We start from the raw sequence: 71,199 nt of genomic DNA on the forward strand, positions 1-71,199 counted from the left end.
CCCCCTGTCCTCCTCCTAATCCAACACTATCCAACCCCCTGTCCTCCTCCTAATCCAACACTATCCAACCCCCTGTCCTCCTAATCCAACACTATCCAACCCCCTGTCCTCCTCCTAATCCAACACTATCTAACCCCCGGTCCTCCTCCTAATCCAACACTATCTAACCCCCTGTCCTCCTCCTAATCCAACACTATCTAATCCCCTGTCCTCCTCCTAATCCAACGCTATCTAATCCCCTGTCCTCCTCCTAATCCAACGCTATCTAATCCCCTGTCCTCCTCCTAATCCAACGCTATCTAAACCCCCTGTCCTCCTCCTAATCCAACGCTCTCTAACCCCCTGTCCTCCTTTCAGTCCACAACTCTCTAACCCCCTGTCCTACTCCTAATCCAACACTCTCGAACCCCCTGTCCTCCTCCTAATCCAACACTATCTAACCCCCTGTCCTCCTCCTAATCCAACACTATCTAACCCCCTGTCCTCCTCCTAATCCAACACTATCCAACCCTCTGTCCTCCTCCTAATCCAACACTATCCAACCCCCTGTCCTCCTCCTAATCCAACACTATCCAACCCCCTGTCCTCCTCCTAATCCAACACTATCTAACCCCCTTTCCTCCTCCTAATCCAACGCTATCTAACCCCTTTCCTCCTCCTAATCCAACGCTATCTAATCCCCTGTCCTCCTCCTAATCCAACGCTATCTAATCCCCTGTCCTCCTCCTAATCCAACGCTATCTAAACCCCCTGTCCTCCTCCTAATCCAATTTCTCTAACCCCTGTCCTCCTCCTAATCCAACGCCCTCTAACCCCCTGTCCTCCTTCTAATCCAACACTATCTAACCCCCGGTCCTCCTCCTAATCCAACGCTATCTAACCCCCTTTCCTCCTCCTAATCCAACGCTATCTAATCCCCTTTCCTCCTCCTAATCCAACGCTATCTAATCCCCTGTCCTCCTCCTAATCCAACGCTATCTAATCCCCTGTCCTCCTCCTAATCCAACGCTATCTAATCCCCTGTCCTCCTCCTAATCCAACGCTATCTAAACCCCCTGTCCTCCTCCTAATCCAATTTCTCTAACCCCCTGTCCTCCTCCTAATCCAACGCCCTCTAACCCCCTGTCCTCCTCCTAATCCAACACTATCCAACCCCCTGTCCTCCTCCTAATCCAACACTATCTAACCCCCTTTCCTCCTCCTAATCCAACGCTATCTAATCCCCTTTCCTCCTCCTAATCCAACGCTATCTAATCCCCTGTCCTCCTCCTAATCCAACGCTATCTAATCCCCTGTCCTCCTCCTAATCCAACGCTATCTAAACCCCCTGTCCTCCTCCTAATCCAATTTCTCTAACCCCCTGTCCTCCTCCTAATCCAACGCCCTCTAACCCCCTGTCCTCCTTCTAATCCAACACTATCTAACCCCCGGTCCTCCTCCTAATCCAACGCTATCTAACCCCCTTTCCTCCTCCTAATCCAACGCTATCTAATCCCCTTTCCTCCTCCTAATCCAACGCTATCTAATCCCCTGTCCTCCTCCTAATCCAACGCTATCTAATCCCCTGTCCTCCTCCTAATCCAACGCTATCTAAACCCCCTGTCCTCCTCCTAATCCAATTTCTCTAACCCCCTGTCCTCCTCCTAATCCAACGCCCTCTAACCCCCTGTCCTCCTCCTAATCCAACACTATCTAACCCCTGTCCTCCTCCTAATCCAACACTCTCTAACCCCCTGTCCTCCTCCTAATCCAACACTCTCTAACCCCCTGTCCTCCTACTAATCCAACACAATCTAACCCCCTGTCCTCCTCCTAATCCAACACTATCTAACCCCCTGTCCTCCTCCTAATCCAACACTATCTAACCCCCTGTCCTCCTCCTAATCCAACACTATCTAACCCCCTGTCCTCCTCCTAATCCAACACTATCTAACCCCCTGTCCTCCTCCTAATCCAACACTATCTAACCCCCTGTCCTCCTCCTAATCCAACGCTATCTAAACCCCTGTCCTCCTCCTAATCCAACGCTATCTAACCCCCTGTCCTCCTCCTAATCCAACGCTATCTAACCCCCTGTCCTCCTCCTAATCCAACGCTATCTAACCCCCTGTCCTCCTCCTAATCCAACACTATCTAAACCCCCTGTCCTCCTCCTAATCCTACACTCTCTAACCCCCTGTCCTCCTCCTAATCCAACACTATCTAACCCCCTGTCCTCCTCCTAATCCAACACTATCCAACCCCCTGTCCTCCCTAATCCAACACTCTCTAACCCCTTGTCCTCCTCCTAGTCCAACACTCTCTAACCCCTGTCCTCCTAATCCAACACTCTCTAACCCCTGTCCTCCTAATCCAACGCTATCTAACCCCCTGTCCTCCTCCTAATCCAACGCTATCTAACCCCCTGTCCTCCTCCTAATCCAACACAATCTAACCCCCTGTCCTCCTCCTAATCCTACACTATCTAACCCCCTGTCCTCCTAATCCAACACTCTCTAAACCCCCTATCCTCCTCCTAATCCAACAATCTCTAACCCCCTGTCCTCCTCCTAATCCAACACTCTCTAACCCCTGTCCTCCTCCTAATCCTACACTATCTAACCCCCTGTCCTCCTCCTAATCCAACACTATCTAACCCCCTGTCCTCCTCCTAATCCAACACTCTCTAACCCCTGTCCTCCTCCTAATCCAACACTCTCTAACCCCCTGTCCTCCTCCTAATCCAACACAATCTAAACCCCTGTCCTCCTACTAATCCAACACAATCTAAACCCCTGTCCTCCTCCTAATCCAACACTCTCTAACCCCCTGTCCTCCTCCTAATCCAACACAATCTAAACCCCTGTCCTCCTCCTAATCCAACACTCTCTATCCCCCTGTCCTCCTCCTAATCCAACACTCTCTAACCCCTGTCCTCCTCCTAATCCAAAACACTCTAACCCCCTGTCCTCCACCTAATCCAACACTATCTAACCCCCTGTCTTCCTCCTAATCCAACACTATCTAACCCCCTGTCCTCCTCCTAATCCAACACTATCTAACCCCCTGTCATCCTCCTAATCCAACACTCTCTAACCCCCTGTCCTCCTCCTAATCCTACACTATCTAACCCCCTGTCCTCCTCCTAATCCTACACTGTCTAACTCCCTGTCCTCCTCCTAATCCAACACTCTCTATCCCCCTGTCCTCCTCCTAATCCAACACTCTCTAACCCCTGTCCTCCTCCTAATCCAACACTCTCTAACCCCCTGTCCTCCTCCTAATCCAACACTATCTTACCCCCTGTCCTCCTCCTAATCCAACACTATCTAACCCCCTGTCCTCCTCCTAATCCAACACTATCTAACCCCCTGTCCTCCTCCTAATCCTACACTGTCTAACTCCCTGTCCTCCTCCTAATCCAACACTATCTAACCCATTGTCCTCCTCCTAATCCAACACAATCTAACCCCCTGTCCTCCTCCTAATCCAACGCTATCTAACCCCTGTCCTCCTCCTAATCCAACGCTATCTAACCCCCTGTCCTCCTCCTAATCCAACGCTATCTAACCCCCTGTCCTCCTCCTAATCCAACACTCTCTAAACCCCTGTCCTCCTCCTAATCCAACACTCTCTAAACCCCCTGTCCTCCTCCTAATCCAACACAATCTAAACCCCCTGTCCTCCTCCTAATCCAACACTCTCTAACCCCCTGTCCTCCTTCCAGTCCACAACTCTCTAACCCCCTGTCCTCCTCCTAATCCAACACTCTCTAACCCCCTGTCCTCCTCCTAATCCAACACTATCTAACCCCTGTCCTCCTCCTAATCCAACACTATCCAACCCCTGTCCTCCTCCTAATCCAACACTATCCAACCCCTGTCCTCCTAATCCAACACTATCCAACCCCCTGTCCTCCTCCTAATCCAACACTATCTAACCCCCGGTCCTCCTCCTAATCCAACACTATCTAACCCCCTGTCCTCCTCCTAATCCAACACTATCTAATCCCCTGTCCTCCTCCTAATCCAACACTATCTAACCCCCTGTCCTCCTCCTAATCCAACACTCTCTAACCCCCTGTCCTCCTCCTAATCCAACACAATCTAACCCCCTGTCCTCCTCCTAATCCAACGCTCTCTAACCCCCTGTCCTCCTTCCAGTCCACAACTCTCTAACCCCCTGTCCTACTCCTAATCCAACACTCTCTAACCCCCTGTCCTCCTCCTAATCCAACACTATCTAACCCCCTGTCCTCCTCCTAATCCAACACTATCTAACCCCCTGTCCTCCTCCTAATCCAACACTATCCAACCCCCTGTCCTCCTCCTAATCCAACACTATCTAATCCCCTGTCCTCCTCCTAATCCAACGCTATCTAAACCCCCTGTCCTCCTCCTAATCCAATTTCTCTAACCCCCTGTCCTCCTCCTAATCCAACGCCCTCTAACCCCCGGTCCTCCACCTAATCCAACACTATCTAACCCCCGGTCCTCCTCCTAATCCAACGCTATCTAACCCCCTGTCCTCCTCCTAATCCAACGCTATCTAATCCCCTGTCCTCCTCCTAATCCAACGCTATCTAATCCCCTGTCCTCCTCCTAATCCAACGCTATCTAATCCCCTGTCCTCCTCCTAATCCAACGCTATCTAAACCCCCTGTCCTCCTCCTAATCCAACTCTCTCTAACCCCCTGTCCTCCTCCTAATCCAACGCCCTCTAACCCCCTGTCCTCCTCCTAATCCAACACTATCTAACCCCCTGTCCTCCTCCTAATCCAACACTATCTAACCCCCTGTCCTCCTCCTAATCCAACACTCTCTAACCCCCTGTCCTCCTCCTAATCCAACACAATCTAACCCCCTGTCCTCCTCCTAATCCAACACTATCTAACCCCCTGTCCTCCTCCTAATCCAACACTATCTAACCCCCTGTCCTCCTCCTAATCCAACACTATCTAACCCCCTGTCCTCCTCCTAATCCAACGCTATCTAACCCCCTGTCCTCCTCCTAATCCAACGCTATCTAACCCCCTGTCCTCCTCCTAATCCAACGCTATCTAATCCCCTGTCCTCCTCCTAATCCAACGCTATCTAAACCCCTTTCCTCCTCCTAATCCAACGCTATCTAACCCCCTGTCCTCCTCCTAATCCAACGCTATCTAACCCCCTGTCCTCCTCCTAATCCAACGCTATCTAACCCCCTGTCCTCCTCCTAATCCAACGCTATCTAACCCCTGTCCTCCTAATCCAACGCTATCTAACCCCCTGTCCTCCTCCTAATCCAACACAATCTAACCCCCTGTCCTCCTCCTAATCCAACACTATCTAACCCCCTGTCCTCCTCCTAATCAAACGCTATCTAACCCCTGTCCTCCTAATCCAACGCTATCTAACCCCCTGTCCTCCTCCTAATCCAACGCTATCTAACCCCTGTCCTCCTAATCCAACGCTATCTAACCCCCTGTCCTCCTAATCCAACGCTATCTAACCCCCTGTCCTCCTCCTAATCCAACACTATCTAACCCCCTGTCCTCCTCCTAATCCAACACTATCTAACCCCCTGTCCTCCTCCTAATCCAACACTTTCTAACCCCCTGTCCTCCTCCTAATCCTACACTGTCTAACTCCCTGTCCTCCTCCTAATCCAACACTCTCTAACCCCCTGTCCTCCTCCTAATCCTACACTGTCTAACTCCCTGTCCTCCTCCTAATCCAACACTCTCTATCCCCCTGTCCTCCTCCTAATCCAACACTCTCTAACCCCTGTCCTCCTCCTAATCCAACACACTCTAACCCCCTGTCCTCCACCTAATCCAACACTATCTAACCCCTGTCTTCCTCCTAATCCAACACTATCTAACCCCCTGTCCTCCTCCTAATCCAACACTATCTAACCCCCTGTCCTCCTCCTAATCCAACACTATCCAACCCCCTGTCCTCCTCCTAATCCAACACTATCCAACCCCCTGTCCTCCTCCTAATCCAACACTATCCAACCCCCTGTCCTCCTCCTAATCCAACACTATCTAACCCCCTGTCCTCCTCCTAATCCAACACTATCTAACCCCCTGTCCTCCTCCTAATCCAACACTCTCTAACCCCCTGTCCTCCTCCCAATCCAACACTATCTAACCCCCTGTCCTCCTCCCAATCCAACACTATCTAACCCCCTGTCCTCCTCCCAATCCAACACTATCTAACCCCTTGTCCTCCTCCTAATCCAACACTATCTAACCCCTTGTCCTCCTCCTAATCCAACACCATCTAATCCCCTGTCCTCCTCCTAATCCAACGCTATCTAACTCCCTGTCCTCCTCCTAATCCAACGCAATCTAACTCCCTGTCCTCCTCCAAATCCAACACTATCTAACCCCCTGTCCTCCTAATCCAACACTATCTAACCCCCTGTTCCTCCTAATCCAACACTATCTAACCCCTGTCCTCCTAATCCAACACTATCTAACCCCCTGTCCTCCTCCTAATCCAACACCCTCTAACCCCTGTCCTCCTCCTAATCCAACACTATCTAACCCCCTGTCCTCCTCCTAATCCAACACTATCTAACCCCCTGTCCTCCTCCTAATCCAACACTGTCTAACCCCCTGTCCTCCTCCTAATCCAACACTCTCTAACCCCTGTCCTCCTCCTAATCCAACACAATCTAACCCCCTGTCCTCCTCCTAATCCAACACAATCTAACCCCCTGTCCTCCTCCTAATCCAACACAATCTAACCCCCTGTCCTCCTCCTAATCCAACACAATCTAACCCCCGTCCTCCTCCTAATCCAACACAATCTAACCCCTGTCCTCCTCCTAATCCAACACTATCTAACCCCCTGTCCTCCTTCCTAATCCAACACTATCTAACCCCCTGTCCTCCTCCTAATCCTACACTCTCTAAACCCCTGTCCTCCTCCTAATCCAACACTCTCTAACCCCCTGTCCTCCTCCTAATCCAACACTCTCTAACCCCCTGTCCTCCTCCTAATCCTACACTATCTAACCCCCTGTCCTCCTCCTAATCCAACGCTATCTAACCCCCTGTCCTCCTCCTAATCCAACGCTATCTAACCCCCTGTCCTCCTCCTAATCCAACGCTCTCTAACCCCCTGTCCTCCTCCTAATCCAACGCCCTCTAACCCCCTGTCCTCCTCCTAATCCAACGCCCTCTAACCCCCTGTCCTCCTCCTAATCCAACACTATCTAACCCCCTGTCCTCTTCCTAATCCAACACTATCTAATCCCCTGTCCTCCTCCTAATCCAACACTATCTAACCCCCTGTCCTCCTCCTAATCCAACACTATCCAACCCCCTGTCCTCTTAATCCAACACTATCCAACCCCCTGTCCTCCTAATCCAACACTATCTAAACCCCTGTCCTCCTCCTAATCCAACACTATCTAACCCCCTGTCCTCCTCCTAATCCAACACTATCCAACCCCCTGTCCTCCTCCTAATCCAACACTATCTAACCCCCTGTCCTCCTCCTAATCCAACACTATCTAACCCCCTGTCCTCCTCCTAATCCAACACTATCCAACCCCCTGTCCTCTTAATCCAACACTATCCAACCCCCTGTCCTCCTAATCCAACACTATCTAACCCCTTGTCCTCCTCCTAATCCAACACTATCTAAACCCCTGTCCTCCTCCTAATCCAACACTATCTAACCCCCTGTCCTCCTCCTAATCCAACACTATCTAACCCCCTGTCCTCCTCCTAATCCAACGCTATCCAACCCCCTGTCCTCCTAATCCAACACTATCCAACCCCCTGTCCTCCTAATCCAACACTATCTAACCCCTGTCCTCCTCCTAATCCAACACTCTCTAAACCCCCTGTCCTCCTCCTAATCCAACACTATCTAACCCCCTGTCCTCCTCCTAATCCAACACTATCTAACCCCCTGTCCTCCTCCTAATCCAACACTCTCTAACCCCCTGTCCTCCTCCTAATCCAACACTCTCTAACCCCCTGTCCTCCTCCTAATCCAACACTATCTAACCCCCTGTCCTCCTCCTAATCCAACACTATCTAACCCCCTGTCCTCCTCCTAATCCAACACTATCTAACCCCTGTCCTCCTCCTAATCCAACACTATCTAACCCCCTGTCCTCCTCCTAATCCAACACTATCTAACCCCTGTCCTCCTCCTAATCCAACACCCTCTAACCCCCTGTCCTCCTCCTAATGCAACACTCTCTAACCCCCTGTCCTCCTCCTAATGCAACACTATCTAACCCCCTGTCCTCCTCCTAATCCAACACTCTCTAAACCCCCTGTCCTCCTCCTAATCCAACACTCTCTAACCCCCTGTCCTCCTCCTAATCCAACACTCTCTAACCCCCTGTCCTCCTCCTAATCCAACACTATCTAACCCCCTGTCCTCCTCCTAATCCAACGCTATCTAACCCCCTGTCCTCCTCCTAATCCAACACTATCTAACCCCTGTCCTCCTCCTAATCCAACGCTATCTAACCCCCTGTCCTCCTCCTAATCCAACGCTCTCTAACCCCCTGTCCTCCTCCTAATCCAACACTATCTAACCCCCTGTCCTCCTCCTAATCCAACACAATCTAACCCCCTGTCCTCCTCCTAATCCAACACAATCTAAACCCCCTGTCCTCCTCCTAATCCAACACTATCTAACCCCCGGTCCTCCTCCTAATCCAACGCTATCTAACCCCCTGTCCTCCTCCTAATCCAACGCTATCTAACCCCCTGTCCTCCTCCTAATCCAACACTATCTAAACCCCCTGTCCTCCTCCTAATCCAACACTCTCTAACCCCCTGTCCTCCTCCTAATCCAACACTATCTAACCCCCTGTCCTCCTCCTAATCCAACACTATCTAACCCCCTGTCCTCCTCCTAATCCAACGCTATCCAACCCCCTGTCCTCTCCTAATCCAACACTATCCAACCCCCTGTCCTCCTAATCCAACACTATCTAACCCCTTGTCCTCCTCCTAATCCAACACTCTCTAAACCCCTGTCCTCCTCCTAATCCAACACTCTCTAACCCCCTGTCCTCCTCCTAATCCAACACTATCTAACCCCCTGTCCTCCTCCTAATCCAACACTATCTAACCCCCTGTCCTCCTCCTAATCCAACACTATCTAACCCCCTGTCCTCCTCCTAATCCAACACAATCTAACCCCCTGTCCTCCTCCTAATCCAACACAATCTAAACCCCCTGTCCTCCTCCTAATCCAACACAATCTAACCCCCTGTCCTCCTCCTAATCCAACACTATCTAACCCCCTGTCCTCCTCCTAATCCAACACTCTCTAAACCCCTGTCCTCCTCCTAATCCAACACTCTCTAAACCCCCTGTCCTCCTCCTAATCCAACACTCTCTAAACCCCCTGTCCTCCTCCTAATCCAACACTCTCTAACCCCCTGTCCTCCTCCTAATCCAACACTCTCTAAACCCCCTGTCCTCCTCCTAATCCAACACTCTCTAACCCCTGTCCTCCTCCTAATCCAACACTATCTAACCCCCTGTCCTCCTCCTAATCCAACACTCTCTAACCCCCTGTCCTCCTCCTAATCCAACACTCTCTAACCCCCTGTCCTCCTCCTAATCCTACACTCTCTAACCCCCTGTCCTCCTCCTAATCCTACACTCTCTAACCCCCTGTCCTCCTCCTAATCCTACACTCTCTAACCCCTTGTCCTCCTCCTAATCCTACACTCTCTAACCCCCTGTCCTCCTCCTAATCCTACACTCTCTAACCCCCTGTCCTCCTCCTAATCCTACACTCTCTAACCCCCTGTCCTCCTCCTAATCCAACACTATCTAACCCCCTGTCCTCCTCCTAATCCAACACTATCCAACCCCCTGTCCTCCTAATCCAACACTATCTAACCCCCTGTCCTCCTAATCCAACACTAACTACCCCCCTGTCCTCCAATACTAATCCTTCACTAACTAACCCTGTCCTCCAATAATAACTAACCACTATTGTCCTCCTATACTATCTAACCACTATTGTACTCCTAACTAATCCTACACTAACTAACCACTATTGTACTCCTAACTAATCCTACACTAACTAACTCCATGTCCTCTTAATCCTACACCAACTAACCACTTGTCCCCCTGACAACCTTATTCTACTACACTTCCCCCCGGCTAAGCCCCTTCCTCATCTCCATGACCTTTAACCTCGTCCTCCCCCAGCTAAGCCCCTTCCTCATCTCCGTGACCTTTAACCTCATCCTCCCCCAGCTAAGCCCCTTCCTTATCTCCATGACCTTTAACCTCGTGCTCCCCCAGCTAAGCCCCTTCCTCATCTCTGTGACCTTTAACCTCGTCCTCCCCAGCTAAGCCCCTTCCTCATCTCCGTGACCTTTAACCTCTTCCTCCCACAGCTAAACCCCTTCCTTATCTCTGTGACCTTTAACCCCGTGCTCATCTGTCTGATGACTCAACCCAACATCCTGCCAATATGTCTGAATGCATCCCAAACAGCACCATATTCCCTATATAGTGTACTCCTTTTGACCAGAGCCTGATGAGCACTGGTCAAAAGTAGCGCACTATAAAGGGAATAGGGTGCTGTTTCTTTCATTGGAAACACTGGGCCAGACATCAACCAGCCTATCCCCAGCATGTTTACAGACCAAGGTTGTCATGTATAACCGTTGTGTACATTTTACACTAAATATCTACATGCACCATTTCTGAAAAGACTGCGCACATACATACACACACGTTTCACGTTATACATCAGACCCGTCAACAGTGAAGAGGCGACTCCGGGATGCTGGCCTTCTAGGCAGAGTTGCAAAGAAAAAGCCATATCTCAGACTGGCCAATAAAAAGAAAAGATTAAGATGGGCAAGAAGTACACAGACACTGGACAGAGGAACTCTGTCTAGAAGGCCAGCATCCCGGAGTCGACTTTTTACTGTTGACGTTGAGACTGGTGTTTTGCGGGTACTATTTAATGAAGCTGCCAGTTGAGGACTTGTTTCTCAAACTAGACACTCTAATGTACTTGTCCTCTTGCTCAGCTGTGCAACGGGGCCTTCCACTTTCTATTCTGGTTAGAGCCAGTTTGCGCTTATTCTGTGAAGGGAGTAGTTTCTTGCCAATTTCTCACATGGAATAGCCTTCATTTCTCAGAACAAGAATAGACTGACAAGTTTCAGAAGAAAGGTCTATTTTTCTAGCCATTTTGAACCTGTAATCGAACCCACAAATGCTGATGTTCCAGATACTCAACTAGTCTTCTTTAATCAGAACAACAGTTTACAGCTGTGCTAACATAATTGCAAAAGGGTTTTCTAATGATCAATTAGCCTTTTAAAATTATAAACTTGGATTAGCTAACACAACGTGCCATTGGAACACAGGAGTGATGGTTGCTGATAATGGGCCTCTGTACGCCTATGTAGATATTCCATAAAAAAATCAGCCGTTTCCAGCTGCAATAGTCATTTACAACATTAACAACGTCTACACTGTACTTCTGATCAATTTTATGTTTTTTTAACGGACAAAAAAATTGCTTTTCTTTCAAAAACAAGGACATTTCTAAGTGACCCCAAACTTTTGAACCGTAGTGTACAGTTGAAGTCGAATACGTTTTTCACAATTCCTGACATTTAATTCTAGTAAAAATTCCCTGTCTTAGGTCAGTTAGGATCACCACTTTATTTTAAGAATGTGAAATGTCACAATAATAGTTGAGAGAATGGGCACCGTCATAGATATCATCCTAACTAAACTCGCCCTCCAAATACACCTCTGCTGTTCTCAATCAGGATCTCAGCGATCACTGCCTCATTGCCTGCATCCGTAATGGGCCTGCGATCAAATGACCACCCCTCATCACTGTCAAACGCTCCCAGAAACACTTCTGCGAGCAGGCCTTTCTAATCGACCTGGCCCGGTTATCCTGGAATGACATTGACCTCATCCCGTTAGTAGATGATGCCTGGCTATTCTTTAAAAGTGCCTTCCTCACCATCTTAAATAAGCATGCCCCACTCCAAAAATGTAGAACTAGGAATAGATATAGTCCTTGGTTCACTCCAGACCTGTCTGCCCTTGACCAGCACAAAAACATCCTGTGGCGTTCTGCATTAGCATCGAATAGCCCCCGCGATATGCAACTTTTCATGGAAGTTAGGAACCAATATACACAGGCAGTTAGGAAAGCTAAGGCTAGCTTTTCCAAACAGAAATTTGCATCCTGTAGTACTAACTCAAAAAAGTTCTGGGACACTGTAAAGTCCATGGAGAATAAGAGCACCTCCTCCCAGCTGCCCACTGCACTGAGGCTAGGAAACACTGTTACCACCGATAAATCCACTATAATTGAGAATTTCAATAAGCCTTTCTCTACGGCTGGCCATGCTTTCCACCTGGCTACCCCAACCCCGGTCAACTGCCCCGGCACCCTCCACAGCAACCCGCCAAAGCCCTCACCATTTCTCCTTCACCCAAATCCAGATAGCTGATGTTCTGAAAGAGCTGCAAAATCTGGACCCATACAAATCAGCCGGGCTAGACAATCTGGACCCTCTCTTTCTAAAATGATCTGCCGAAATTGTTGCAACCCCTATTACTAGCCTGTTCAACCTCTCATTCGTATCGTCTGAGATTCCCAAAGATTGGAAAGCTGCCGCGGTCATCCCCCTCTTCAAAGGGGGTGACACTCTAGACCCAAACTGCTACAGACCTATATCTATCCTACCCTGTCTTTCTAAGGTCTTCAAAAGCCAAGTTAACAAACAGATTACCGACCATTTCGAATCCCACCGTACCTTCTCCGCTATGCAATCTGGTTTCAGAGCTGGTCATGGGTGCACCTCAGCCACGCTCAAGGTCCTAAACGACAGCATAACCGCCATCGATAAGAGACAATACTGTGCAGCCGTATTCATCGACCAGGCCAAGGCTTTCGACTCTGTCTATCACCACATTCTTATTGGCAGACTCGACAGCCTTGTTTTCTCAAATGATTGCATCGCCTGGTTTACCAACTACTTCTCTGATAGAGTTCAGTGTGTCAAATCGGAGGGCCTGTTGTCCGGAGATCTGGCAGTCTCTAAGGAGATGCCACAGGGTTCAATTCTCGGGCCGACTCTCTGTATACATCAATGATGTTACTCTTGCTGCTGGTGAATTTCTGATCCACCTCTACGAAGATGACACCATTCTGTATACATCTGTCTCCTCTTTGGACACTGTGTTAAATAACCTTCAGACGAGCTTCAATGCCATACAACTCTCCTTCTGTTGCCTGCAACTGCACTTAAACGCAAGTAAAACTAAATGCATGCTATTCAATCAATCACTGCCCGCACCTGCTCGCCCGTCCAGCATCACTACTCTGGACGGCTCTGACTTAGAATACGTGGACAACTACAAATACCTGGGTGTCTGGTTAGACTGTAAACTCTCCTTCCAGACTCACATCAAACATCTCCAATCCAAAGTTAAATCTAGAATCGGCTTCCTATATCGCAACAAAGCATCCTTCACTCATGCTGCCAAACATACCCTCGTAAAACTGACCATCCTACCGATCCTCGACTTCAGTGATGTCATCTATAAAATAGCCTCCAACACTCTACTCAACAAACTGGATGCAGTCTATCACAGTGCCATCCGTTTTGTCACCAAAGCCCCATACACTACCCACCATTGCGACCTGTGCGCTCTCGTTGGATGGCCCTCGCTTCATACTCGTCGCCAAACCCACTGGTTTCAGGTCATCTACAGGACCCTGCTAGGTAAAGTTCCACCTTATCTCAGCTCACTGGTCACCATAGCAGCACCCACTCGTAGCACGCGCTCCAGCAGGTATATGTCACTGGTCACCCCCAAAGCCAATTCTTCCTTTGGTCGTCTTTCCTTCCAGTTCTCTGCTGCCAATGACTGGAAGGAACTGCAAAAATCTCTGAAGCTGGAGACTCATATCTCCCTCACCAGCTTTAAGCACCAGCTGTCAGAGCAGCTCACAGATCACTGCACTTGTACATAGCCCATCTGTAAACAGCCCATCTATCTACCTACCTCATCCCCATACTGTATTTATTTATTTTGCTCCTTTGCACCCCAGTATCTCTACTTGCACATTCATCTTCTGCACATCTACCATTCCAGTGTTTAATTGCTATATTGTAATTACTTCACCACCATGGCCTATTTATTGCCTTAACTTACTTCATTTGCACTCACTGTATATATACTTTTTGTTTTCTTTTGTTCTACTGTATTATTGACTGTATGTTTTGCTTATTCCATGTGTAACTCTGTGTTGTTGTATGCGTCGAATTGATATGCTTTATCTTGGCCAGGTCGCAGTTGGTTAAATAAAGGTGAAATATTTTTTTTTTTAATGATTTATTTCAGCTTTTATTTCTTTCATCACATTCCCAGTGGGTGAGAAGTTTACATAGACTCAATTTGTATTCGGTAGCATTGCCTTTAAATTGTTTAACTTGGGTAAAACGTTTTGGGTAGCCTTCCACAAGCTTCCCACAATAAATTGGGTGAATTTTGTAACTGAGTCAGGTTTGTAGGCCTCTTTGCTCGCACACACTTTTTCAGTTCTGCCCACAAATGTTCTATGGGATTGAGGTCAGGGCTTTGTGATGACCACTCCAATACCTTGACTTGTTGTCCTTTAGCCATTATGCCACAACTTTGGAAGTATGCTTGGGGTCATTGTCCATTTAGAAGACCCATTCGCAACCAAGCTTTAACTTCCTGACTGATGTCTTGAGATGTTGCTTCAATATATCCACATAATAGCCCTGCCTCATGATGCCATCTATTTCGTGAAGTGCACCAGTCCCTCCTGCAGCAAAGCACCCCCACAACATGATGCTGCCACCCCCGTGCTTCACGGTTGGGATGGTGTTCTTCGGCTTGCAAGCCTCCCCCTTTTTCCTCCAAACATAACGATGGTCACGTCTCCACGCGTCTACTTCCTGAGCGGTATGACGGCTGCGTGGTCTCATGGTGTTTATACTTGCGTACTATTATTTGTACAGATGAACGTGGTACCTTCAGGTGTTTGGAAATTGCTCCCAAGGATGAACCAGACTTGTGGAGGTCTACAATTCTTTTTCTGAGGTCTTGGCTGATTTATTTTGATTTTCCCATGATGTCAAGCAGAGGCAGTGAGTTTGACAGTAGGCCTTTCAATACATCCACAGGTACACCTCCAATTGACTCAAATGATGTCAATTAGCCTATCAGAAGCCTCTAAAGCCATGACATTATTTTCTGGAATTTTCCAAGCTGTTTAAAGGCACAGTCAACTTAGTGTATGTAAACATCTGACCCACTGGAATTGTGATAGAGTGAATTAATCTGTCTGTAAAGAATTGTTGGAAAAATTACTTGTGTCATGCACAAAGTAGATGTCCTAACCGACTTGCCAAAACTATAGTTTGTTAACAAGAAATTTGTGGAGTGGTTGAAAAACGAGTTTCAATGACTCCAACCTAAGTGTATGTTAACTTCTGACTTCAACTGTATGTTTATGTTAATTTGTTGTAGGCTAAAGTTTCTTCGGGAATATGAACCCATCATGGCCAGAAAAGGTGGCGAGGCATTTATGAAAAGATGTATTATGTTTATAAAATGAAATATTGTTTACTTGATACATTTGAAATTACAGAAGGCTCAAAAAAATGTCAATGGGAGTGGTCTGTTCTGCCGTTAAAGCGCTGATTAAACTTAAGCTCTCGATCGGCTCGCACTGAGCAAAACATTTAAAATAGTTGATCTATTTACTACTGTAAAGGGGTCCAATTAAAATGAGAGATGGGATGTTGTAGGCCTATTGGCTACATCACGAGTATGAAACCATCACAGTCAGAAAAGGGGAGGAATTTATTCTGCAACGATAATGCTAATAAATAGGATATAGATAGTTTTATAGAGAAATAGCAGCTATTTTAGAACTCAAAAGATACAAAATAAAAATATTGGCTCTTATCACTAACGGAAAGTGATTGCATGTCATTATATTTACCGGTTTCTTTTGTTATGATTGAATAAGCGTGTCATTGTATTCCCCCAACATGCCTGCTTACAACGCAATACAATACTTCAGCCACAAGAATCTGTGCGTAGGTCTAGACACGGTAAGCACATTCCCACGTCAAGTTCACTTTTTATGAGTTGATGCAGTTCAGATCAAGTTTTGCCTGATAACTGGCACACGTATGTTTTGGGGTATATTTTGTACATAGCAACATTTATAAACGAGGCCCCAAAGACTACTCTCCCTTCTGCCCCAATATAGGCCAAAAATGAACTCTGAGCCAGGAAACAACCTTCCACCTGTCTATCCTCAATAAGTGTGATGACGTCAAGACTCTTCTCATCTGTTCTTCTTAATATAATAAGTATATAAAGTGTTTTTTTTTCTTCTCTCAAAGTTGCCGTAATGGCACATGTCCTACTTATATCAGTACACTAATAACCTAAAGCATTACAAAACTTAAAGTCTATCAAATAGAGTACCACAGTATGCGTCATAATACCCATGAAAACTAGCGGTCAAACAAGGAAATGGTTATAATCATTTTTCCACCATTCATTTTCCCCCCCCATAGGGGATTATAGAAACACTTAAAATAAGGTCTGTGTTTGGTGTAGGCTTACCCTGGCGTGACGTTTAGATAACCATGTAATTCTCTCGGACAAACGATGCTTGTTATAAAAATGCTAAAAAACATACATTTCTTAAACAAAAAATGTGATAAAAAAAAAATAAAAACTATTTATAAATGTAATTTTTAAGAGCTGGGACATGATACAAAACAATGTAATGATCTCCACACTGTACGCAGCCCGAACAATAATTCAGCAAGTAAAAAAAAGTCCAAACCTTTTTTTTACTGCAAAAAAAAAATGAAAAAAAAAAAAACGAGACGGTCACATATACAGAACAAAAAATATATAAAAACAACATGCAACAACTCAATTGATTTTATTGAGTTACAGTTCATAATGAGGGAAATCAGTCAATCTAAATGAATTAATTAGGCCCTAATCTATGGATTTCACACGACTGGGAATACAGATATGCATCTGGTTGGTCACGGATACCAAAATAAATTTAAAAAAATGTTTGCCCATACCATAACCCCACCATGGGTCACTCGGTTCACAACGTTGACAACAGCAAACCGCTCACCAACATGACGCTATACTCGTGGTCTGGGGTTGTGAGGCCGGTTGGACGTACTGGCAAATTCTCAAAAAAAGGACGTTGGAGGTGGCTTATGGTAGAGAAATGAACATTCAATTCTCTGGAAACAGCTCTGGTGGACATTCCTGCAGTCAGCATGCCAATTGCACACTCCCTCAAAACTAGAGACATCTGTGGCATTGTGTGGTGTGACAAAACTGCATATTTTAAAGTTGCATTTTATTGTCCCAACGACAAGGTGCACCTGTGTAATGATCATGCCGTTTAATCAGTTTCTTGATATGCCACACCTGTCAGGTGGATGGATTATCTTGGCAAAAGGAGAAATGCTCACTAACAGGAATGTAAACAAATTTGTCCACAAAACTGAGAGAAAAAAAACGTTTTGTCCGTATGGAAAATGGGATCTTTTATTTCAGCTCATGAAACCAACACTGTTGCATTTATATTTTTGGTTTAGTGTAGTATTATTAAAATATTTCCCATGTATTGTTTATGGGGAGCTAACATGGCTGCCATAAGTTGTTGTAATGTCAAGTAAACCCATGTCCTAACAAACACATGGCTCTGGTTTAAACTAGGCATCATATCGCTGGACGGTGGGTAGAAACAGCAATTCATGTTAATAAAAATCATAAAAATCAAAAACATCTTAATAAAAAGCATTAAGTAAAAATCGTTTCGATATTTATTTATAAATCACATTTAAAAAAAAAGTTAATAGAAGAGTCCACGATCTAAAAAGGAAAAACTGCAGAGAAAAAGACATAACATAAAACATAGATGGCCAGGGGACAGTACACCAAGGTGCAGTTTCCCTTAGATACAGATCTAGGATCAGATTCCGCTTCCCAAAGCCTAAGCATTAGTCGAATGCAAAAACTGACCCAAGATCAGCATCCTGGGACAACGTCACCCTACTCCTGAGGGACAGCAAGAGTAGTTACTGAAATCCACTACGGTATTGAGGATAAAATCGACGGCTGCATTTCCGACTTACTTGGAACAGGCTACCAGATGTTTGTGCCATCATGTTCATTATGACAAGGAGTTGACGTGATAATGCAAAACAGAGGTGGCACCAGGCTAGCCTGACTGCAAGCAGGCAGACTAGGAAACCAGGCGGTATACAACTCAAAAGCACATAGACATGAAACTCATACGGGACAGCTGTGCAAAAAGACAACCTCAAACCGAGGCCACTTCATATGAACATGTGCTATACAGGTATGGACATACACCTGGGAGAAATATCAAGACTAGCCTGGTCCCAGATCTGTTTGTGTCATCACGTCAACTCATTGTCATTACAAACAATGCAGAAACAGACTGGTAAGCCAAGCTATCAACAGAATGCCTTAAAAAAAACAGCTTCTAGTACAGTACCTTAGAAATGACTTGCATATAAAAATAAAAAACTATATATATTGTATTGCCCGTCTTAGTGTTGTGTATCATTCCATTCAAGACATGTCTGTCTGTTCTCCAATAAACTTTCATATCAGTCAATTGACTCAAAAAAGGACTTCTTAGTAAGTTCTGTCATCAACCCATAGAGCTCTGGTCAAACGCCATACACTAGTAAAGGCAATAGGACCCCATCTAGTAAAACACTTCTCTAAAACCAAACAGGTTCAGCCCACAAAGGAAAGCTGAATATATAGTACGGTTGGGTAGTTTAAAAAGGTCACAGTCTATACCAATCGAAGGGGTAAAAAAAAAAAAAAATGGATATACATTTTTATCAATGGGTTAATGATTGGGTTTAAGTTTAAAATAACAACAAAAAAAAAACACATTCTACCATTTTAAAATATCTGGCACAAAAAAATTATTAATCCATTTGTACATTCGAATTATTAAGTAATAAAATTGTATTTCAAGTAGAAAGTAATTTGGGAGCCCCGAGAAATGAGTTGGTTAATGCGTTAGTTATTCAATAAGTAGCATGGCTGCAGTGGCTAAAACAAAACGGGGGCTTGTCTACATGACTCTTGCATGGGCGGTGTGTGTGTGTGTGTGTGTGTGTGTGTGTGCGTGTGTGTGTGTGGAGGCACATTGCTCATCCCTGGATATTGAAGCAGTTTAAGGACGGCAGTAAAGGAACATGTAGTGGATGTCTCACAAGCCAACAGGAGCAATATTCACTTCCTCCTCTAAAACAGCAAAACAAAAACATACACCAATTGTGTAGTGAACCGTTGAATCAGGAGAAGGCCCACCTTTCAGTAGATACTCTGGTTATCTGAACAATACCATTCAGGCTCTTCCAGTATTGTGTCAGAAGGCTCCATGTGGAAGACCAGGGTACTCTCGAGAAAATTTTTTACAAAATAATGGATGCCCAGGCAGACATCACCATCTTGGGACGTAGATACCAGGTCTGCTCCACTCTGATGAGCTGAGAAGCAGCACCTATCGTTGGGTCTCCAGTACATCACATTATAAAACAAGTTGACAGATAACAGTCACACAATGGTAGATATGGGTAAGAATCTGTGTCCAGGGGTTAATATCCATAACCCATCTCTGTACGGGACAATCTGTGTTTTCAGATGAGAACAGTTCATTATGATAACAGTCTGCTATGGAGAGTGAGTGATTGTTTAGGATGTTGGTTTGCCTGTCAGTGCAAGACCAGAAAGACAGGCTTTGAGAAGAGGTTTGTCCATGCTTTCTGCCACAGAATTCACCCCTACAGTCAGAGTCTGAACTGAAACTTACTTCCTTTGATCAGCTCTATAGCAAGAGCAGGTATTTCCCCTTCTCTCGTCGCTGGCCAGGGGTCAATTACACAGCAGGTCCTCTATGAGCAGTCCAGTCCACAAGGTCAAGAAAACAAAGCCTTGATCCAAAATGGCTGCTGTGCTGCATTCCATAGAGCCCACTGGGCTCCAAATCAGTTCTTTATAACTGGAAACGACCACATTGGGACTATGAATCTGGCTCCAAAATGGCCAAACTAAAATTCCCCAAAATGGCCGCCGAGATTACATTTCACTCAATTACAGAGCAGGTTGTCTAGTGGAAGCCGGTCCAGATCGTAGGAGAACAGGTCGCTGATGCCTTCGTCTTCGCCCAGGCTAAGCAGGTAGTCATCCCCCACGAGAGAGAGTGGGATGAAGGGCTCCTGGTCAACATCCTGGAGGGGGAGGAGGGAGGTGAGGGAGGAAGGCAGGGGGGAGACAGGAGTGACAGTCACCGCTGAGCATGCTGGGAGCCTGGACAGGGCGTTGGAGAAACCGTTACCGGTGCAGTTATTACCCTCTGGTGAGAGATGAGTAGAGAGCAGAGAAGAAAAGAAACAGGGTGAGAGAAAGAAAGGTGAGAGTTATTTTCTAATAACTCACCACAGAATTAAGTCTGAAGTTGGGGCTCAGCCATAGAGCTAGTTAGAGGACTCTAGTGCCCAAAACCATGTTTAAGTACAGGCAGCAACATTAACCCCTCCGGTTGTGTTGGTTTCATGTTAATTAATTCTGTGTTCCCGGTCCAAAATGGCCGCCCCATTATAGCTGATTATAAATCCATAATAATACACATATTATCACCTAATGTTGTGTTACATCTTTTTAAAATCAACAAATTAATTTCTTGTGAACGTTACAAGTTTTGAACTTGTATTTGCTATTTATGGCCTGTAGGCCTCATTGACCTGAGCTCATACAACTCGTTTTGAGTTTTTAAAAAAAGCATAATGCATGGGTTATTTTGACTATAACAAATACTCAAATGAAACACATTTTGCTATTTATCACAGCCTACTTTATTGTCAGTTTCCTGGCTTATCTCCTCCTCACCAGTGTCATGATCAAAGATATGATCAAGAGCCTCATACAGTCTAGCGTTTGGTCATTGTGCTGCCACAGAATGAATTGTGAGCAAGGCCTCAAATGAACTTTATATACCAGAGCTGCGAAAAAAGTTACAAATATTATTGAAACAATGTTGTGATTGTTTGTGAGAACGCCAACAGGTGTGGTAACCGTGGGGGAAAGATTCTATTGGGGAAATGTTCCTGTGGGGGTTGCCATGGAAGCCAAGAATGGGAGTGAGGGTGTGTGTGTGCGCTCAAACACTGGGAGAAGGAAGTGTGTCCATCTGATGAATGTGCATGTGCCTGAACTAAATTTTATACACTAATTGTAGTCTCACCCATTCATTTCTAATGACCGGTCATTTTTGACTGGGAAAACCACAGGTGTACAAAAGTTAAAAAACACCTAAAATGTAATGAAAATCATCAACATGTATTTTGTGTGTTCAGATGCCCTGTGTGGACAAAGTCATGGAACCTTATTACAATCAGATTAAATTAACTACATTTTTCAGAGAGAAAACGTGTAAAAAAATAAATAATTATTATTATTATTTTTATTTAAAAAAAGATAGATCCAATTCGACCGGCGTTGATCATTTTGAAGTAGTCAACTGGGTGGGACTTCCTATGGGTTAAGGAAAGGTCACATGATTCCAGCCAGGTCGTCAGGAAGGATCAGCCAATTAACTGTAGTTGTGAGCCGACATTCTATAACTACAGGTGACCCGTACATCTAAAACCTTGGCTTTATATCTGTTCAAACACAACAGGTGCCAGTACACACCCTTTCAGTTTGTTTGCCAACTCATAAGTATTAGAAGAAGAAAACAGACTACTTCAAAATGGAGGTGGCCTCAATGGCGTTGCCCGTGCCCTCACAGACGTCATAATGGGACAGATACAATGACGCGATTTCTATCTAAGTCTATGGGCTCACCTTGTGACACCTTGAGGAAGGATGTGGAGTTTCCAGTGACACATGACGAAGATGAGGGGGGATGTCCATTTCCGTTCAGCGCAGAGGAAGGGGCGTGATCATCTGAGCACAGGAAGACTTCTATTGGACCCTGGGTGCTGCTCAAGTGGACCTGGAGACTCTGATAGGTCAATCAAAAAAAAATTATCAACCAATCATACACTACAAGACCAAAAGTATGTGGACACCTGCTCGTCGAACATCTCATTCTAAAATCATGGACATTAATATGGATTTGGTGCCCCCCCCTTTGCTGGTATAACAGCCTCCAATCTTCTGGGAAGTCTTTCCACTCGATGTTGGAACATTGCTGCGGGGACTTGCTTCCATTCAGCCACAAGAGCATTAGTGAGGTCGGGCGATTAGGCCTGGCTAGCAGTCGCTGTTCCAATTCATCCCAAAGGTGTTCGATGGGGTTCAGGTCAGGGCTCTGTGCAGACCACTCAAGTTGTTCCGCACCAATCTCGACAAACCATTTCTGTACGGTGCTTTGTGCCAAGCCCGAACCATGAAAAACAGCCGCAGATCATTATTCCTCCTCCACCAAACTTTACAGTTGGCACTATGCATTAAGGCCAGGTAGCGTTCTGCTGGCATCCACCAAACCCAGACTCGTTCATCGGACTGCCAGATGGTGAAGCGTGATTCATCACTCCAGAAAATACGTTTCCACTACTCCAGAGTCCAATGGCTGCGAACTTTACACCACTCCAGCTGACGCCTTGGCATTGCGCATGGTGATCTTAGGCTTGTGTGCGGCTGCTTAGCCATGAAAACCCATTTCATGGAGCTCCAGAAGAACAGTTCTTGTGCTGCCGTTACTTCCAGAAGCAGTTTGTAATTCGATAGTGAGTGTTGTAACCGAGGATGTGCTTCATGCACTCGGAGGTCCCGTTCTGTGACCTTGTGTGGCCTACCACTTCACAGCTGAGCCGTTGTTGCTCCTAGAAGTTTCTGCTTTACAATAACAGCACTTACAGTTGACCGGGGAGAAGCTCTAGCAGGGCGGAAATTTGACGAACTGACTTGTTGGAAAGGTGGCATCCTACGACGGTGCCACGTTGAAAATTCACTGAGCTCTTCAAATACGGGGCAAGCCTACTGCCAATGTTTGTTTATGGAGATTGCATGGCTGTGTGGTTGATTTTTATACACCTGTCAGCAACAGGTGTGGATAAAATAGCAGAATCCACTCATTTGAAGGGGTGTCCACAAACTTGTGTGTGTGTGTGTGTGTGTGTGTATGCATGTATAGTGTATCAGTCAATCAGCAAACCAATGACTGTCTGCAGGGACTCGACACAAGAGGAAGTGTTACCAGGATCCCTGTTTGGTGTCTGTTTAGTGTGTGTCTGTTTAGTGTGTGTCTGTTTAGTGTGTGTGTGTGTGTGTGTGTGTGTGTGTGTGTGTGTGTGTGTGTGTGTGTGTGTGTGTGTGTGTGTGTACCTCTGCAGGGTCTGGCACCTCCAGTCTGGTTTCAGCAGGGGCTTTGATCACGATGACCGTCTGGTCATTCAGACTAGGAATCCTTTTCACATCATCATACGATATGTACGCAAACGTACCCAGGAGGTTAAGGAAAAAGGTAGTCATTCACACACAGGACTAGAACACACTTCTACACACACACACACACACACACAGTTAAACACAAGTGTGCTGAGAAAAAAAAGCTGTAAACGCAAACCGATTCACACACTGGACAACACACACACACAGACACACTACATCTCAGTCACACATCAGGGTTGTAAAGGAAGGCTATTTCCTTGTGGGTGTATCTTCAGTCATCTGTTGGACGATGAGTGTGCAGCTGTTTATGAGTTGGTCCAGTCTCTTCTCCTCTTGGGTCAACTTCAGCAGTTCTTTACCCACAGAGCCAGGGGTCTGGTCACTGGCCACTCCTTCTGGAGACAGGCTACAGCCCCTACACACACACACAAGAGAGAAAGAACGGCACATGTTAACACACAAATAGTAAACCAACATGCCCCATTCCACAGGTTCAGGGTTAAAGGGAGGAATGCCCCATTCCACAGGTTCAGGGCTAAAGGGAGGGATGCCCCATTCCACAGGTTCAGGGCTAAAGGGAGGGATGCCCCATTCCACAGGTTCAGGGCTAAAGGGAGGGATGCCCCATTCCACAGGTTCAGGGCTAAAGGGAGGGATGCCCCATTCCACAGGTTCAGGGCTAAAGGGAGGGATGCCCCATTCCACGGGTTCAGGGTTAAAGGGAGGGATGCCCCATTCCACAGGTTCAGGGTTAAAGGGAGGGATAATCCATGGTTTTCTTCTGAGCTGTCTTGTATTGTTCACAACCGTAATCTAGCCTGGGCTAAAGCAAGGAAATCGTGTTCTGATGCTGATTGGCTTGTTTTTAGGCAGCCAAGAAACAAGAGTTCTTTTCTTCTCAGGAAGACCAAGTCTGAATATTTTATATGTTTGTTACCACTGAACCTGAATGACCCTAGAAAGTTTTGGAAGGCTATATCTGGTAACAGTAATGTTAATGAATTACCGTCATGTGTATTGAAGGACTTTGTTGCTGTATATGACAAAACTGAAATGCTGAATTGTTTCAATGAGCACTTTGTATCATCTGGTAGGCTGTTTGATTCAGTGTCCTCTGTCTCTGTACAACCCTGTGTGGATGAACCAGCGAAACTTTTAGCCCTTCTCAGTGCAGGTGGTACATAAAGCCCTGAAATCCTTAGATCAGAGAGAGCCTGCCGGTCCTGATCTTTTGGATCCCAGCTTTTTAAATCTGGCAGCTGATTTCATAGCTGAACCAGTTGCATATCTGTTTAATCTAACCCTGGAATGTAATGAAATTCCAATGATCTGGAAATCAGCATTTGTCCTGCCACTTTTAAAAGGGGGAGATCCAACTCTTAAAAAATTATAGGTCCATCTCAAAGCTGTCACCCCTGGTGAAAATACTTGAAACCCGTGTGAGTGAACAGCTAAAATAGTATATTAACCTCTTGGGGCTAGGTGGGACGCTAGCGTGCCACCTGTGGTGCACTCCATCAACAGCAGGTGCATTTCAAGAGCGGCAAATTTGAATCCAAATAAATGTCAAAATTCAAATTTTTCAAAAATACAACTATGTTACACCATTTGAAAGATAAACATCTCCTTAATCTAACCACGTTTTACGATTTCAAAAAGGTTTTACGGCGAAAGCATAAATTTAGAGTATGTTAGGACAGTACATTTACAAGAGTTGTGTGTAATGTTTTGTCAAGTCAAAGACAGGGTCACCAAAACCATAAAACCAGCTAAAATGATACACTAACCTTTTACAATCTCCATCAGATGACACTCCTAGGACATTATGTTAGACAATGCATGCATTTTTAGTTCTATCAAGTTCATATTTATATACAAAAACAGCGTTTTACTATGGCATTGATGTTGAGGAAATCGTTTCCCTCCAATAACCGGCAGTCAAGTCAGCGTCACAAATTAAATAATTAAAATTAGAAAACATTGGTAAAATATTATATTGTCATTTAAAGAATTATAGATTTACATCTTTTGAACGCAATCAACTTGCCAGATTTAAAAATAACCTTACTGGGAAATCACACTTTGCAATAATCTGAGCACTGTGCCCAGAAAAATACGCGTTGCGATACAGACTAGACGTCATGTTGGGGAGATCTAAAATCGAAAATACTATGTAAATAATCCATTACCTTTGATTCTCTTCATCAGATGTCACTTCCAGGTATCACAGGTCCATAACGAATGTAGTTTTGTTCAAAAAAGCTCATCATTTATGTCCAAAAATCTCCGTCTCGTTAGCACATGATGTAAGCCAGCCGGACTTCTCGTCATGAACGAGGGGAAAAAATATATTTCCGTTCGTTCAAACATGTCAAAGCGTTGTATAGCATAAATCATTAGGGCCTTTTTAACCAGAACATGAATAATATTCAAGGTGGACGAATGCATAGCCTTTTATAACGTATTGGAACGAGGGTACCCAACATGAAGTAGCGCGCCAGGTGTCTAATGGGACATCACCGTTCCATGGCTCTTGTTCGGTCAGATCTCCCTCCAGAAGACTCAAAACACTTTGTAAAGGCTGGTGACATCTAGTGGAAGCAATAGGAAGTGCCGAAATATTCCTAAACCCCTGTGTTTTTCAATGGGATAGGTTTAAAGTCAATACAACACATCAGGTATCCACTTCCTGTCAGAAAATGTCTCAGGGTTTTGCCTGCCAAATGAGTTCTGTTATACTCACAGACACCATTCAAACAGTTTTGGAAACTTTAGAGTGTTTTCTATCCATATATAATAAGTATATGCATATTCTAGTTACTGGGTAGGATTAGTAACCAGATTAAATCGGGTACATTTTTTTTATCCAGACGTGCAAATGCTGCCCCCTAGACCCAACAGGTTAAAAACACTATTTTACCAATGTACAAATCGGACTTCAGGAAGAAGCATAGCACAATTACAGCATCCATGAAGGTTTTAAATGATATCACTGAAGCCCTTGACAAAAAAACAGCACTGTGTCTCACTTTTTAATCGATCTATCTGTCTGATAGAACTCAATGCACTCAATTTGATGGGCTCATGTCTGTTAAATTGTCTGTCTGTAATGGTGTGCCCCAGGGCTCTGTACTTGGTCCCCTCGAATTCACTATTTATATAAACAATTTAGACAAATTTACAAAATGCGCAACTTCACTTTTATGCTGATGATACTGTTATTTATTGTTGTGCCTCGTCTCTCACAAAAGCTTTCCAGAACTTGCAAACTGCGTTTTATACTGTTCAATATACCTTGCGTCAATTGAAGCTTATCCTCAATACTGACAAAACTAAACTAAATGGTGTTTTCTAAAGCAAGAAATAGATCTCTGAACCTTTCACCTATTACTACCTGTCAGGGCAAGGAGATTGAGACTGTAACCTCAAATATCTTGGAATTTTAATTGATGACGGCCTCTTAAAATTGCATATTCAACTTACAAAACAATTTAAGCTGAAGTTGGGATTTTATTTTAGGAATAAGGCGGGTTTTTCTTTTGAAGCCAGAAGGAGGCTAGTATCAGCTACATTTATGACTTTACTAGACTATGGGGATATTTTATATATGAATGCTTCCGCTCAGTGTTTGAGATCAATTGACACCCTTTACCATGGCGCTTAAAGATTTATTTTAAACTGCAAAAAAAACTTACGCACCACAGCACTTTGTATACCAGGGTTGGCTGGCCTTCTCTCGTCGGCTCAGTCACTGGTATACTTTTATTTACAAAGCCATTTTGGGTTTACTACCTTTTTTATTTGGGCATTTTTATTGTTCAGAAATGTGGTGGGTCGTCTCTTCGTTCGCAGGTCTTTATCCTGCTAACTGTTCCAAATGTCCGAACTGAATTCGGTAAAAGGGCTTTTATGTACTCTGCACCATCGTCTTGGAACGCCTGACAAAATACTGTTAAAGTGGAAGAACTTGGTCCCGATTGGTATTTTTAACATTGCTGATGAAGGATTTTGAGACTGATTCCCTGACCTCAATGTTTTTAATTTGCTGTTTTATTTATTTTGTTGTACTCTTGTGAATTCTATGGTTTTTACTAGATTACCTGTAGTGATTCATGCTGTGTGTCTGTAATTTTTGTAATGACTTCGTGCTGCCTATATTGGGCAGGACGCTCTTGAAAAAGAGATTCCAAATCTCAATGAGCCCTTCCTGGATAAATAAAAGGTAAAATAAATCCCCCCCCCCAAAAACACACACACAGAAAGAACTGCACATGGTAACAAACGGGAGGAGAGAAGAGCACATGGTAACACACACACACGTAACACTGAAATGGGAAAGAACACACATTCCACACACACGGTATACCTGTGGCAATATCGTGCGACCCCAATCTTAGTGGCTGGGATATTGTCCGTTACCGCACGGGTTCCACCAACTATGGTGCTTTTTTAGCCAGGAAGTGCAATACAACTTGGCTCTGCACAGCCGTGTATCAGGGCCCCCCCCCACTCACAGCCGTGTATCAGGGCTCCCCCCCACTCACAGCCGTGTATCAGGGCCCCCCACTCACAGCCGTGTATCAGGGCCCCCCCCACTCACAGCCGTGTATCAGGGCCCCCCCCCACTCACAGCCGTGTATCAGGGCCCCCCACTCACAGCCGTGTATCAGGGCCCCCCCACTCACAGCCGTGTATCAGGGCCCCCCCACTCACAGCCGTGTATCAGGGCCCCCCCCACACAGCCGTGTATCAGGCCCCCCCACTCACAGCCGTGTATCAGGGCCCCCCCCACTCACAGCCGTGTATCAGGGCCCCCCCCCCACTCACAGCCACTGGATGTTGTTCTTGGACGACTTCTTGATTAGATGCACCCCCTCCAGTACATTGGTGATGTCATAGAGGCGTCTCTTCTGCACCTTGAGGGACTCCGCGGCCCGGTTCAGGTCCACCACCCCGTCACTGGACTGGGCCAGCAGCTGGACAAACTTCTGGGTCAGCAGGCAGAGAGATGTGTCATACCTGGTCTTCTCTAATGGGGAGGGGGGAGCTGGAGGGAGAGAGAGGAGATGGGTTAGTTACCACAGACAGGAGCTGGAGGGAGAGAGAGGAGATGGGTTAGTTACCACAGACAGGAGCTGGAGGGAGAGAGAGAGAGAGGAGATGGGTTAGTTACCACAGACAGGAGCTGGAGGGAGAGAGAGGAGATGGGTTAGTTACCACAGACAGGAGCTGGAGAGAGAGAGAGAGATGGGTTAGTTACCACAGACAGGAGGCACATACACAGACTGACCGACAGACCCAAACAGAGCATTGAGCAGGTCCAGGAAGGTAACGGAAACAATTGACATGTGAGAACACACACAGCCAGCCCAGGGAAGGAACACACGCAGTCAGCCCAGAGAACGAACACACACAGCCAGCCAGCCCAGGGAAGGAACACACGCAGCCAGCCAGCCCAGGGAAGGAACACACGCAGTCAGCCCAGGGAAGGAACACACGCAGCCAGCCAGCCCAGGGAAGGAACACACGCAGCCAGCCAGCCCAGGGAAGGAACACACGCAGCCAGCCAGCCCAGGGAAGGAACACACGCAGCCAGCCAGCCCAGGGAAGGAACACACGCAGCCAGCCAGCCCAGGGAAGGAACACACGCAGCCAGCCAGCCCAGGGAAGGAACACACTCAGCCAGCCAGCCCAGGGAAGGAACACACGCAGCCAGCCAGCCCAGGGAAGGAACACACGCAGCCAGCCAGCCCAGGGAAGGAACACACGCAGCCAGCCAGCCCAGGGAAGGAACACACGCAGCCAGCCAGCCCAGGGAAGGAACACACGCAGCCAGCCAGCCCAGGGAAGGAGCACACGCAGCCAGCCAGCCCAGGGAAGGAACACACTCAGCCAGCCAGCCCAGGGAAGGAACACACGCAGCCAGCCAGCCCAGGGAAGGAACACACGCAGTCAGCCCAGGGAAGGAACACACGCCAGCCAGCCAGCCCAGGGAAGGAACAACAATGTTCCAAGACCGAATTCCTCAACAAAATTTGGTGTTCCTGCCTGCGGCCTTGTCATTAAGACGGTCTCTTCTTCCTCCTCGTCTCCTTTCCTTCAACCTAGAGTTAGTGGAGTGGTTCAATACTGTCAGGTTATAAATTAACCTTAGAAAATATCATGGACGATTAGTAAAGTTTATTCACCCATTGGGTCATACAGCTGCACAGACAAAGGACATATTGACACTAGAACTGGTACTTATGACTCTTTTCTCCTACGCTGAGCCCCTCCTGAACAGCCAATACACCTCTGTTGCTATCCAGAAGATTAGTGATACATGTTCTTCCTCACTTCATCTAACCTGACCTCTGCCCCAGATTGCTCAGTCGTCCCCAAATCACGGCTGTCACCTCGACTCGTAACCAGACTGTTGTCTCTTCTCCTCCCATAGGATCCCCGATGGCTGGCAATAACATATCCAGACAGAATGTAAACGTTATACATTCCCCTCTCTCCTTCGGTGACATGAATTAGGATATTTCATGTTTTCAAGTTTAAAAAGTCAGAATCCAACGTTAGGTCAAAATGAGAGAGGTCTACAAGAGATGAGATAAGTGGTTGTTTTTTTCTACTGAACTAAAATCCACAGTAAGTCCAGCCTCATATACCAGACTGATTACCGCTGCACTATCAGCTAACGAACCATTCACGTAAGCTCGCGAGGCTACTGTTAAAGTCTCTCTGGATAAGCAATGCTGAGCTGTGAGTCTCCCTGGATAAGCAATGCTGAGCTGTGAGTCTCCCTGGATAAGCAATGCTGAGCTGTGAGTCGCTCTGGATAAGCAATGCTGAGCTGTGAGTCTCCCTGGATAAGCAATGCTGAGCTGCGAGTCGCTCTGGATAAGCAATGCTGAGCTGCGAGTCGCTCTGGATAAGCAATGCTGAGCTGCGAGTCGCTCTGGATAAGCAATGCTGAGCTGCGAGTCGCTCTGGATAAGCAATGCTGAGCTGCGAGTCTCCCTGGATAAGCAATGCTGAGCTGTGAGTCTCCCTGGATAAGCAATGCTGAGCTGCGAGTCTCCCTGGATAAGCAATGCTGAGCTGCGAGTCTCCCTGGATAAGCAATGCTGAGCTGCGAGTCTCTCTGGATAAGCAATGCTGAGCTGTGAGTCTCCCTGGATAAGATCTTCAGTTTGATGACCTAAACGTAACGTCACTTCGTATGGTATTTTATCAGGATCCTCAGTAGCTGTTGCAAAAGCAGCAGCTACTCTTCCTGGGTTCCACACAGAACATAATACAGAACATTAATGAACAAGAACCACATGTTTGTTTTTACGCACACGTAGCCAACATTAATGTATACACAACAACTACCTAATTCAAATAGAGGCGTTGTGCCGTGACCTGTTACTTTCGCCGATTCTTTTTGGAAAACAAGATTTGCTGTTTATTTGAGCAATGATGAGACGGAAGGGAGTTCCATGTAATCATGGGTCTATATAATACTGTACGCTTTCTTGAATTTGGGGACTGTGAAAAGACGCCTGGTGGCATGTCTGGTGAGGTAGGTAAGTGTGTGTGTGCGTGTGTGTCTACTACCCCCATACGCCCCCAGTCACTTACTCTGGGTTCTTCTGAGGGAGTGTGTGTGTGTGTGTGTCTACTACCCCGATACGCCCCCAGTCACTTACTCTGGGTTCTTCTGAGGAGTGTGTGTGTGTGTGTCTACTACCCCCATACCCCCCAGTGACTTACTCTGGGTTCTTCTGAGAGTGTGGTGTGTGTGTGTGTGTGTCTACTACCCCCATACGCCCCCAGTCACTTACTCTGGGTTCTTCTGAGTGTGTGTGTGTGTGTGTCTACTACCCCCATACCCCCCCAGTGACTTACTCTGGGTTCTTCTGAGTGTGTGTGTGTGTGTGTGTGTGTGTGTGTCTACTACCCCCATACACCCCCAGTCACTTACTCTGGGTTCTTCTGAGTGTGTGTGTGTGTGTGTGTGTGTGTGTGTGTGTGTGTGTGTGTGTGTGTGTGTGTGTGTGTGTGTGTGTGTGTCTACTACCCCCATACACCCCCAGTCACTTACTCTGGGTTCTTCTGAGGGAGTGTGTGGTGGCTCTCTTAGCTCTGGGCTCACTGATTGGCTGAGTGGTGTACTGGTCCCGCTCCTCCAGCTCCAACCGACGCTTCGCCTGAGACACAAGAGTTAAACAAAAGTTGACCATCTGGATCACTTCAGACGGAAAACAGCCCCTCAAGGGTCACTGTCTCCTAAGGTTGACCTAGGCAGTGAGCTCTAAATAGTTCACATATTTATAGGTGTTTCTTTATTATTTATATCCTGTGGTTTTGACTCTCAGAGTTGCAGGATAGTGATAAAAAGTTAATATTTTGTCTCGACAGCTAGCTAGCCGTTTAGATTAAAATAACACAGGTTTTTATTCAATCTGTTTGGAAGTATTACACCAAGGACTGCATGCTGTGTCCAGAGGAAGTTCAGGGAACGCTCCTAAATCCCTGCCAAGACGTGGTGGCTTTTCAGCAGCCGTGGCATCACCCAGGTGGGTGCTACATTCCTGGCAATGGAGGACCAGTACCAGAGGAGTGTGGCTCCAATGGACTGACTGACCATTCAGAGAAGCAGGTGTGGTGGGCTGTGGAAGAGGGCCTGTTTTTCCCCACCCCAGACAGTCTTTGTTTCTCCTTGGCAGTCCCATCGATGCCCTCTCCACTGAACCCCCACTGCCTTTCCAGCTCAAACTGCCTCAACTTCAGCCAAGCTAAACACACTTTCAAATCTCCACTATTTAAATGTTAAGTTAGTTGGCTTTATTTTATGTGTTTTGAGATTCTTTGAAAAGTGCTATACAAGATGTATTTATTATCATTATCATCATTATTATTATTATTTCTGTAAGCCAAGTACACCTAATAGCACTACGGCGTAACCTAGCACTACGGTGTTTGTTAAAGTTTAGAGAAGTGATGCACCGATATTACATTTTTGTCCGATTGTGCGCCGCCCTATGAGACTTCCAATCTCGACCGGTTGTGATACAGCCTGGAATCAAACCAGGGTCTGTAGTGACACCTCTAGCACTGAGATGCAGTGCCTTAGACCATTGTGCCACTCAGGAGCCCAGTTATGACAGAAGAGAAGCTGCATGTATCTATAGTTGACAAACAAATGGCCAACCAAATGTTGGAAATTATAATATGGCCAACCAAATGTTGGAAATTATAATATGGCCTACCAAATGTTGGAAATTATAATATGGCCTACCAAATGTTGGAAATTATAATATGGCCTACCAAATGTTGGAAATTATAAGCAGAAACGTGTCTAAATTACAGGTGAAAGTAGCATGTTGTAAATTCATTATGGTAGGCTAAATTATTATGGTGGATCAAACTGAGCGGATAGCCTACTTTTTGAAGTCATTTGTTTGACTATCAGATGAAAACATCACACAATACCCATGATTTGCAGAACTAAGCTTGCGCAGATTTAAAAAAAAAACATGTTTACATGCCCCAGTACCCAGTCTTAGATGAGCATATCCCAGGTATTTTATCCAGGTTTCTCAGAACGAGGATACAATCTTTTTTCGGGTTATTGTAAAACAGAATATGATGTGTATATGCGTCAACTCAAAAAACAGACTACTTGAAGTATCCCGAATAACACAGGGATACTGGTTGCCCATGTAAACATGGTCAGGTGAGATCAGGACACCTAGTTTAAAACTAGTGGCCATATTTACCTCAGGAGAAAGGCTGGCAGGTCTATAGAGCAGACTACTGGCCATAGCACCTCTCCTTCCACATTGATGATGTGTTTCCTTTACATTACTGCACATTGCATGTTGGTTGATTCTCTGAACTGTGTGTCAAGTATGTTTCAGTTGGGAGTCCCACCTTAAAAGCTTTTGCATAAATAATTTCTGAGTGTGAGTTAATATGCATCTTCACGTGTGTGGCATGCAGCTTGCATGTTTCACCATTAGACCACATATCACAACAAATCTGAAAATGTGTTGGGACTTCCTCGTGGTATGACTCCATGTTGGCTATCTACTAAAGCTACATCACAGACGTGGAAGATAGTTCGTGTACTTTTACGACAACGAGGGGGGGACTATGGTAAATACGTTTCAGTTTGACCCCACATGCGGTCTTTTGAGCCGCTGGAGCGAAGGATTACAAAATGGGGGGGGGGGGGGGAACACAAGCAACCAGCTAAGTAAGAAGCTTTGCGTCCCACAGTAACACGGGGACTAGATCCACCCCACCCCCCTCCAAGTGTGGTTTAAGGCCTCGTTTCTGGTGGTTTTTTAAAGAATATATTCCCTTGCATTAGCTCTAGCCCAAGGTATTTTACTAACTAGGTACCATGAATAAGACACGTTGTTTTGTCGATTATATATATTATTTAAATAAAGATTGTTTGGGGGTTATTATTTCGATATAATTTCTGCAGATCAAAACTTTGGAGTTGTGGCTGCTGCTGGATATGAACGACGGGGAAAAACAACGAGGTGGATTGGTTTAACGTGATAAATAAAAACACATTTAGCCAGCTGTGTTGGCTATCTAAATAACGTTGTCGTGTGTGTGCTTGATATTTGGCTAACTAGGTATCTAAACCTAACTAACGTTAGCTAGCTAGCTATGGTTGTTCAATAACCCTTTATAATATCCACTGTCAAAAAGGGGACAACTCAAGTGGTGCAGCACAAAAACATAACAGCAACGTGTGACTTTGTGCAGTAAAACATATAAGTTAGTCGTGTATTAAGCTAAAAAGCTAGCACTGTATACTACTATTTGCTAGCAATTGTAGCCAACTAGCTAATGTTACTAGTTAAACAACTAGGATAAGTCACTAGCTAGTTCTCACTAGTTAGCGAACATAATACACAGTTGTTAGTTAACTGGTGAGTTTGCATTCATGTAAATGCACTTAATATTGTTTGTCAAAAGATCCGTCGTGTTGTGAATTACCGGGGGTCTTCCGAGGGCTGGTCGCGGTCCGGTCCCGTTTGTAGACACCCCTATGGGTGTAGTGTAAAGCTGACTCACTGTCGGGTCTGCGACAACTACATTGTTAGTCTGGTTCGGACAGGGCGGAGGTGTTAAGATCTGATAATATGTCGCATTGTTGTACCGGGTCAGAACCGTTTGTTTTTTATCCATTGAGGAGCCTCCGACACCTGAAATTAGGACTTTTTCCGGGACTCCCCTCTTTCTCATCTTCAGGGTCAAATGTCCGTTTGCCCCTACTTTGGAGCACTTTCTCCTACAAAGTCCGACTCGGCTCGACCCAAAATAATCAGGGATATAGTTAGACTAATATCTTACATGTCCATTCGTTCAAATTGTATAAATGATACGTTTCTAAAACGGGAAGATGCAACGGATTTGATTAAGTCGAAAGCTCCGTCCTGGATGTTTAAAAAATGGCTCCAGGAAGCTGACAATGAATAAGGGGATGCAGTTTACCCGCGAAACTCGGATTTCCCGGGAATGTTTTAAACGATATTTGAATATGGTATGCTATTGGTCAGCGTCATATCAGTCTCCTTATACGTAATTGCGTCAGTGTGTTTGACCAATGGGTGAGGATTTTCGACACACAAAGCGATGCCTTGTGCTTATTATTTGTCTGCTGAACATCAAACTCAATCATATCATATATATATATATATATATATATATATATATATATCTGATAATATACGGTGCATTCGGAAAGTATTCAGACCCCTTGGCTTTTTCCCACATTTTGTTACGCAACAGCCTTATTCTAAAATTGATTAAATAAAAATGTTTCTGAATCTACACACAATACCCCATTATGACAAAGTGAAAAAAAAGTTTGGAAATATGTGCAAATGTATTACAAATAAACAACAGAAATATGTACGTATTCAGACCCTTTGCTATGCGACTCGAAAATGAGTTTAGGTGCATCCTGTTTCCATTGATCATCCTTGAAATGTTTCTACAACTAGTTTGGAGTTGAACTATGGTAAATTCAATTGATTGGACATGATTTGGAAAGGCACACACCTGTCTATATAAGGTCCCACAGTTGACAGTGCATGTCAGAGCAAAAACCAAGCCATGAGGTTGAAGGAATTGTCCGTAGAGCTCCAGGACAGGATTGTGTCGAGGCACAGGTCTGGGGAAGGGTACCTAAATATTTCTGCAGCATTGAAGGTCCCCAGGAACACAGTGGCCTCCATCACTCTTAAAGGGAAGAAGTTTGGAACCATCAAGACTCTTCCTAGAGCTGGCCGCCCGGCCAAACTGAGCAATCGAGGGAGAAGGGCCTTGGTCAAGGAGAATGGTCACTCTGACAGAGCTCCAGAGTTCCTCTGTGGAGATGGGAGAACCTTCCAGAAGTACAACCATCTCTGCAGCACTCCACCAATCAGGCCTTTATGGTAGAGTGACCAGATTGAAGCCACTCCTCCGTAAAAGGCACATGACAGCCCGCTTGGAGTTTGCCAAAAGGCACCTAAAGGACTCTCAGACCATGAGAAACAAGATTCTCTGGTCTGATGATACTACGATTGAACTCTTTGGCCTGATTGCCAAGCATCACGTCTGGAGGAAACCTGGCACAATCCTGGAATAAGAATATAATAAGATTCAAAGGAGTGGCAGGTAGCCTAGCGGTTAGCGCGTTGGGGCATTAACTGAAAGGTTGCTAGTTTGAATCCGACAAGGTGAAGAATCTGGCGATGTGCCCTTGAGCAAAGCACTGAACCCTAATTGCTCCAGGGTTTGGCGTTGATAATGGCTGACTGTGACCCAAGTCTCCGAAGGTGTCTCAAGAGGATTTGGGACATGCAAAACATTTTTTATCCAATTTACACATGCATATAATACAAGTACATCAATGAAATAGGACAAATATAAGCCCCCCAAAAAGTATTTAATTGTATTATTATTATTATTTTAAACCTTGCATTCTTCATGCAAGGTTTCTTCTCGTATTGAGTCTTCTTGCATTGATTATTTTCCTAGCAAAAATAACATTCAAATGCAATGCAGTCATTAAAGAGCATGGATACCATACTGAATGTTACATTGGACGCAGCAGTTGATCAGTCACTAACAGTGTTTGAAAATTGTTTTAGTAAATCTATTAGTCCAACATAAAACGGAAAACAAAGAATTTTGACATTTCACAATTCAAATCAAATTTGTATTAGTCACATGCGCCGAATACAACAAGTGTAGACCTTACAGTGAAATGTTTACTTACAAGCCCCTAACCAACAATGCAGTTTCAAAAATAAGAATAAGAAATAAAAGGAACAAGTAATTAAAGAGCAGCAGTAAAATAACAATAGCGAGACTATATACAGGGGGTGCGGTACAGAGTCAATGGGCAAAGGCTATATACAGGGGGTACGGGGAACTAACAGGGGGTACCGATACAGAGTCAATGTGCGGGGGCACCGGCTAGTCGAGGTAATTTAGGTAATATGTACATATAGGTTGAGTTATTAAAGTGACTATGCATAAATAATAACAGAGAGTAGCAGCGGTTTAAAAGGAGAGGGGGGGGGAAATGCAAATAGTCTGGGTAGCCATTTGATTAGATGTTCAGGAGTCTTATGGCTTGGGGGTAGAAGCTGTTTAGAAGCCTCTTGGACCGCTCTGGTACCGCTTGCCGTGCGGTAGCAGAGAACAGTCTATGATTAGGGTGGCTGGAGTCTTTGACAATTTTTAGGGCCTTCCTCTGACACTGCCTGGTACAGAGGTCCTGGATGGCAGGAAGCTTGGCCCCAGTGATGTACTGGGCCGTACGCACTACCCTCTGTCGTGCCTTGCGGTTGAAGGCCGAGCAGTTGCCATACCAGGCAGTGATGCAACCAGTCAGTATGCTCTCGATGGTGCAGCTGGAGAACCTTTTGAGGATCTGAGGACTCATACCAAATCATTTCAAGTCTCCTGAGGGGGAATAGGTTTTGTCGTGCCCTCTTCACGACTGTCTTGGTGTGTTTGGACCATGTTAGTTTGTTGGTGATGTGGACACCAAGGAACTTGAAGCTCTCAACCTGCTCCACTATAGCCCCGTCGATGAGAATGGGGGCATGCTTGGTCCTCCTTTTCCTGTAGTCCACAATCATCTCCTTTGTCTTGATCACGTTTTGGGAGTGGTTGTTGTCCTGGCACCACACGGTCAGGTCTCTGACCTCCTCCCAAAAGGCTGTCTCGTCGTTGTTGGTGATCAGGCCTACTACTCTTGTGTCATCGGCAAACTTAATGATGGTGTTGGAGTCATGCAGTCATGAGTGAACAGGGACTACAGGAGGGGACTGAGCACGCAGCCCTGAGGGGCCCCTGTGTTGTGGATCAGCGTGGCGGATGTGTTGTTACCTACCCTCACCACCTGGGGGTGGCCCGTCAGGAAGTCCAGGATCCAGTTGCAGAGGGAGGTGTTTAGTCCCAGGGTCCTTAGCTTATTGATGAGCTTTGAGGGTACTATGGTGTTGAACGCTGAGCTGTAGTCAATGAATAGCATTCTCACATAGGTGTTCCTTTTGTCCAGGTGTGAAAGGGCAGTGTGGAGTGCAATAGAGATTGCATCATCTGTGGATCTGTTGGGGTGGTATGCAAATTGGAGTGGGTCTAGGGTTTCTGGGATAATGGTGTTGTGAGCCATGACCAGCCTTTCAAAGCACTTCATGGCTACAGACGTGAGTGCTATGGGTCAGTAGTCATTTAGGCAGGTTACCTTAGTGTTCTGGGGAACAGGGACTATGGTGGTCTGCTTAAAACATGTTGGTATTACAGGGACACATGCATGTTTGTGTTATTTGCCTCGAAGCGAGCAAAGAAGTTGTTTAGCTCGTCTAGTAGGCTTGCGTCACTGGGCAGCTCTCGGCTGTGCTGCTTCCCTTTGTAGTCTGTAATGCTTTGCAAGCCCTGCCACATCCGACGAGCGTCAGAGACGGTGTAGTACGATTCGATCTTAGTCCTACATTTGCGGTCTTATCCATGTTAATTTGTGACGTGTGAATTACTTGACGTGCTCATATGAACAAATACACAAAAGACAAATACTCATTAACCACAGGATTACATTCCTAAATGATAACAGTAATATTTTTTGCCTTTTGAATGTCAAATATAAAACACCCTTTAGCATTGGGAATAGGAAACAAATGCTCAGAGAACTGCAATGAGAACAGAACTCCCTAATGTCCATCTTTTGTTTCATGACCATTGACAGATACTTTTATTTATTTTACTAGGCAAGTCAGTTAAGAACAAATTCTTATTTTCAATGACGGCCTAGGAACAGTGCGTTAACTGGCTTGTTGAAGGGCAGAATGACAGATTTTTACCTTGTAAGCTCTGAGATTCGATCTTGCAACCTTTCGGTTACTTGTCCAGCACTCTAACCACTAGGCTACCCTGCCGCCCCATATCATGAGGATTTTATAATTGTTTTTACACCCCAAATAGCTGTCACCTTCAATATCCTTACATGAAGGGAAGAAAGTCTCTATGGGGGTACCACAGGGTTCAATTCTTGGGCCAACTCTTTTCTCTGTATACATAAATGATGTCGCTCTTGCTGCTGGTGAATCTCTGATCCACCTCTACGCAGACGACACCATTCTGTACACTTCTGGCCCTTCTTTGGACACTGTGTTAACAACCCTCCAGACGAGCTTCAATGCCATTCAACTCTCCTTCCGTGGTCTCCAACTGCTCCTAAACACAAGTAAAACTAAATGCATGCTCTTCAACCGATCGCTGCCTGCACCTGCCCGCCTGTCCAGCATCACTTCTCTGGACGGTTCTAACTTAGAATTTGTGGACAACTACAAATACCTAGGTGTCTGGTTAGACTGTAAACTCTCCTTCCAGACTCACATCAATCATCTCCAATCCAAAGTGAAATCTCGAATTGGCTTCCTATTTCGCAACAAAGCATCCTTCACTCATGCTGCCAAACATGCCCTCGTAAAACTGACCATCCTACCAATCCTCGACTTCGGCGATGTCATTTACAAAATAGCTTCCAATACCCTACTCAACAAGCTGGATGCAGTCTATCACAGTGCCATCCGTTTTGTCACCAAAGCCCCATATACTACCCACCACTGCGACCTGTACGCTCTCGTTCGCTGGCCTTCGCTTCATAATCGTCGCCAAACACATTGGCTCCAGGTCATCTACAAGACCCTGCTAGGTAAAGTCCCCCCTTATCTCCGCTCACTGGTCACCATAGCAGCACCCACCTGTAGCACGCGCTCCAGCAGGTATATCTCTCTGGTCACCCCTAAAGCCAACTCCTCCTTTGGTCGTCTCTCCTTCCAGTTCTCTGCTGCCAATGACTGGAACGAACTACAAAAATCTCTGAAACTGGAAACACATCTCCCTCACTAGCTTTAAGCACCAGCTGTCAGAGCAGCTCACAGATCACTGCACCTGTACATAGCCCATCTATAATTTAGCCCAAACTACTACCTCTTCCCCTACTGTATTTATTTATTTTATTTATTTTGCTCCTTTGCACCATATTATTTATATTTTATCTTTGAACTTTCTTCAAACTACAAATCTACCAGTGTTTTTCTTGCTATACTTTATTTACTTTGCCACCATGGCATTTTTTTTGCCTTTACCTCCCTTAACTCACATCATTTGCTCACATTGTATATAGTCTTATTTTTTTTTTTTCTACTGCATCATTGATTGTATGTTGTTTTACTCCATGTGTAACTCTGTGTTTTTGTATGTTGTCGAACTGCTTTGCTTTATCTTGGCCAGGTCGCAATTGTAAATGAGAACTTGTTCTCAACTTGCCTACCTGGTTAAATAAAGGTGAAATAAATAAATAAATAAATAAAGAAAAAAGAAGACAAAGAAGTACTGGCCAGTATTTCCTATACCTATATATAGGCATTAAGCGGGTGTAATGAAATGTAGCTAGCTCAAACATCATCAAACTTCATCTTCTATCCCTGGAAGCCCAGTATCACAGTCCGCTGCTCCTTCATCTTCTATCCCTGGAAGGTCAGTATCACAGTCTGCTGCTCCTTCATCTTCTATCCCTGGAAGGCCAGTATCACAGTCTGCTGCTCCTTCATCTTCTATCCCTGGAAGGCCAGTATCACAGTCTGCTGCTCCTTCATCTTCTATCCCTGGAAGGCCAGTATCACAGTCTGCTGCTCCTTCATCTTCTAACCCTGGAAGGCCAGTATCACAGCCTGCTGCTCCTTCATCTTCTGTCCCTGGAAGGCCAGTATCACAGTCTGCTGCTCCTTCATCTTCTATCCCTGGAAGGCCAGTATCACAGTCTGCTGCTCCTTCATCTTCTAACCCTGGAAGGCCAGTATCACAGCCTGCTGCTCCTTCATCTTCTGTCCCTGGAAGGCCAGTATCACAGTCTGCTGCTCCTTCATCTTCTATCCCTGGAAGGCCAGTATCACAGTCTGCTGCTCCTTCATCTTCTATCCCTGGAAGGCCAGTATCACAGTCTGCTGTTCCTTCATTTTCTTACTGGCCTCCCATAGCCTGCAGTGAAGTGGTGGTGGAGATCCCTCTGGGTTCCTGTTGCCTGCCAAAGTCTCCCCTTCCCCGGACTCTTCCCCTGCAAGAAACCCTGTCATGTCCCGCCCCAGTTCTGGAAGTCCCTTCCTCTACCTCCTCCTCGGCCCATACCCCTGCCTCCATCTCTACCTCCTCCTCGGCCCATACCCCTGCCTCCATCTCTACCTCCTCCTCGGCCCATACCCCAGCCTCCATCTCTACCTCCTCCTCGGCCCATACCCCTGCCTCCATCTCTACCTCCTCCTCGGCCCATACCCCTGCCTCCATCTCTACCTCCTCCTCGGCCCATACCCCTGCCTCCATCTCTACCTCCACCCATCTCCATTGGTTTCTCTTCTCTCTGTGGGTGATACCTGTGAATGACATAGCTAGATCCACAACATTAGCTAGGTAGTTAGCTAGTATGTAACATATACATACAGTAGAAGTAAAGGTAAATACAATGGAATAATAAAAGCTACCTTAGCGGTACATTAAAGTTATTATGGTGGCTAACGTCCCAGTAACAGCTAACAGGGCTAGTTAGCTAAAGTTAGCATATTTACAAGAATGGCCGAGGACGCAGTGTGGTGCTAGTTCATTTGTAAGGACTTTTGACGTTAACAAAACAATATATAGAGGAGACGGCTTTATTTTAATAACAGACTACAGTAATCACAGCGCACATCATTTAAATTTAATGAAAATCACTCATACCTTCAAAGTACAAACATTGAAATAGGATAAATATTTCCTCCATCCTTGGAGGCAGACATTTTTCTTACGTATGAATGACGTACGTGCGTCATGGCGTCGTGGCGTGTGACGCGAAAGGGGGCGGGCCCACCATACAGTGTTTTTATTTCTTTCTTTGTTTCATGTCCAGAAAAAAACAACAATGGTGTATATTTGTAGAAATGTTCATATCTGATCGTACGCCTGACATTTCAGTAATAATTAACGGATTTGTATCAGAACCGAATCCACAGGAGGGAGGATGAAGCGGCGCAATGCGGACTGCAGCAAGCTCCGACGGCCGTTAAAACGGAACCGAATCACCGAGGGTATATATAGCAGGTACCGACGAATTAAAGTGGCTCTAGTTAAGGGGGACATGATCGTACAATAATGGCGTCTGAGATATATCAGACGAGACACTTTTAGCTGTCGTGTAGTGTGTCAAATAACCCCCCTCCTTTTGCGTTAACGTTACTATTCATGTGTCGTTTTCTAACGTGTTATAGCCTGGTTGTGAAGGCCTTGCTATGTAACATTAGCTAAATAGCAGCTGCTTGCTATTCTGACAGTTTCAGGGATTTGTTCCAACATGTAAACAATACCGACTGCGTTCACATTTGACGACAAAAAAAAACTAATGGCATTGGGGAAAACGTGCTAAAAAAAAAAAAAATGCAATACACAGAGATGATTGTTTTATTGCACGGTTTAATTAGTGTCTACTGATTTAGTTAGCTGGCCATCCAAGCCAAACATGACAACATGTTCTTTGTATACACTGTCTGGTAGCCCTGTATCACTAGCTAGCTCGTTATCCAAAGGCTTGACTGTTCATCTACACTTGTGAACACTTCAGTATATTGATCACACAGCAAAGCAGCTGTTTGGTAGAACCCGACATGCACACATGGGGTTTTAATGTTCTCTCTGATCTTCTCATAGACATACGCCACTGTCTGGCACAGTTTTAGGTTATGTATTTCTGGCCTTGTACAGTATGAACAAAGAGTATAGCTCTGGACCAGAGCTTAGTATGAAGGGGACTGAAAAGCAGTACAATTGTACAACCAGGAATCTGTATATCAACTAGTGGGGCTGAAGTTAAGGATTTATTAAAGAACACATTTCAATTAACTTTTTTTTCTGTTATTCATTGCAAATGCCTAATTTTTAAAACAATATCGGACAACGTGTGGTCATGTGGTTGCAGATTACCTCGTGACTGTAATCAGGATAAAGATGTTCCATCTAAAAACACTGAATGACTGTTTTACTGATCATATTACAGGGAGCTTTTGACTAGCTCTGATCCAAGGCGGTAGTGACACATGTTCCATTACTAGTTAGTAGAGGAACACACTAACACCTTGGACCAGAGCTAGTTTTCATCCAGCCTCTTTGTTTTTACTGTTTGGCACCCCTCTCTCTCTCTCTCTCTCTCTCTCTCTCTCTCTCTCAGGTTGTGTCTAAAGAAATCCCACAATGTTTCTCTCATGCTTTCTCTTGTTCTCTCTCTATCTCTGTCTTTGTCTCTAACTCTGTCTCTAACACTCTCTCTCTCTCTCTCTCTCTCTCTCAGTACGTTCCTGTATCTGAAGTTTCTGGTGGTGTGGGTGCTGGTGCTGCTGGCAGACTTTGTGTTGGAGTTCAGGTTTGAGTACCTGTGGCCCTTCTGGCTCTTCATACGCAGTGTCTATGACTCCTTCAGATACCAGGGGCTGGTAAGTGTGTGTGTGTGTGTGTAAGAGTGAATGTGTGTAAGACAGAGTGTATTCATGAGATTTTGACACGAAAGATGGCTGCACAATTGTATATTATTGCATACTGACTACATTTCTCTCTCCCTCTCTCTCTTTCTGTCTCTCTGTCTCTGTCTCTCTCGGTCTTTCTCTCTCTCTCTCTCTCTATCTCTGTCTCTCTCTCAGGCGTTCTCAGTGTTCTTTGTGTGTGTGGCGTTTACATCTGACATCATCTGCCTCCTCTTTATCCCTGTCCAATGGCTGTTCTTCGCTGCCAGCACCTACGTCTGGGTCCAGTACGTGTGGCACACAGGTCTGTTAACACCAGCTCTCTCTCTGTTCCAGATTTAGATAGATTTCTCTTTCCTATGATGCATTGGGGTTTAATCCTGGGTGATCATGTGATTCATATGTTTATGTATACCCAATTATCAAATGTGTATGTACTGTACATTTTTATATATTCAAAATATGCATGTACAAAATACATTTTGTATTTCTTTGTCTGCGTTCACACAAGCAGCCCAATTTTGATATTCTTTCCACTAATTGGTCTTTTGACAAATCAGATCAGATTCTGCAAATAATTGGGCAAAAAGATCATAATTGGTTTGCCTGTGTAAACGCTGGTGTTTAACTCTCACACTGTCCCCCATCTGGGCCCCCCCCCGTTGCTCAGAGAGAGGGGTGTGTCTACCCACCGTATCGCTATGGATACTGTTTGTTTACATGGAAGCTGCCATCCGCTTCAAGGACCTGAAGAACTTCCATGTGGACCTGTGTCGGCCCTTCGCTGCTCACTGGTAACCCTGTCAGCTGTTTTTATAACCCTACCTCGTCTATCTTATTGCATTGTGTCATTGGGGCCTTTTAATGCACAAGACCAAACACATTGTATTTGCTCAGGCAATGTTCTTTTAAATAATTAGTCAAACATTCCCACTTGTTACAAGACACCTATAGACTTCTTCAACAAAAGTCAAACTGTTCTCCTTCTACGCTGCACAGGAAGTAGAAATGACTGGTAACCATAACAACAGTTTGTTCCCCCCCCCCTCTGTCAGTATCGGCTACCCCGTGGTGACTCTGGGCTTTGGCTTTAAGAGTTACGTCAGCTATAGGATGAGACTGAGGAAACAGAAGGAGGTGCAGAAGGAGAATGAGTTTTACATGCAGCTCCTACAGCAAGCTCTGCCCCCAGAGCAACAGTTGCTACAGCGACAGGAGAGAGAGGCAGAGGAGGGTAAGTAGGACCCTCAGTCTTTTTGTTGTTGTTGCCTGATTCCGTATTTTTCTCTCCCAAATTCAGTTTTCTCCTGTTTTTGACAGTTTTTTTTTCCCCCTCCCACACTTCAAAAAAATATATATATTAAAAATAAAATACAAATTGGATGTTCCAAGTCCACAACATTGCTTAAACCACATTAGGAGACTACTTTTGAGGTCTGTGAAAAAAATCTTTGAAATTTTGGGTGTAGTTGCCCTTTAATGCAAGTGTGAACCGGCAAGAGACCGTTGTTCGGTTAGCGACGTTTCTGTTGCGCTCATGTGATTTGCAGAGTTTGCAAAACAAATGGCCACTGGATTGATGCAAATAATCATGATATCATCCTGCCAGGTAGGCTACTTTGTAGTTAACATTTTGGGAAAGTCTTCCTGCTCTACTAGGCGATGGTTATCGTTAGCATCATCGCTAACGGCTACACCAACTCATTCCTGTGCCGTTTCAGAAAGTTGCAGGAAAATATGAATCACTGATGCGTTTAAAGTTAATGTCTTATGATTCACTTGGGCAAATTTTAATGCATTTTCTAATAAATTCATAAGCTCTGATTCAGAGGGGTTAAATGTGGAAGACGCATTTCAGTTGAATGCATTCAGTTGTACATCTGACTAGGTATCCCCCCCTTCCATTTGCCTTCAATACATTTAGTTGATTTCATACTAAGTTCAATACATTTAGTTGATTTCATACTAAGTTCAATACATTTAGTTGATTTCCTACTAAGGTCAATACATATATATATTTTTTTATATTGTTGAATTCCGTTTTTAATGTCTGTATACCACACACACACACACACACACACACACACACACACACACACACACACACACAGGTTTCTACAACAGCCTGTATTCCCCGTCAGAGCGTTCTTCCACACCCTCCCCCTATCCTAGAGCAGCACATGCTCCAACAGCACCTTCCATCAAAAGTGAGATCCAAACACGTTCACGTTGCTGTTATCTTATCTAACCTCTTCCTCGCCTCCTCTTTCTAGCAGCCATGGCTAAAGGTGTGCCATCAGAGATGGACCTAGCCCCTCCGGTCTCCCAGAACGGGGCTACACCCGGCAAGAAGAACCCCGTTAACTCTTCTGTCCCCTTACCGGAACTGGAGTACCGGGAGAAAGGGAGAGACGGCAACAGCAAGGAGCGGGAGGGCAAACAACAACAACAACAACACACAATAGGAATCAACAACAACAGTATCCTCCACACACTGGACTCCACATTACAGGAGACAGAGTATATGGAGAGCATGGGTGGGAAGAGACTGAACAACGACCTCGGAGGAGGAGAGATCACACACACTCCCAAAGAGGAGGAGGTGCTGGGAGGAGGAGAGAGCACGGGTAACACACACACTCCTAAAGAGGAGGTGGGGGGAACAGGGGGAGGAGGGAAAAACTACAAAAACGCCAGAGGAGGAGGAGGCGGTGTGGCCACCAATTCCTCACCTCGGAATCACAGCTCCACCAATGGGAGCGTGCCGTCGTCTGGCTCGTCCAATAAGAACGAGAAGAAGCAGAAGTCGGCGGGGAAAGGTGCAGCCAATCAGAAGGATCCCGTGGAGAACTGCATTCCCAACAATCAACTGGGCAAGCCGGACGCTCTCGTGCGGTAAGACACACACACACACACACAACCATAGCCAACGTACACATGCAGACCTACACCAAGACGGACCTAGAAATACAGCAGGAAAAGAGCCAGGTTTCACCTTGGTGGTGTTTGGGTGTTTACCATGTCATCAACTGTGCAGTCGGGCGTCAGATTTCATACGATGTGCTGTCATGATAAACACATATTCAGACCTTATGAGATCTGGCAGGAAACTGCTATGTAGTCTACCTGATGCATAGCTCTCTCTCTCTGTCTCTGTTTCTCTCTCTCTCTCTCTCTCTACCCCCCCTCCTTTCTCTCTCTCTCTCTCTCTCTCTCTCTCTCTCTCTCTCCTCTCTCTCCTCTCTCCTCTCTCTCTCTCTCCTCTCTCCTCTCTCTCTCTAGGTTGGAGCAGGATGTGAAACGGCTGAAGGCAGACCTGCAGGCGAGCCGTCAGCTGGAGTCAGATTTACGTTCTCACCTCTCCTCCCTGACCAGCCAGGACAGGAGTCTGCGCTCAGAGCTGGGCCAGCTGCGACAAGACAACGAGATGCTGCAGAACAAGTAGGAACACACACACGCACACACACACACTCGAGGCCTGGAACAAAGCCAATGTTTTCATGGTGGTGTAGTGGATTAGCCTGAGCAGCGCTGTGTGTAGGATCAGCCTGAGCAGCGCTGTGTGTAGGATCAGCCTGAGCAGCGCTGTGTGTAGGATCAGCCTGAGCAGCGCTGTGTGTAGGATCAGCCTGAGCAGCGCTGTGTGTAGGATCAGCCTGAGCAGCGCTGTGTGTAGGATCAGCCTGAGCAGCGCTGTGTGGAGGATCAGCCTGAGCAGCGCTGTGTGGAGGATCGGCCCGAGCAGCGCTGTGTGGAGGATCGGCCCGAGCAGCGCTGTGTGGAGGATCAGCCCGAGCAGCGCTGTGTGTAGGATCGGCCCGAGCAGCGCTGTGTGGAGGATCGGCCCGAGCAGCGCTGTGTGGAGGATCGGCCCGAGCAGCGCTGTGTGGAGGATCGGCCCGAGCAGCGCTGTGTAGAGGATCGGCCCGAGCAGCGCTGTGTGGAGGATCGGCCCGAGCAGCGCTGTGTGGAGGATCGGCCCGAGCAGCGTGTGGAGGATCGGCCCGAGCAGCGCTGTGTGGAGGATCGGCCCGAGCAGCGCTGTGTGGAGGATCGGCCCGAGCAGCGCTGTGTGGAGGATCGGCCCGAGCAGCGCTGTGTGGAGGATCGGCCCGAGCAGCGCTGTGTGGAGGATCGGCCCGAGCAGCGCTGTGTGGAGGATCGGCCCGAGCAGCGCTGTGTGGAGGATCGGCCCGAGCAGCGCTGTGTGGAGGATCGGCCCGAGCAGCGCTGTGTGGAGGATCGGCCCGAGCAGCGCTGTGTGGAGGATCGGCCCGAGCAGCGCTGTGTGGAGGATCGGCCCGAGCAGCGCTGTGTAGAGGATCGGCCCGAGCAGCGCTGTGTAGAGGATCGGCCCGAGCAGCGCTGTGTGGAGGATCGGCCCGAGCAGCGCTGTGTGGAGGATCGGCCCGAGCAGCGCTGTGTAGAGGATCGGCCCGAGCAGCGCTGTGTAGAGGATCAGCCTGAGCGTAATATCACTCATCTTGATCACATAACAGGTGTTTTGTTTTGGATGCAAGGTGACCTGCAGATCAGGGAACATACAGATTCTTAGAAACTGTGTGTGTGTGTGTGTGTGTGTGTGTGTGTGTGTGTGTGTGTGTGTGTGTGTGTGTGTGTGTGTGTGTGTGTGTAGGCTCTATAGTGCTGTCCAGGCCAAGCAGAAGGACAAGCAGACTGTCTCCCAGCTAGAGAAGAGGCTGAAGGCAGAGCAGGAGGCGCGGGCGCTGGCGGAGAAACAGCTGGCTGACGAGAGGAAGAGGAAGAAAGTGGAGGAAGCCACCGCAGCCCGGGCTGTAGCACTGGCCGCAGCCTCCAGGTATCCTGCTATCTATCCCCTCCTCTCTATCTATCCCCTCCTCTCTATCTCTCTCTCTCTCTCTCTCTCTCTCTCTATCCCCTCTCTCTCTCTCTATCCCCTCTCTCTCTCTCTATCCCCTCTCTCTCTCTCTCTCCTCCTCTCTCTCTCTCCTCCTCTCTCTCTCTCTATCCCTCCTCTCTCTCTATCCCCCCTCTCTCTCTATCCCCCCTCTCTCTCTATCCCCCTCTCTCTCTATCCCCCTCTCTCCCCCCTCTCTCTCTATCGCACCTCTCTCTCTATCCCACCTCTCTACCCCCCTCTCTCTCTATCCCCCTCTCTCTCTCTCTCTCTCTCTCTCTCTCTCTCTCTATCCCCTCTCTCTCTCTCTCTCTCTCTCTCTCTCTATCCCCTCTCTCTCTCTCTCTATCCCCTCTCTCTCTCTCTCTATCCCCTCCTCTCTACCCTCTCTCTCTCTATCCCCCCTCTCTCTCTCTACCCTCCTCTCTCTCTATCCCCCTCTCCTCTCTATCCTTATCCCCTCTCTCTCTCTCTATCCCCCTCTCTCTCTCTATCCCCCCCTCTCTCTCTCTATCCCCCTCTCTCTCTCTCTATCCCCTCCTCTCTCTCTATCCCCCTCTCCTGTCTCTATCCTCTCTCTATCCCCCCTCTCTCTCTCTATCCCTCCTCTCTCTCTCTATCCCCTCCTCTCTCTCTCTATCCCTCCTCTCTCTCTCTCTATCCCCTCCCCTCTCTCTCTATCCCCCTCTCTCTCTCTATCCCCCTCTCTCTCTCTATCCCCCCTCTCTACCCCCTCTCTCTCTCTATCCCCCTCTCTCTCTCTATCCCCCCTCTCTCTCTCCCTCTCTCTCTATCCCACTCCTCTCTACCCCCTCTCTCTCTCATCCCCCTCTCTCTCTCTCTATCCCCCTCTCTCTCTCTCTATCCCCTCCTCTCTACCCCCTCTCTCTCTATCCCCTCTCTCTCTCTATCCCCCTCTCTCTCTCTATCCCCTCCTCTCTCTATCCTCTCTCACTATCCCCTCCTCTCTCTTTCTATCCCCTCTCTCTCTATCCCCCCTCTCTCTCTCTATCCCCTCTCCTGTCTCTATCATCTCTCTATCCCCCCTCTCTCTCGCTATCCCCCCCTCTCTCCCTCTATCCTCTCTCTTTCTATCTATCCCCTCCTCTCTCTTTCTATCCCCTCTCTCTCTATCCTCCCTCTCTCTCTCTATCCCCTCCTCTCTCTCTATCCCCTCTCCTGTCTCTATCCTCTCTCTACCCCCCCTCTCTCTCTCTATCCCCCCTCTCTCTCTCTATCCTCTCTCTCTCCTCTCTCTTTCTATCCTCTCTCTTTCTATCCTCTCTCTCTCTATTTCCCCTCTCTCTCTCTATCCCCTCTCTCTCTCTATCCCCCTCTCTCTCTCTCTCCCCTCCTCTCTCTCTCTATCCTCTCTCTCTATCCTCCCGCTCTCTCTCTCTATCCTCTCTCGCTATCCTCTCCTCTCTCTCTCTCTATCCCCTCCTCTCTCTCTATCCCCTCCTCTCTCTCTATCCCCTCCTCTCTCTCTATCCCTCCTCTCTCTCTATCCCCCCTCTCTCTCTATCCCATCCCCTCTCTCTCTCTCTATCCTCTCTCTATCCCCTCTCTCTCTCTATCCCCCGCTCTCTCTTCTCTCTCTCCCCTCCCTCTCTCTATCCCCTCTCTCTCTCTCTATCCCCTCCTCTCTCTCTCTATCCCCTCCTCTCTCTCTCTATCCCCTCCTCTCTCTCTCTCTAGCCTCTCTATCACCCCGCTCTCTCTATCCCCTCACTCTATCCTCTCCCTCTCTCTCTCTCTCTCTATTCCCTTCTCTCTCTCTATCCCCCTCCCTCTCTCTATCCCCTCCCTCCCTCTCTCTATCCCCTCCCTCTCTCTCTCTATCCCCTCTCTCTCTCTATCCCCTCTCTCTCTCTATCCCCTCCTCTCTCTCTCTATCCCCTCCTCTCTCTCTCTCTAGCCTCTCTCTATCACCCCGCTCTCTCTATCCCCCTCACTCTATCCTCTCCTCTCTCTCTCCTCTCTCTCCCCTCCTCTCTCTCTCTATTCCCTTCTCTCTCTCTCTCTCTCTATTCCCTTCTCTCTCTCTCTCTATCCCCTCCCTCTCTCTCTCTCCCCTCCTCTCTCTATCCCCCTCTCTCTCTATCCCATCCCCTCTCTCTATCCTCTCTCTCTCTATCCTCTCTCTCTCTCTCTCTCTATCACCCCGCTCTCTCTATCCCCCTCACTCTATCCTCTCCTCTCTCTCTCTATCCTCTCTCCTTCTCTCTCCCCTCCTCTCTCTCTCTATTCCCTTCTCTCTCTCTCTCTCTATTCCCTTCTCTCTCTCTCTCCCCTCCTTCTCTCTATCCCCTCCCTCTCTCTCTATCCCCTCTCTCTCTCTCTCCCCTCCTCTCTCTATCCCCCCCTCTCTCTCTATCCCATCCCCTCTCTCTATCCTCTCTCTCTCTATCCCCTCCTCTCTATCCCCCCTCTCTCTCTCTCCCCCTCTCTCTCTATATCCCCTCCTCTATCTATCCCCTCCCTTCTCTCTCATACAAATATATTGAACAGTGTTTCTTCCCCCTGTAACTCCTGTTTTCTGTTCATTTTTCGTTTTCTCTCTGTCAGGGGTGAGTGTACTGACTCCCTGCGTGGTCGGATCAGAGAGTTGGAAACGGAGTGTAAGAAACTCAGCATCGACATGAAACTCAAAGAAGAGCACATTAGAGAGCTGGAGGGGAAATGCCAGGTGAGTTTACATTACTTTAGATACTTCCTGGATCCTTTCTGTGAGATCACTGTGAGAACCTAAGCAGGGTGCTGCTGATTCCTTACTGGGACACGGCTGAAACTAGATTGTGGCTGAAAACATGTTCCTTTGCTTCATTTACTCTCTGTTCCAGATCGACTTACAGTAGTGAGTGCATAAATGTTCTTACATGTTCATACTGGACCCCCCCCGTGGGAATGGAACCCACAGCCCTGGTATTACAAGCACCGTGTTCTACCAACTGAGCCACACTGGACACCTTATGAGGAGTTAGTTTTGTGTTTTCAGATGCTCATGATGAGGTATGGCTGTCTAATCTCTATTCTCTCTCTCTCCTCGCTCCTCGATCCTCTCTCTCCTCCCTCCTCCTGTCTCTCCCTCCTGTCTCTCCCCCCTGTCTCTCCTCCCTCCTCCTCTCTCTCCTCCCTCCTCCTCTCCCTCCTCCTTTCTCTCCTCCCTCCTCCTTTCTCTCCTCCCTCCTCCTGTCTCTCCTCCCTCCTGTTTCTCCCTCCTCCTGTCTCTCCTCCCCGTCCTCTCTCCTCCTTCCTTCTCTCTCTCCTCCCTCCTCCTGTCTCTCCTCCCTCTTCTCTCTCCCCCCTCCTTCTCTCTAGGAGCTGCGTAAGTACAAGGAGAATGAGAAGGACATGGAGGTGTTAATGTCGGCGCTGTCGGCCATGCAGGATAAAACCCAGCACCTGGAGAACAGCCTGTCTGCTGAGACCAGGATCAAACTAGACCTCTTCTCTGCCCTGGGGGACGCCAAAAGACAGCTGGAGATCGCACAAGGTACACTTCCCTTACCTGACCCACTGCCGCACTACTACAGTGACCAGCTTCTAGCTGAGTCATTGTGTTCATAGACTCTAGGATCAAACTCTGACGGCTGGGGATTCCACAAGGTACAGTAACATTTACCTCAGGTGTTCATCTACCATTACATAAACAGGATGCTCCACGAGGTACATTAACATTTACCTCAGGTTTTCATCTACCATTACATAAACAGGATGCTCCACAAGGTACAGTAACATTTACCTCAGGTTTTCATCTACCATTACATAAACAGGATGCTCCACAAGGCACAGTAACATTTACCTCAGGTTTTCATCTACCATTACATAAACAGGATGCTCCACAAGGCACAGTAACATTTACCTCAGGTTTTCATCTACCATTACATAAACAGGATGCTCCTCAAGGTACAGTAACATTTACCACAGGTTTTCATCTACCATTACATAAACAGGATGCTCCACAAGGTACAGTAACATTTACCTCAGGTTTTCATCTACCATTACATAAACAGGATGCTCCACAAGGTACAGTAACATTTACCTCAGGTTTTCATCTACCATTACATAAACAGGATGCTCCTCAAGGTACAGTAACATTTACCTCAGGTTTTCATCTACCATTACATAAACAGGATGCTCCACAAGGTACAGTAACATTTACATCAGGTTTTCATTTTCCTTTACATAAACAGGATGCTCCACAAGGTACAGTAACATTTACCTCAGGTTTTCATCTACCATTACATAAACAGGATGCTCCACAAGGTATACAAGGTGTTCTGCTATTCGACCCAGAGATGTAAATTAGCAACATGAAGAAAATGACAACAAAGTGAGAAGACACATTTCCTACTGTGATCTAACGCTCCTCTCTCTCTCCCTCCTCCTTCCCCCAGGTCAGATCCACCAGAGAGACCAGGAGATAGCAGAGTTGAAGCAGAAGATAGCTGAGGTGATGGCGGTGATGCCCAGCATCTCCTACAGCAACGACAGCAGCAGCCTCAGCCCCGTTACCCCACACTACTCCTCCAAGTTCATGGACAATAGTCCCTCTTCCCTGGATCCCAACGCTTCTGTCTACCAGCCACTCAAAAAGTGACAATAACACACACATTAATACACACTAACACACACACACACTTACAAGAATACAGATTTACAAAGACGGCATACATAGTCACATCCACCCATACATACGTAGTCGCATCCACCCATACATACGTAGTCACATCCACTCATACATTCGTAGTCACATCCACTCATACATTCGTAGTCACATCCACTCATACATACGTAGTCACATCCACTCATACATACGTAGTCGCATCCACTCATACATACGTAGTCGCATCCACCCATACATACGTAGTCGCATCCACCCATACATACGTAGTCGCATCCACCCATACATACAGACACAAACTCTTCTGGTCATGTTTTGTGGAAGCGATTGGAAATGATCTCGGCGCTGTCTAGGACGAGCTTCTCCAAAGTGTTTTGGTTGTGTTTTGGTTGTGTTTTGGTTGTGTTTTTGGAACCAGTTGCGGTCGGAGTCCCAGCCCCGTCGTTCTGTTGTTCTCAGTATGTTCCCATGGTGATGCCTTAGTTTATTTTTTATTTTTTTTGGAACAGCTGGAGAGGTAAAACTACACGAGGGAAGGTGTTTATGTTTTGTGTTTTGAACTGGTAAGAGTAAAGGGACATCGGGTTGACTGTATCCTGAAGGAGTGTTCTGAGGGGAGAGAGATGCAGATGAGGACTGACTGGTTAGTTGGTATAAATGTCTAGAAAGACTCATCGTCTTGCTCTCTCTCTCTGTGCTTCATGTTCTCTCTGTCAGCGCTTCATGTTCTCTCTCTCTCTCTCTCTCTCTCTCTCTCTCAGTGCTTCATGTTCTCTCTCTCTCTCTCTCTCTCTCTCTCTCTCTCTCTCTCTCAGTCAGTGCTTCATGTTCGCCATCTCCTTTTTCTTTCTGTCCATTTTGTTCAGCAGGTTTTGTCCCAGCTTAAAGTTAGTCTTTGTATGATGGGACTATTATACTACTCTACATTTTTGCTTTTAAATGAGAGGAAGCTGAAACATTTGAAGTGGTATCTTCTGTGAGTTTGATTATGAATGGAAAAGTACTTTGTTGATGTTTTGGTATTATCGCCATTTACTTAAATATGTGTTTTTTATTTTTATTTTTAAAGAACACATTTCAATTTAGTTATGACCATAACAATGGTAAAGTAGATTTCTCTGTACCAATGGTCTTGGAAAGATCACCAATTTGTACATCAACTCAAATTCACTCTTTACTCCAAACAACATCCGGGATTTATCAATTAACTCCAACACTCCGGTCAAGAAATACATATCTTTCAGAATTGGATTGTCAATGGAGATGACCTGGTACTGCCTAAAGGTTAAATTATGACCTGGTACTGCCTAAAGGTTAAGATATGACCTGGTACTGCCTAAAGGTTAAGATATGACCTGGTACTGCCTAAAGGTTAAGATATGACCTGGTACTGCCTAAAGGTTAAGATATGACCTCGTACTGCCTAAAGGTTAAGATATGACCTGGTACTGCCTAAAGGTTAAGATATGACCTGGTACTGCCTAAAGGTTAAGATATGACCTGGTACTGCCTAAAGGTTAAATTATGACCTCGTACTGCCTAAAGGTTAAGATATGACCTGGTACTGCCTAAAGGTTAAGATATGACCTGGTACTGCCTAAAGGTTAAATTATGACCTGGTACTGCCTAAAGGTTAAGATATGACCTGGTACTGCCTAAAGGTTAAATTATGACCTGGTACTGCCTAAAGGTTAAGATATGACCTGGTACTGCCTAAAGGTTAAGATATGACCTGGTACTGCCTAAAGGTTAAGATATGACCTGGTACTGCCTAAAGGTTAAGATATGACCTGGTACTGCCTAAAGGTTAAGATATGACCTGGTACTGCCTAAAGGTTAAATTATGACCTGGTACTGCCTAAAGGTTAAATTATGACCTGGTACTGCCTAAAGGTTAAGCAATGTCATATGTTTGCTGCAAATGCACTCAAACCTGTCTATCCTTTTGGACCAAATTAGAATCTGTCGTTAGGCCATATTACTAAAAACCTACTGGATTTAATGATGTCTAGGTAACTGATGTTTACCAGTTGTAAATTTCACTGTGCCTTGCAAATTACTTTTTTTTTTAAGTAGTGAGTATAATGGGTTACTTCGCCAATCTTGATATAGGACCCGGGGCGGTCTCAATAATGTAAGCTTGCTTCCTTTCATTCTACCCTTTCCTTCGTGATCTCTGATCTGGCAGGTGGAAGCAACATATGGTGAAAGCCCTCTCACCTATCATGAAGGAAAGGAGATGAAGTAAGGAAGCCAGTGTAGTGGATTGAGATGTCCCCCATCTCGTACCATCTCCCATGCAGCCCCAGTCTCCTTTATATTAAGCCCCATACTCTTAGACCCCGGTCAGTGTTGTCTTATTAACAAGGAAAGGAAACAAATTGATTTGGTATTATGAATGAACCTGGTCTGCCAAACAGCTATTAAATACATCTATCTGGTCAGGCCAAGGGGTCAGTAGATCAAACTCCAGGCTCTTATGTCCACTACTACGGTGGCCCAGAGTGGACATCTATTTGTTTACAACCAAGGTTGAGGTCAATTCCATTTCAATTCAGGAAGTAAAAAAATTGGAATGTCAGTAATCGTCAATGCTTTTTAATGAGGAAACATTTGGAATTTGGTTAACTTTTTATTTTTTCTGAATTGAAATGGAATTGAGCCCCAACCCTGTTTTACAGCCATGTACATTATTACATACCGATGAATGTTATAGTTTCTTTCAGTTCAAAGTGCCACGTTTTGGTGTTTCTTAATTGCATCCCCTCTCCCATTCATTAGATTGATGTATCTCTAGCTTGCTTTAGGTTTGGATAAAAACCATCAGAGCTACACGTTGTTGTTGTGTTCATATATTTGACATTATTTGGTTCTGATGTTTTGTTTTTAGGTCGATCAGAGAGCAGGTACAGTAACGGCTAAATTCACTCGCTGCTTTTGTTACTGATTTGGTTGCAGCTGTTTTTTTTCTCCTCCTGCATCATGTTTTTAATTCTCTCCTGCTAGCCTGAGTCCCAGATCTGTTTTTCTGTTCGTCCCAACTCCTTATGGAATCGTCATGCAAAACAATTGGCTTGAAAGACTACATTTTGAGTCGGCAAGAGCACAAACATATCAGGGACCAAGCTAATCTCTTTCCAACTGGGGATGATGATGATGATGATAATGATGAAGATAATAGTGTGAAGTTTTGTTTTGGGAAGTTACACCCTGCCCACTGGGCACACGCTCGTTGAATCGATGTTGTTTCCATGTCTTTTCAATGACATTACGTTGAGCCAACATGAAATAGGGGTTCAGTTGACATCTGTGCAGTTTGACCATATGCTGTGTTTTTTGCTGTAGGGTGAAGTTGCCCCTAGATGCTGATTATAGTTTTTTTTTGGGGGGGGGGGTCAGTTTTACATTTCTCCACTATTGTTAAAATTAGGATTAGGGGAGCGGAATCTGATTCTGGGTCGGTACCTAGATGAAATTTAACCCCTAAAAACGTTGTGTTTTCTACCTGGAAAGTATTGGTGTGGATCCACAGTAACGGACTTGTGACCTGTTGTAAAGATGTTCTATATGTTTTAGTGGCAAAGAATTTTTGTTTTGTTTTGTTGTTGTTCCACCATGTTGTTTTTCTCTCGATCTCAAAGTGATGATGATGATGATGATGTCGGCTGAGTCCAAACTTCTCTCACTTTGGGGCCATCACCTGGAATTAAAAAAAAATGAGTCTTGCAGGCGATGATGACGATGCAAGCTGTTTGAGAACAATCTGTGTGTTGTATTTATTTCTCTCTCTCTCTCTCGGTTATTCATATCTCTGATGTTGACATCTGCCTATTCATCAGGCTCCTCTGTGGACTACTAAAGCACCAGAGCATTAACACATTGTACCTCCAATGACTGGAAAACTTGATGAGAAACTTAGAGTTCTTATTTGTCTGTGAACATACTTGCTTTCCTCTGGTGTACTTCAATACGGATTAGAATTGTATACAGCAGGAGAGGCGTTAACGTGTAGGACCACAAGGTGGTGACAGTACGTTATTTTTGTTGATAAAACTCATAACTGTTGCGCTTTAAAACATTTTTAAAAAAGTTGTAAAACATTGTGACAAGTAATCTATCATCTTCGTTATCACTTGTTGATATCACAGTTGCAGATAACAGGTAATAAAACAAAGGCAGTTTTTAGTTAGGTTTTTTTTCATTAGTATTTTGGCCTGTTGGGATTCCCTCTCCTGACGTATGTTTGCTGGGGATTACCCGTTCCGTTCATTAGCAGATATAGGGCCGCCCACCGGGTCCTAATTCAAGTCATCCCAAACACTGGAAGTCAACTACATTCTTTCGGAGCGGTCTACAAACTCTTTTTGTCTCGTTTTCTTGTCCTGAAGTCGGTGATGGATGCCTTAAGGTCGGCTGGAAGAGCGATCATCCGAAGTCCAAGTATCGCGAAACGTTCGTGGAATTCGGGCAAACATAAAAGTAAGTTTTTTATTTTATTTTTTGTTATAAAGTGAAAACTTCCTCTGATATTTGAACAAGTGAACAAGGCATTCGACAACCAAACAATTGTTTTAGTAGTGTAACTACAGCGAATTATTAACACTTGCCAGTTTGTTTTTGTTTGTGGGTCCAATTTTCATGATATGCCGAATTTCGGATCGTTTGTTGGCTACTTAGTAACACTTGTTACATCCAGTGCAACGTTTGTACATAATTTCATCAATCATATATCATGGCATGTTTTTCATTAGTTCACTCACTAGGCTAGCCTACTGTTGTCATTATTGGTGGTACAATTACGCTACCAATCAAGTAAAAAACATGGAGCAACTACGTGTTTCCTATTAAATTAACCCGGTCGCAATATAATACGGCTTTTTCTATTGTTTTGTTCTAGGGATTTTGATAGAACTGGCAGTGTAGGCTGAGGACATTCCTATCTAGTGATCCACTATCCCCAAGTCTTCCCAATTTATGAGATCAGAGCCTGAAATGCACCACACCCTTGATAACCATATTCATCTCTCATGCAATGACTTAATTGCATGTTTGGATAACAGTACTCTATTTCCTGTACACGGTCTACTTTGTCCCTATATTGGGGACTCTTTATTTTTTATTATTATTATTTTTTTACTGATACTGTTCAGTGTACTATTACAGTAGCCTAATAAGGGTTATTTTGCCTGTACATAAATATCAGTTGTGTAAAAATACTTTAAAGTACTACTTAAGTAGTTTTTTTGGTGTATTTCTACTTTGAAAACTTTATTTCACTACATTCCTAAATAATGTACTTTTTACTCCATACATTTTCTCTGACACCAAAAAGTACTGGTTTACATGTTGAGTGATTAGCAGGACAGGAACATGGTCCAATTCATACACTTATCAACGTCCCTACTGCCTCTGATCTGGCGGACTCACTAAACAGAGAACATCCCTGGTCATCTCTACTGCCTCTGATCTGGCGGACTCACTAAACAGAGAACATCCCTGGTCATCTCTACTGCCTCTGATCTGGCAGACTCACTAAACAGAGAACATCCCTGGTCATCCCCATTCTTAAATCTGTTGGAATATTCTCTCACCCAGTTTGGAACCCTGTCAATGGAACTGGAATACAACACAGTAGCTGTTTTTGTACGCTAATGTAACAACTACAGGCACTGTGGGGGCATACTAAAGGTCAGTTGGCCACCCTATTCGCTACATAGTGCACTACTTTTGACCCAAGCCTTATGGGACCTTTGTCAATAGTAGTGCATTATGTAGAGAATAGGGTAGGATGCAGATTGTGTGCTAAATCTCACTTGATCCTGGGCTAGATGGGTGACTCGATGGCGGCCGGAGAAACTAGAACTACTAATCACTATAGCCACGATAACAGCTACAGTCAGTAAATCCACACATTATCCATGTTATTAACCACATACTCAAATGGCTGCTCTGACAACCAAATAAATGTATTTCTAAATAAATGGAAGGTAGTCGTGGGGAGGTAAGATCAGGTGTGACCGTTCTAGCCAATGATGGGGCAGATATGCGTGTGACCAGGTGCAACTCTGATATATAAAGTGTTTTTCTCAGTTATTATATCCGTACATTCTCAACCAAACTTAGATTCTATCAAATAAGACGGAACGTAGCAAATAAACCATTAAATGTTTTGTTAACCACATGCAACACACTCTCATTGTCCTCCATACAAAAACTCCTCGCTTGGTGAGCTTAAAAAAATATATCCATAAACACCACCTGCTGGAGAAGACAGATTTTGGGCCCAGTAATCCCTCGTTCCTCTTCTCCTCTGGTCCGCAGCATGGCTGGGTTCAGGTTTGGGTACTGCTGGTGCTTCTTCCATTGTTAACGTACGCACACTTATGGATGTTGGGTTTTAGATAGGGGCCTCCCGAGTGGCGCAGCGGTCTAAATAAGAGGCTAAGGCACTGCATCTCAGTGCTCGAGGCGTCACTACAGACCCTGGTTTGATTCCAGGGGTGTATCACAACCGGCTGTGATCGGATATCTCATAGGGGAGCGCACAATTGGCCCAGCATAGTCCGGGTTAAGGGAGGGTTTGGCCGGGGTAGGCCGTCATTTGTAAAATAAGAATTTGTTCTTAACTGGCTTGCCTCGTTAAATAACTCATGAAATCATGTTAAAGTTAACAACACAAAATGTAATGTTGATTTTTAACTGTGATGTAGAGCTACAGGGTGGAGGTAGGTAATGTTGATTTAACTGTGATGTAGAGCTACAGGGTGGAGGAAGGTAATGTTGCTTTAAAGCTACTGGCAGTGAGTGACCGGCTTTCTGGCTTTCAGAGTGTTTAGGTTGCCTGGGTCTGAATCTGTTTTCCAGGTTGGGGTTGGGGGGGGGGAGTATTGTCATCACTACTAACCCATATCGTTCAGCCTGCAGGACTGGCCATGGTCAGGCATGTACACTGGGGACAATATCTTCCTTTTGGATAGAAGTTGCCCTCAGGCACCGATGTATAATCCATTTACCGTCCCCCCCCCCAAAAAAAAAAAAAACTCATTTTTCTCTGCAACGCCAAGGGCAATGTATACAACACACCTCACCCTCCCTTTCATCTTATCCAATGTCAAACAGATGGCTTTTGGGTTAGAGAGGGTTTTAAAACTGGGTTGAGGTAAAAGCCACCTTGGCAGTTTTTTCTTCTTCTCCCACAGCCTCTGACACATGGACCATTGGGTAATATAAGTCCATTTGAGGCCACATCACGTCCATATCACCAACAGTATTGCTTGTCCTCTTTATTACACAGTATTATAAGGCTCTGCTTATTTCCACAGTAACTACTATAGAATTAGGACCTATAATACTCATTAGGCATTTATTGTATGTATCAATTATGTTTGTTCAGTCACTTCTATAGTATCTACACTTAGTTCTGTGAAATCCATTTAGTTTCTACCCCCCTCTAGTATGTGGTGACTTCTTCTGTGAATGTAATGTTTTTCCTCATTCTTATAGGTGTAGTTGACAGAGTTCTGAGAATTCACTATTATTGTTTGTTCAGTCATTTTATATCCGCCTTGAAATCCCTGGATTCTAATTGGCTGTTGATCGAGGGCTCTGACGCGTTCCCTGTTGCCGTGGCAATGTTTTTGTTACCTTTGATCTGCATTGGGACTGAGGGGTCGACCTCCCTGCGTTATCGTGTGTATGTCACTGTAGTCTAATCTATAGGTCCAACTTTACATTCAGAAACCTCACATGAACTTGAACCCTCTCTGGTCTTCTAAGAAGTATTTTCATTGGACATAGCCCTCAGGTCTTCTAAGAAGCAGTGTTTTCATTGGATGTGAGCCCTGTCAGTGTCAGAAGTCAGCTCTTAGTAGTCCAATGTCCCTAGATAACGTAGACTATGTAGACCTAAAGTGACACACTGGATCTATATGACAGAAAGGCATATCCTAGCCATCTCCATTTGTCCCTCCACTGTTGCCCTAATTTCTCTCTCTCCCTTTTCCATTCATCTTATCCCTCATACTTGAAGACTTGGTAATGATGCAAAGAAGCACTCAAGAACAAGTCCATCAGAAATCACTTCAGTTGACTTCTTCCTTCATAACCATCTCTGCTAAATTCTTTGATTTGAGAGATTGATAAGGGAAACTCATTAATGATGATCTTCAGGAGTGTGTTTCTTTGATGTCTTGTACGTTCAGCTGATTTCCCCTCACTAACCCCTGAACCTGAAGCCATCCATCTTGTTTTCTGGTCCTCAGGCAGTCAGTCAGGGTTCCATGCGCCTGCCTGGTCTTGCTGGAGCCTCCTCTCAAAGCAGAGCTGCATGTTACCACACACACACGTAATCCTCCTCATGATATACAGTGATGTTTATGGTCATTAGTCAGAATCATGGTTAACAATCCAGAAAACACTGGGATTGTTTTCTAGTTTTAAATGTAACCGTTCTGGGGATGGTGTGTATGTGGTAGCTCGCGTCTGTGAGAGAACGTCTATGTGGCGTGTCTGCATCTGTGTGTGTGAGAGACGAGGTCTGTGTACGTTTGCGAGGGAAGGGTGTGTGTGTGTGCGTCTGCATCTCTGTGTGAGAGGTTTGTGCGTCTGCATCTGTGTGAGAGAGAAGGTCTGTGCGTCTGGGTGAGAGAGAGAGAGAAGGTCTGTGTGCGAGGGAATGTGTGTCTGCATCTGTGTGTATGGCAGTGTGCACCAGGCTACAGAACAGATAAGGAGAAAATGGACTTCGATCGTTAATATTACTCACTGCCCCCCATCTGGCTTCCTGTCTTTCCCCTTCAATTAAACAGGGAAGTAGGATGAAGTTACCTACTGTGTGTTAAGGTTTAATTTGCCTGGTTACCCATCCACATGCCACGCCCACTAACGTTTCTTCTCCGTGACGAGTGCAGCTAGCGGTAGCACAGCAGGCTAGGCGTTGGCAGCTAGCGGTAGCACAGCAGGCTAGGCGTTGGCAGCTAGCGGTAGCACAGCAGGCTAGGCGTTGGCAGCTAGCGGTAGCACAGCAGGCTAGGCGTTGGCAGCTAGCGGTAGCACAGCAGGCTAGGCGTTGGCAGCTAGCGGTAGCACAGCAGGCTAGGCGTTGGCAGCTAGCGGTAGCACAGCAGGCTAGGCGTTGTTCAGCTAGCGGTAGCACAGCAGGCTAGGCGTTGGCAGCTAGCGCTAGCACAGCCTATATCCATCTCATAATATTGACCCTGTTCTCAAACATGATTTGAATATAGCATCTGGACTTTGACCCACCTAGCTGCTTGGAAACTGGACAGATGCATGTGAGAACAACCTGGAGGTCATGACCTTCTACTGGTCTTGATCCCATAGAGTATATATCTCTATGGTTCAAACTTTATTATAGTTTTGTTATTTAAAAATAATAATAATATTAGTTTAGATTTTTATTTGAAATTCAGTTTAGTTTTAGTCAGTTTTCTGACTTGATTTACTGGTTATTTACTTTGATAAACATTTTTATTGTTTAATTTTTATGTATTAATTACTGTTTGGAAGAGAAAGTAGCTGTGGGAGTCTAGGAGACATTTGTGTTGTAGGCTTATAGTTTGTTTTTTGGAATGTCACTTCTTGCCACTGGGGGGCAGTAATGCATAAGGAGATGGGACCATAGACTTGGATTCACAACTCATCTCTGTGTCATGAGGGTTTCTGTGAGAGCATTGGCAGCACCGTTGAGGACATCTATATCTTGGGATAGTACATGTTCTTCTTCAAGAGTAAAATTCATTGGCTGCTTCCTTCATACAACCAGGTCATCAGGAGGGATCAGCCAATACACTTGGAAGTCCTACCCAGTTGAGTAAATGGAAGAAAGAAAAAAATAGCGAAAGTCCTCAAGGGCATTGCCCATGCGAACTTAGGTGGTTGTTTGGTTTCTCAAGCCTACTGACAGTTGTCTACAGACCAGAATATTCTCTCCGCTAACGCTTGGGATGCAAGGGTAGAAACCACAGCTTTGGATAAACAGCCATCCTTGCCTGCCAGAACTGGAGAGGTGACTCTGTAAACATGCCCCCCTTTTTTACCTCTTCCAGGTATTTCCACAGCTCAGACAGGGCACTGAATGCCCTGCCAGGTTGACCCTCTGACAGTCTTAGATACGAGGAAGCCATATTTCTGAAGAACTGCGGCCGAGATGCTTGCTGGATTCAACGTGCTGGCATCTTGCTGGGGTCCTGCTGCTCCATGGCTGTACTCTCTGATTTGCTGAAGTACAAAAGACTCTGCTTCCCTCATCAGTGGCTCCACCTATGTTGAGCAAGCTGCTGTAGAGTGAGGGTTGAAGTTTGCTGCCAGAGGATTCAGTGTGCATGCAAAGCGCTCACGCAGTGACTTCAGGAGGACCTGTGCCAACTGTTTTGCAACAGTAGTTGACTGCAAGTGTGACTCGCGGTTGAGACGACACCACATCAGACAGTGACTGGCTGTCAGTTTGAAGTCTGCGAACGGCTCCAGCAACTTCACAAGCTGCTCTAGCTTGGCCCAGTCACGCTCCGTGCTCACCCTCGGATTTCTTCCCTGTTAGTTAGTGATAGGCCTAGCTTGTGCATCATTATCACTAGCTGTTTGAAACTTCCATCTACTTTCAGCATTAAACCCCATTTCATTTTTGGCCAAAGTTTAGAAGATAATAAAAGCCGTCAAATTGTTTAGTTTCAGTTTACTAAATTATTTATTTTAGTTTCAGTTTTCGTTTTACTATAATAACCTTGCTATTGTTGACACCCCCCCCCCCCTTATATTTCTTATCTCTAGAACTTCCTGAGAACTGGACCGACACGAGGGAGACTGTTGTAGATGGCATGACCTTTAACCTCCGCCACCTAGGCATGACCCTGGTGGACCAGGCCAAAGGAGAGGACCTATCAGCAGCTGCTGTCAAGAGGATCGTTGCCACGGTGAGCTGTGATGTCATACAAGTAGGAGGGATTGGAACTTCAAAGCACAGGAAGTTCCTAAACTCTTGATTATATTTTTGGGGTTGGTCTTGATTGTTTCTGCTCTCAAGAACAGCATTTTTTTCCCCTCCTCCTGCTTCAAGATAACAAAATGACGTGGCATGTTCCTTTTAGAAACAAAAGATAAATTAGCTGTATTGGTTTCATTATATTGTTTATAGTCTTATCTTAGCATCAATGCTTACTGATGATAGATATATCTTGCTTTTATTGTGATTATTTTAAAATCTTTGTCTAATTATTGTTATCTCATGTTGATCCAGGCCATAGCCTTTAGGAATAATTGATTTGTAATGAATCTATGTTCTCTGTCATCAACTCTATCCCCTCCAGGCCAAAGCGGGAGGTAAGAAGCCTCAGAAGGTGTCTCTGAAGGTTTCTCCTCAGGGTATAATGCTCTACGATAGTCTGACCAACCAGCTGCTAGACAACATCTCCATATACAGGTGGGTGTGTGGTAGGGAGAGGGGAAATGTCTTTGAAAACATAACTCCCTACAGGAGACCAGACCTCAACAGAGCTGGGTGATATCTCTCTCTTTCTCTCCTCTCTCTCTGAGGACGCTTGCCATTTTGAACCATAACTGTAACTGCTGAATTTATTTTGCCCTCTGACATTTTAACCTTTGCACTTGTATCCTGCAGGATATCCTACTGCACGGCAGACAAGCTGCACGACAAGGTGTTTGCCTACATTTCCCAGAACACCCTCAACGGAACACTGGAGTGCCACGCCTACCTCTGCTCCAAGAGGAAGGTGGTGAGTGTGAACTGACACAACCCCTGTAATCTGAAAGGACTGGATGAGTTTAAGAAATATTCTTATGCCTCTGCTTGGACCTCCTGTAGGCTAACTGAATTATATATTTGTTTTGCCTATCTACACTGAACAAAAATATAAATGCAACATGTAAAGTGTTGGTCCCATGTTTCATGAGCTGAAAGGAAAGATCCCAGAAATGTTCCATATTGCACAAAAAGCTCATTTCTCTCAAATGCTGTGCACAAATTTGTTTATATACATGTTAGAGAGCATTTATCCTTTGCCAAGCTAATCCATCCACCTGACAGGTGTGGCATATCAAGCTGCTGATTAAACAGCATGATTACACAGGTGCACCTTGTGCTGGGGTACAATAAAAAGCCACTCTAAAATTGTGCAGTTTTGTCACACAGCACAATGCCACAGATGTCTCTAGTTTTGAGGGAGCGTGCAACTGGCATGCTGACTGCAGGAATGTCCACCAGAGCTGTTTCCAGAGAATTGAATGTTAATTTCTCTACCGTAAGCCGCCTCCAACGTCATTTTAGAGAATTTGGCAGTATGTCCCACTGGCTTCACTGTGTGCTGATGTCACTGTTTTTAAAAGTTATCTGTGACCAACAGATGCATATCTGTATTCCCACTCATGTGAAATCCATAGAGTAGGTCCTAATGCATTTATGTCAATTGACTGATTTCCTTATATGAACTAGAATGGTGAAATCTTTTAAAATTGTTGCATGTTGATTTAAAAAATATATTTTTATTGCTATCTTTCAGTTGTGTGAACACTAAAGCAGTGTTTTCCAACCCTGGTCCTCCAGTACCCCCCCAACAGTACAGTTTCATTTGTAACCCTTGTCAAACACACCTCGTTTAACTCATTGAGGGTCTTAATGAATAGTTGAATCAAGTGTGCTTGTCCAGGGTTACAGTACTGGAGGACCAGGGTTACAGTACTGGAGGACCAGGGTTACAGTACTGGAGGACCAGGGTTACAGTACTGGAGGACCAGGGTTACAGTACTGGAGGACCAGGGTTACAGTACTGGAGGACCAGGGTTGAGGAAACGCTGATTTAGGGAAGGGGATAGACACGGAAATGACTCCACTCCTCAGAACAGGATCGAACAACCTTCCTACTATAACTACTGGTTGTGCAGGGTTTTGTTCCATTCCTGCTCTAACCCAGCTGACTCTACTAATCAGTTGCTCAACAGGACTTTGAGCACCTGAATCGGGTGTATTAAAGCAGGGCTGGAACAAAAGCCTGCCTTAAAACATGTTTGCTTCCATTATAACCCCTACATCTGACTGGCCTTCTCTCGTTCCTCCGGGGGAAACATTAGAAGGTTGCACTCCTCGCATCTCCTTTTCGACTGCCTGTGTTGCTGGGAATCTGGAGAACACTAATACATATTTTTCCTTAATAAAAGTGTGTTTTTCAAAGGGTATTTTTCAATAACGTTTGTATGTTGTCCCATTAAAATAATCTGTACTCTTAATTCCCCCCTCGCGTAGGCTTACAAGTGTCCTTTGATTGCTAATGAAAGTTAATGTTGTTTCATTGGGTCTTAGAGCATTATAACAGTTTTGTGAATGGTCTCTTTCTCTCCTAGGCCCAGGCAGTGACTCTGACTGTAGCACAAGCCTTTAGAGTGGCCTTTGAGTTCTGGCAGGTTGCCAAAGAAGGTAGGTTGCTCTTCGCCCTGCTACCATCCAGAAGGCGAGGTTTGTACAAGTGCATCAAAGCTGAGGCTGGAAAAACTGCTTCCATCTCAAGGCAATCAGACTGTTTTTAAATAGTCACCACTAGCCAGCCTCCGCCCAGTTCACCTGCCCTGAACTTGTAGTCATTGTCACTAGCCGGCTACATATACAGACATGGAATCCCTGGTCACTTTAATAATGTTTACATAGTGCTTTACCCACTTCGTGTGTTTATATATACTGTATTCTAGTTAAGGCCATCCTATTCAACTATTTCTGTGATGTTACATATACTGTTCTTCAGCTATATATATCATACTAGCATGCATGTATGCATACAGACTCCGACATTGCTCGTCCGTATGTATGCATACAGACTCCGACATTGCTCGTCCTGTTACTTTTTAGATTGTTAGATATTACTGTCGGAGCTAGAAGCACAGTGTTGGGGGCCTTTAAATGAAGTCAGGCATGGTTTGTCTGAGATGTTATTTCTATGTAAAATATTCTGTCACAAGTGTTGTTTTTGTGCTCAATGGTGGATCGATTCATAACATCTGTTTTTAAATGTGTGTATGCAGCCAATAACATTCTATTTTTTTGTTATTTTTTTTTTTACACACAACCCAGGAGATGAAACACGCACACTTACATTTATTAACACGCGTCACAAGGTCGCAGTTTAACGTTTTCTATATGAAATCAAATGTTATTATCACATGCGGCGAATACAACCGGTGTAAACTTTACTGTGAAATGCTTCCTTACGAGCCCATTTTACACAAATCCAGAGTTAAAAAGTAAGAAATCTTCTATTGGGGGGGGGGGGGAGAATGGTGACACCAAATAACAGCAACGTGTCTATGTACAAGGAGTACCGGTGCAGGTGTACAAGGTAGTTGAGGTGATATGTAGGTAGGGGTGAATAGGGAATCAGGACAGATAATACACAAGAGTAGCAGCGTGTGTATTAACAGTCTGGGTTGAGTCCAGTGAGTCAGTCGGTGCAAAAACAATAATAGGCGGTCAAAGCAAATAGTCTGGGTAGCTGCTTTGATTAATTGTTTCTGCAGTCTTTTAGCTTGGGGGTAGAAGCTGTGTGTGTGTGTTTATGGTAGTTTCTGTGTCTTGTAGAGAAGAGGGTGAAGTCTGGCTCGGCTGGAGAAGCAACCGGCAGCTCCCAATTAGAAGGATCCAACAGCCTGGCTAGTCTGAAAGGAGAAGGTAAGGTGATCACAACACTGAAGCTGCATTTTCACATGCAGCCCAATTCATTTTTTTTTTTTATTTCTCACCAATCCGATCAGCTGTGAAAAATATCAGAAGTGGACTGGCTGTGTAAGCGCAGCCTCAGACCCACGCGCTCTCCATCTTTATCCAATGCACACATTCAGAAGATACAAAATACCTTGTTTATTTTTAAATATATTGTTCAACAGATTTATTTTACGATGAATGCAGTAGTTGTACGTCTCTCTGGATAAGAGCATCTGCTAAATGACTACAGTGTAAATCAGAATAACATTTACTTTGTTATTTAGCAATGAAACGTCTTTCCGATATCTTCTCTTTTCCTCCTACTGCGGCCTTGGTTGGATCCTTAGGATTTAAGCCTGAATTTATTTTAAATTAAAAATAAATACATTTGTAAGCAGTTGGAGTCCAACTGTAAACACAACTTTACTGACTTGATTGGCTTGTTTATTTATTTTTTGTCTCCATAGATGTTGCCATGGGTAACCTACTGGACCTGGAGGAACGGACTCATGTTGCCGTGGTTCTGGAAACCAATGGCAACGAGGAGTTACAGGTGGACGACCACACTGCTCCCGAGAACATTGATTACAACAACACTGTCTGGGTACGTCTCAAATCATCCATCAAGCGTTTCTGTCTAAATGGGAGAAAAATATTTTGGCTACAAACTCACAATCTCTCTCTCTCTCTCTCTCTCTCTCTCTTGCAGGAAATTGAGGAAGACTTGGATGAGGCTTTTTCTAGGTAAGACACTCGTCCTAAAATGTATCTGTTGTCAATAAGCTAGGCACTTCTTGCTGCTGATTTTGACAACATAAATCAATCAGCTCATTGATTTTTCTCAGATGAAATTTCCCTGAGATTGATTACAGCTTTTGGAGAATGACTCAACAGCTCCGTCTAGAATGGACCTTCAGACTTACAAGATTAGACTAGAGAAATAGTCAGAGGTAGAGATGATACAGAGAGCAGGGTCGGCCTCAATTCAGAATGAATCATACATTTCAATTATTGAATTTGAATTGAAGCGGTGAACAGGATATAAAATTGCAATTAGAATATGAATTAAAAGAAATATAATTTAAATCCAAATACCTCTTATGTTAAATATTAGGTGTAGTCTGTACAAATATACATCTTGTACATCAAACATGTTGTTATATAAAATATTGTTGAAACAATAGATTTTTAGGACAAACTCTTCAAGGAAAACAAAACCTGTATGTAAATATTCTAAAATATTACATTTAATTAATCAGTTACATTTTGTCCAATAAAGAAGCCAAACAGATTAAGTGTATATAATTGGCTATTCTAAGGTCTAAAGAGTATATGAACATTGTTTCCAGAGAAAAGTGGTATTATTTGGTAATACTATTATTATAATACTTAGCCTTTACGCTGTGCCTACCGTAAAATATTGACTAAGTACAGGGGATGCAGGTCTTATTTAATTTCTTTATTCAGAATTCTCTTAATGTTACTTTTTTTAAACCAACTTTTGTCAACTCCTACCAGACCCAATATCTCATGTATTGAATTGAGAGTTCAAGCAAGTTTTGTATAGGACCCACTGTTGTACATACCCCATCAGCCATACTACTTCCTTGTGTAGGACCCACTGTTGTACATACCGCATCGGCCGTACTTCCTTGTATAGGACCCACTGTTGTACATACCCCATCAGCCGTACTACTTCCTTGTGTAGGACCCACTGTTGTACATACTGCATCAGCCGTACTACTTCCTTGTATAGGACCCACTGTTGTACATACTGCATCAGTTCACTTCTGGTTGGGATCATTCAATGTCTGCTGGTCCTCTGTAGTGGAGCGGGTCAGGGTTAGAGTGGGTCCGCTGTAGTGGAGCGGGTTAGAGGGGGGTCCGCTGTAGTGGAGCGGGTTAGAGGGGGGTCTGCTGGTTCTCTAGTGGAGCGGTCAGGGTTAGAGTGGGTCCTCTGTAGTGGAGCGGTCAGGGTTAGAGTGGGTCCTCTGTAGTGGAGCGGTCAGGGTTAGAGTGGGTCCTCTGTAGTGGAGCGGGTTAGAGGGGCGTCCGCTGTAGTGGAGCGGGTTAGAGGGGGGGTCTGCTGGTTCTCTGTAGTGGAGCGGTCAGGGTTAGAGTGGTTTGAACACCCCACTCGGCTAATAATCTCTGCAGTGCATTACATGCATACCTACCTCTCTTAATTCCATCACATTTTCTTTCTCCCTTTCCATCTCTCCCCCCCCCTCCAGACTGGCGGTGTCCCGTACTAACCCCCAGGTCCTGGACGTTGGGGTGACCCCCCAGGATTGGCTGACAGAACCTGACTTGGCCAATGGGAACACATGCAACCAGAACACCACCAATGGAGATGACTTCTTATTTCTCTTCTGATTGGCTACCGGAGGCTCTTTGGCCTAATCCCAAATCAACCCCTAGGCCCTACGCTGGAGCTACAGTATACCATATTTGTGTCCTCCTCTCAGGTCTGCACAAATGCATAGGTCTAGGGCTCAATTTGAGATGGGGGGGGCCCATAGAGGTGTTGACTTTGGCTCCCTTCCAAACCAGTCCCTTGCCTCTGTCCTGATTCCCAAGTTGACTCCCTCCCCCCTTATAGATCTGAATGGACTGCATAGGTTGAGAGCTTTCGGTTGAAATTCTGTCATTGCTTTTTTTTTCTTTTTTTGAAGTTTCAACCAAGTTTTTAAAGATCTACATGGGGCCGCCAGGAAGAATCTATGGGTAGAGTCTAGGGATTTCAATTGGGGACTGACCCCCCCCCCCAAATCCTATTTACCGTTACAACCCCTGCCGTTACTTTTGTTCTTTCATTTCTATGTACTGCAGTAGTAGATAGTATTACTATTTGGACCATAGTAGGTGCTAGTCCTTTTTGGACCGTAGTAGTACTCTTTGGCCCATAGCAGTATGCAGTACTCTTTGGACTGTGGCAGTACTATTTGGACCATAAGTGGTACTATTTACCTATATATTTATTTTGTGTTGGTTATAATTTATATATTTTTCTAACTAAAGATGGGATGTGTATGATTTCAGTCAGCTCTAAATCTCAATATAAATCTTAACTGTCACATTAAGTTTTGGATTAGTCTTCTACATAAACACACTTGATACTACAAAGCCTCAATACAGACCAAGCAAGACAATACATGTTGGTACTCCCTCCTCTGTATAGGGGATGTAGTCTTCGCATACTAGAGTTAAGTTCAGTTGCCATGAAACAGCAGAAAGCACTTTGGGGGGGAAAAAAAGGTACTTCCTGAATTATTCCCCCCCCCCCCCCCCAGTTTCTTCAAAACTATTTATCCTGTTTGTGCCTTCTTAATGTGACCCAGGAAAGTTATGTACTATATTGAAATCCTTCCTTCCATGGCCAGTTTCACCCTGTTCTGTAGCCTATCTTGACCAATGCACCATGTAATACTGTACTGTATACCAGCAGAACTTTGA

The 71,199-nt window shown here is 45.3% G+C and overlaps 3 protein-coding genes across 6 annotated transcripts in view; 2 read left to right on the forward strand and 1 right to left on the reverse strand.

Moving 5' to 3' along the window:
• Positions 1-17,844: 17,844 nt before the first annotated feature.
• LOC106570699 (transcription factor E2F3) lies at positions 17,845-34,955 on the reverse strand. Its single transcript, XM_014143172.2, has 7 exons — positions 34,475-34,955; positions 31,557-31,662; positions 28,310-28,529; positions 23,736-23,897; positions 23,417-23,531; positions 21,932-22,091; positions 17,845-20,441 (listed from the first exon to the last, which is right to left on the reverse strand). The coding sequence occupies exons 1-7, from the start codon at positions 34,721-34,723 to the stop codon at positions 20,176-20,178; spliced, it is 1,278 nt and encodes a 425-aa protein (XP_013998647.2). The 5' UTR covers positions 34,724-34,955; the 3' UTR covers positions 17,845-20,175.
• A 6,885-nt stretch (positions 34,956-41,840) lies between these two features.
• LOC106595999 (macoilin-1) lies at positions 41,841-56,789 on the forward strand. 2 transcript variants are annotated; one of them, XM_045695054.1, is made up of 11 exons: positions 41,841-42,112; positions 43,353-43,494; positions 43,699-43,825; positions 44,192-44,315; positions 44,577-44,755; positions 45,798-46,416; positions 46,804-46,962; positions 48,158-48,340; positions 50,969-51,089; positions 51,722-51,896; positions 52,801-56,789. In XM_045695054.1, the coding sequence occupies exons 1-11, from the start codon at positions 42,033-42,035 to the stop codon at positions 53,001-53,003; spliced, it is 2,112 nt and encodes a 703-aa protein (XP_045551010.1). In that variant the 5' UTR covers positions 41,841-42,032; the 3' UTR covers positions 53,004-56,789. The 2 variants fall into 2 exon arrangements, with proteins under 2 accessions (XP_045551010.1, XP_045551009.1); XM_045695053.1 differs by having other exon boundaries at positions 41,842-42,112; positions 45,795-46,416.
• A 516-nt stretch (positions 56,790-57,305) lies between these two features.
• Positions 57,306-71,199, forward strand: part of LOC106570696 (low density lipoprotein receptor adapter protein 1-A) — a 13,929-nt gene continuing 35 nt past the window's right edge. The window contains exons 1-9 of one of the 3 annotated variants that reach the window (XM_014143168.2): positions 57,306-57,506; positions 63,813-63,955; positions 64,349-64,461; positions 64,660-64,774; positions 66,396-66,468; positions 67,621-67,710; positions 68,211-68,347; positions 68,453-68,487; positions 69,978-71,199. The exon at positions 69,978-71,199 is cut by the window's right edge and continues 35 nt beyond it. In XM_014143168.2, the coding sequence (XP_013998643.2) occupies positions 57,422-57,506; positions 63,813-63,955; positions 64,349-64,461; positions 64,660-64,774; positions 66,396-66,468; positions 67,621-67,710; positions 68,211-68,347; positions 68,453-68,487; positions 69,978-70,119 (933 nt within the window). In that variant the 5' untranslated portion in view covers positions 57,306-57,421 and the 3' untranslated portion in view covers positions 70,120-71,199. Of the gene's footprint in view, positions 57,507-61,887; positions 62,318-62,418; positions 62,852-63,812; positions 63,956-64,348; positions 64,462-64,659; positions 64,775-66,395; positions 66,469-67,620; positions 67,711-68,210; positions 68,348-68,452; positions 68,488-69,977 lie in introns of those variants that run through there. The other 2 variants (XM_014143169.2, XM_014143167.2) reach the window with 2 other exon arrangements.

The sequence above is a fragment of the Salmo salar genome, chromosome ssa14, assembly GCF_905237065.1.
Source record: "Salmo salar chromosome ssa14, Ssal_v3.1, whole genome shotgun sequence".
NCBI lineage: Eukaryota > Metazoa > Chordata > Actinopteri > Salmoniformes > Salmonidae > Salmo > Salmo salar.

Bases quoted from the DNA above. Each gene is read 5' to 3' on its own strand.
- LOC106595999 (XM_045695053.1), top strand. From the start codon at position 42,033: ATGAAGCGGCGCAATGCGGACTGCAGCAAGCTCCGACGGCCGTTAAAA. The intron at 46,417-46,803 runs GTAAGACACACA...CTCTCTCTCTAG, and splicing joins AAGCCGGACGCTCTCGTGCG to GTTGGAGCAGGATGTGAAAC. The intron at 48,341-50,968 runs GTATCCTGCTAT...TCTCTCTGTCAG, and splicing joins GCACTGGCCGCAGCCTCCAG to GGGTGAGTGTACTGACTCCC.
- LOC106570699 (XM_014143172.2), bottom strand. From the start codon at position 34,723: ATGAGAAAGAGGGGAGTCCCGGAAAAAGTCCTAATTTCAGGTGTCGGA. The intron at 23,898-28,309 runs GTGAGTGGGGGG...GTGTGTGTGTAG, and splicing joins AAGAACAACATCCAGTGGCT to GGGCTGTAGCCTGTCTCCAG. The intron at 23,532-23,735 runs ATAGCCTTCCTT...CCTCCTGGGTAC, and splicing joins GAAGATACACCCACAAGGAA to GTTTGCGTACATATCGTATG.